This window comes from Falco rusticolus, chromosome 12, assembly GCF_015220075.1.
Source record: "Falco rusticolus isolate bFalRus1 chromosome 12, bFalRus1.pri, whole genome shotgun sequence".
Taxonomy (NCBI): Eukaryota; Metazoa; Chordata; class Aves; order Falconiformes; family Falconidae; genus Falco; species Falco rusticolus.
Genome location: NC_051198.1, coordinates 22,761,643 through 22,833,731, shown reverse-complemented (window position 1 = coordinate 22,833,731; position 72,089 = coordinate 22,761,643). Strand labels below are relative to the sequence as shown.

General features: G+C 42.8%; 2 long non-coding RNA genes across 4 annotated transcripts in view; one reads left to right on the top strand and one right to left on the bottom strand.

Moving 5' to 3' along the window:
- The window catches only part of LOC119156343, a 67,380-nt gene extending 51,552 nt beyond the window's left edge, over positions 1–15,828 (top strand). The window contains exons 4-7 of one of the 2 annotated variants that reach the window (XR_005107079.1): positions 6,903–6,985; positions 9,836–10,028; positions 12,615–12,807; positions 12,893–15,828. This is a non-coding gene — a long non-coding RNA (uncharacterized LOC119156343). Of the gene's footprint in view, positions 1–6,902; positions 6,986–9,835; positions 10,029–12,614 lie in introns of both variants that reach the window. The other variant, XR_005107078.1, reaches the window with a different exon arrangement.
- A 24,559-nt stretch (positions 15,829–40,387) lies between these two features.
- LOC119156244 lies at positions 40,388–60,942 on the bottom strand. Of its 2 annotated transcripts, XR_005107031.1 has the most exons (3): positions 60,547–60,942; positions 49,867–52,144; positions 40,388–49,548 (listed from the first exon to the last, which is right to left on the bottom strand). It is a non-coding gene; the product is annotated as an uncharacterized LOC119156244 (long non-coding RNA). The 2 variants fall into 2 exon arrangements; XR_005107030.1 differs by lacking the exon at positions 49,867–52,144.
- Between the last annotated feature and the right edge of the window lie 11,147 nt (positions 60,943–72,089).

Below are 72,089 nucleotides of genomic sequence, written 5' to 3'. Positions count from 1 at the left end.
ACTGAACACTTGAGTTGCTTAATCTAGTAAAACTAAGATGGAAGGGGGATATAATGACTTTTTATAAAGACATTTAGGAGGTAAACTTCAAAGACAAAAAGAATTAGTTAAAGAATAATACTGGCATGAGATCAAGTGGATGCATGCCAATTATTAATACATTCAGAGTGGAAATTTAGAGAGAGATTTCCTTCCATCCATCCATCCAAGAAGCAATATTCTGGTAACGGGAACAGAAAAATTCACTGTTCTGGGCTACTGTTAAGTACGGTAATGAAAACTATTGTATCGCAGAATTCTTAGGGACAGAAAATGAGGCTTGTGATGTGGATCAGTTGGTATCTGATGTTTAGGTGTCAGCAGCTGAGTTTGAAAAGAGACTTGGTTGTTTATTTGCACCATTGCTTTATTCTATTAATCACATGCTTCAGGACTTTTGTTTGCAATCTGCGGAGGTCAGTAAGGGTCATTTTTACTTTTCGTTTATGCATTGCTAGACTTCTAGGTTGGTCTCTTTTTCACCTCTGAACCATGAAAGAGCAGGATATGGGCTAGGGCCCCCACTGTCCATGTGTATTTCACTCATAAGCTCAAGTTTAAAGTGATCACCAGATTTGGGGTAAGGAAGGAATTTCCTTGTTGATCAGATTGTCAGGAACAACTGCAGAAGATGGGATTGTCTTCATCTGTCTTAATTTCTTAGGATTTGCAGAGATTCCACTTAACAGTTTCCTTCTCTTACAGGGATTTGGGATATTGACAGTGCATTGGATCTTGCCTGTTTGCTTCCTGGGGCTCATTAAGTTTGCAGCTGCTTTATGATGAAGTGTAAAGTTCCTTGCAGACTGCTGGGGAGCATCCTGGGGCCAGTGGTGTGTGGGGACATGTTGGGCACGATGCCTGTGGACTCTAGTCCAGTCTAATAATCTGTGAAAGTCTGCACTTGCTGGCCCAGCTGACCCTTTCTGGCCTTATTTTCTACATTCCTTTTTATTTTATTTTTTTTTAAAAAAGTGCTTCCAAATGTCAATTCTAATTTCATCTGAAATAATTGGTCTTTCATGATGCATCAAACTGGCCAATGACTAAAACTCATTGAAAAACCAACTTGGTCACGCAGGAGCCCCTTCGTGCCCTGGGTTCCTCATGGCCTTGAGTCAGATGTAGGAGCCTGTGGGCAGCATGCACACAGCAATCCCTCTGGAGCCAGAAGCCAGAAAACAGGCTGAAGCTCTACCTCACCTCACATTAGGCTGAGCAGCCCTGTGGACCAGGTATCTGGACTTTCCAAAATTTGTCTGCTCTAGATCAGAATTGAACTGTCCTGAATTTGGGCCAGGAAGGGAAGCAGCTGTATTGCAGGGGAATACTTTTGAGGGTGATGTAGGTCAGGTATTGCAGCTGGCTTGGGGCTCAGATGGAAATCACCACCAGCCCTAAAGCGATGCTCGGGAGAAGACTCCAGCTTCCTTCCCACCTAAGGAACTGGGGCAGTGCTTTGGGAAGGGGACAAAGAGGGGATTTAGGAAATAGACAGGCAGGAGGGGCCCAGCTCTTCTTTTTCTGACACAACTCTCACTGTGGAGCCACTTGCTGCACCAGGTGGCTCTGACACAAGAAAGCATAACAGAGCTGCTGGAGAACTCTTGTCGTTGAATTATTTTGGAGCTACCATTGTGCAGCAGCTTAGCAATTAATCAAGGAGAAAGATTAATCAAACTACAATGGTCTATAAGATCCCAGTACTCTGCTTTGTAACTTGCACATGCTAAAGACATAAAACAGTTATGATGGCTTCTTCCTTCCTTTCCAGCCTAAAGATAGTAAAAAATTCCCCCGTTGCATGGAACAGACAAGTAAGCTGCAATGATTCCTGTGGTGTACTGTTTTAATACGTGCTGTTTAATTATACTTTTATGACTAGAAACAGGTAACAGTGTTCATGCTAAAAATATTTAGACATATGGATTCCCCTTGATTCAGAGTTGTTTTCATCTACCAGACTCATAAAGTAGTGAAGCTACATGATAATGCCATATGTATAATAAAAGCACATTTTTTGAAGACTACATAAATGCATACTACTAAAATACAGATATTTTGCTAAGGAAATTAAAAATGAAAGATAGGTTTAAAACATTGTTAAAGACTATAATGGGAATGGCAAGTGGCATAATGGGAATAATGCCACAGGATTATCCTTGGGCAATAGGGAATAACCAGAATGAGATAGTATTAAGGACAATAAGTCCAATCCTGCAGAGCACAAGCAATCCTGAGAAGTGCTGAGCCTGCTCAGCTCATGGTGAAGTCAGTGGGAGCTGAGGGCACTGAACACTTCTGCAGGATGAGGCCCGAGTCAGAGACTTCCAACCTAAGGCTGTCACTTTTAGCCTGGATTTTTATGAGATGCCAATTTGATTTTTATGGGATGCCAATTTGGATGTCTTAGTGGGACCCTGGCATACTGAGAACCACTCAGAACAGCAGCCAAATTTTTCCAAGTGGGCCTGATCCACCTGCCACTTATATTGAAGGACAGTTTCCATTGTCCTCTGTGGGGTTTGTTCCTGGCCCTGTTATCAGGAGGCACCCTAAGTGCATTGAAAATTGGCTGAGGGAAGTATGGAAGCAGCACATCTCAAAAACCCTGTGCTGCTGGCACTCTGGTCAGGTGGAGCCAGCTTAACTCCATTTTCAATTGTGAGATGGCCAAGTTGTGCAAGCGCTTCTGCCCATTTCATTCCTTAGCACAATAAACTCCTATTTTGCATGCCTCAGATAGCCAAGGTTACAGAGCTGTAAGGACAGTGAGAGTCACGTATCTTGATTTCAAGCAACAGTTTCCTTGGATGGAAAAATAAGGTTTTTGATTCCCTGAGCGGAAAAAACCTGGAAAAGCTATCTCCCTCTTTCCCAGAGTCCAAGCAGGATTGTTTTAATAACCTTATTAACAAGATCTATGTGAAATTCTATTGAGTATGGCCTCAATCTTGCAGTTTTAACATGACTATGTCTATGACCACGGAGTGAGGGCGGCAGTGTGTGTGTTTGCAGGACTAAGAGCTATGATTCTGTCCTGCTGAAATCATCAGAGGGTTACCAAGTGTGGTTGAGTTTGGGGATGCAGGATCTACCCCACTGCCAAACCTGGTGTGTGCTTCCACAGGGCAGGGCCAAAACGAGCCTACAGTTTGTGTCTGGTAGAAGTGAATTCGGATCTCTAATGTGCTCCTTCCCTCCAGCCGTGCCATGAAAGCTGCTGTCAGAGTAGGGGGCTTTATTCTGGCCTCCACAGACAGTCTTCGAGTGTCTTCTGGGGCTGTTGACTTCCTTCTCCACCATGCAGGGTTGCAGCGAGCCCACGACCTTGCAGCTGCATCAGCAGGGCTCTTTCTTAATTTTCTCAGGTGAGAAGTTAAGAAGTTTAGCCCTTTTGGGGGCTTCCAGATTTTTTCGTATCCTGGTCCCAAAACCTCATTGTGTTTACCTGTATTTCTATGCCTGTTCGGATCTATATTTTAGCTGCTACAGCAAAATCATGCCTGCGGGATGAGGGGAGTCAGAAGAGCCCTGCTCAGGGGCAGACATTTGTTTGCTTTGGTTGAGGCCAAAAATTCCCAAAGGCATGGAAGAAACTCCTGCAACATATCCCTACACTGCATGAGAAAACAGTCTAGGGTGCTGGGAAGGTGGCGTGGCTCATCTCCTCCTGCTGTCACCCTACTCTGGTCCCAACATGGGCAGTTGTACAAGGAGGTCCAACACATGGGTGCTCCATGGGAAATCTGGAGCCAGAGGTATCCTCACAAATGGGCGGCCGTGTGGCTTGAGGAGGCCTTGGTTGTCTGGCCAGCTCACCCTTGCAGCACAGCCTACCTAGCACATCCATGCTGCATCTCCGACCCAGACCATCTCATTCCTGCCTGGGCATTGACCTAGCAGCTCTCCTTCCGTGTGGGAGTGAGGCCAGTCTCAGGAGATGACTTTCAAGAGAAAGTCACCAATGATGAAACATTTGTTTCTCTCTGGCTCGGCTAGACCTCAGGCTACCCTTCCTTGGCTATAGAATGCTCTTTCAGGGGCAGCTTCTTCAATGTTCAGGTACACCTTCAATACGAACAGCTTTCACAGCTGCTCCTAAAATGTTGCTGCCTTGTCCCTTTAGAAGGCACCTGAAGTTACAACTCGATTCTTCAGTGCACCTTCAGAACTCTGAAACTACTCATAAATACCCTTGTTAAAACATGCATTTCAGCCTAATCACAATGAGCCTAACTGCTAAGTCCAGCCTTACAGGGAGGATGGCACTTACTTCCTTAAATGTGTAATGTTGAGCATCCACATTCATATTTTTAGTAGCATATAGCAGTGGTCCAGCCTTTAGTGTACTGTATGTACTTTTAATAATCTCCATAAAAGCCTGATTTTCAATCCCTAGGCTCAAGCTGACAGTGTAAATAAAATCACCCAAATCCACAGGGTAAGAGAAATGAAAATGACAAGGATTAAAATTTTGTCAAACCTCTTTCTTTTTAAAATTCTGCTTCCCTTCCAATTGGATCACGACCCTCTGTGTGCACAGCTTAAGACCAGACGGTATGCTTTCACTTTTATTCCGCTCTGCAGCAGGCTTACAGTATTTAGTGAAAGTCTGTAAAGAATGTGTGCTGTGTAGAGAGTTAATACCATAATCCCCTATCGTTAGGGTCAAATGCTGAATAGAGCAGAAGAATTAGAAAATATGTTACATACAATGGCAGAAAAAATGCATCAGCATGCTGTTCTGTTAACACACGCATTCATTACCAACAAGTAAATGACAATGAGGTAATAGAGTATATTAAGAGATGTGTTCTTCAAGTCTAGTGCGCGTGTTGTTATGAGAACCTAAGACTTTGAGTGAGAATCTAACTCTGTGGATACACACACATCACAGGGTTCTTCTTTGCAGATAATTGCATCTTTCTAGGAAGCCCTTTGATGCAAAACCAGCGTTTTAAATTATTTAGCGGACATGAACTTTGAATACTCCTTTTTTTAATTTCCTGTGAAGTGCGATATCTGTATTTTGCTATCCAAGCACGACAATACGTCTTTCTCTAGGGAGTTCCCAAGTATGAATTGTGGTAATTTTAGCTAAGGAAGTATTCAGAAAACAGTCCTAGTGCTTGCCTTTTCAAGAAATCCTTAGTGGGCTAGCTGCTCACATCATATAGAACTGGCATGGGTGTTTCATTCCCTTGGGTTTTTAGGAGAAAATGAGCCAGTATGTGCTGAAGGACTGACAATTTGCTAGAAAGAGGAGAGAGAAAATACATTTTGTACGTAGTGCTGCCTGACACCAATTGCAAAATATAAGGATCACACCACCTAAAAAATCTTATCACTATGACTTGGCATATTGTGTCATCCTGTAAGGAAAAGACTGAGTTTCACAACAGCGGGGGTGACCCTATGGAATAGGAAGAGATATTAGAAGTTATTTGGTTGCCTGTACTGACACTAAGTAGTGTCTGATTCCCTAATTATTCCTGCTGATTTAGCCTGGTTATTAAGGGACAGAGAGACAGTGCTGAGCTAGAGACAGGATGAAGGTACTTAAAAAACATCTTGCAATAGCTGGTTAATGACAAACTGTGGAAAGCACAGCAGCAACATGTAACCTCAAGACTTTGTCCAGTGCAAGCATGTTATCTTATCTCATGACTGATCGGTTGTAAATAGTACCAGGCGGCACTTTACAAAACTGACCATGTATGGTCTTATGTAGACACATGTGCTGGCTGTGCACTGTCACCTGCACAAAGTTTGCATTATTTTCCTACAGTAGGAGTTGGGAGTGGTCAGGAAGCTACATTTAACTGAAGGAAAGAGAAATTAACTTTAATTTCTCAAAAGCTTTTTTTAAAGAAATTCAGAAAATTCTTGGTTAAAAAGCCCCATTTCCCACAAAAGTTCTTTCTTTTGTTAAAAAAAGAAATCTTCCTCAAAAATTACTGGTAATTGAAGTTAAAGAGATATCAATTTTTAAATCTTTCAGGTTTCTGAAGGGAGAGAAAATGATTTATGGGATTGTTTCTTTGAGCATTTTGAGTTTTGTGAATGGGGCTTTAAGCAGCTATCGAGCCCCTCCGACAGTGGCAGGCAGTGCTAGCAGGGTCAGGGCCGAAGGTCTTAGTGTCCTCTGCCCGAGTTGTGTCCTGCAGTGGTCTCATCATTAGAGGTGAAAACTGCCGAAGGCTTCCTTTCCTTTTAAACCTCATGAAAATTTCTTTTACCTGCTTTGCAATGTTTTAATGGTTCTTCCTTCAAACTTGCACTACTGCGGAAACAAATTTAGAAAAACTAATGAAAAATAAGTCTCACCACTGAAACACAAAAATCCTCCCCCATCTAGCTGCCTGGTTTTCGTATGTGTCCATTGGTGTCAAAGATATTTTTCATCTGACTGAAGTTCAGCTTTGTGGTTTAGTCTCCACAGTCTCAGGTATACATTTCTTTCTACCCTTGAGCGGTAAATGTAGAGAGCTATAGGGAAATTCTGGGTATTCAGTTTATTTAACCACACTTACTGCAGCACGGTGGACAGCCAAAGTCAGGCTGCGCTAGACTGTTGCTCAAGTAAATCCTGGGGAGGAGATTCATAGAGACTGAGCTGCATGTACCTGGCTGCAACTCAGGGTAGTAGGAGTGTTGCATATTTTCTAAGAGCAGAACGTCTCACCTGGAAACTGCAGACTTCTTGAGTGGATATTATTTAACTCAATAGATTATGTGTCTTGACTCAATTTAATATCTGAGTCAGTAGGCTGAAATAATTAGAAAATGTGACTAGAAAGGGAAATGGAGTGTGATAAATTAAATCAAAGAAACAAAACCTCTTGTTTCTTTGGTGACAGGAGAATACACAGCAGCAGAAGATAAAGTATTTGATGTGGAGTTCCTTCTCTAAGACAAAAGAAAAATATGCAAGGTAATTCAGGTGAGTGAAGGATTATTCAGGTTGGTGTGTGTCATTCAACAAATGGTTCAGCTCAAGAAATGAGCCAACAAAACCTACTGCAAGAATCTAATAATAATCACTGCTGTGGCTAACTTTAGGGCTAAAAAGCCCCAAAAAGATGACCTTTGTGAAGTGGCTGATGGCACTGCCAGCCCAGGGCACAAGAGGAGAAAGGCAGGCTAGGCCAGCAGGGTGGTGAGCGGGAGCCCGGGCCCCGTCCCTGGTCCCCCGTCTTTGCTTTACATACAGCTCTTCTGGTCAGGCTCTGACAATTAAACGCTATACTGGTGGGTTGCTCATGTTCTGTGCAAGACAATTAATGCCCATTCACTAGAAATGCCTGGGCTGAGGTTGATTGTCCTAGAGACGGTTATTTTCTAAGATCTAATTTCGGGTTCAGCTGAGTGGAATCGAGATGGCGGTCTGACTGCCGAGTGCTCAAGTCTGCGCACAGCAGATGCAGACATTTTTCAGACAAATTAGTGAAGAGACCTCTGTGATGCACACAAACTGCTCTGTAATTATTATGGATATGTTTGGACGTTTCAATGCTCATGATATGACTATACGGGGTTAAATCAACAGTCCTGTTGGGAAAACAAGGAGAAAAGGGGAAAAGGATATTGTTGTTGCTTAAATGAGCAAGTTGTGTACACTGTGCTCACAATCGATTTGCATCTTCTCGTGTGACTCCACACAACGTGTTCCTGTGGTTCAGAAGGGAACAGAGTCAAGTGTATCACCCAGGAAATGTTCTCCTCTTCCAGAGACATTCAGTTCCCTTTGCACTCAGTAGCACACAATTATCGAGGAACAAATTTTTTCCCCACAGCTTCCTTACATAATCACTGCATGCACCACATCCCTCTTTGAGATGAAAATTATTTGAGAAGAAGGGAAATAAACCCTTTCTGGCAATATCCGCGCCCTGCCCAGGTCAATAGCAGCTGCACGTCTTTGGGTGCTTTTGGAAAGGATCTAAGGCTGTCTGGTACAGTTTGAAAGTTATGATGTCTACCTTATTTCTTAATATTGGTCTCTAGGTGTAGAAAACTAAAAGCGAATGGTTTTGGGATAAACCTGAAGTAATTTGCTCTTCTGAAAAAGTGAAGTGACAGTATGTTTTGCAGAAGTTTTTATGAAGAAGTTATATTTGCTTCTCACAATATTTGCAGAGTCTCTACCAGCACGATCTCTGACTAGCTTGCGAATACCTAAATATGCCAGTATCTTTCATTTTTCCTTCTTTTTTTAGCCTGTAGGAAAAGTAGCTTGATTAGCATGTTTTTGTTTGTGCTTAGATGTGGTTGTACCTGGCAACTCTGTGTGAAGAAATTAATGAGGCAAAGTTAAGTCAGAGAGATGAGTTTTGCAATTAACGCTGAATGTGGTGAGATCTATAGTTATTCTCATCTCTTGTGAAAATGAATTAACTTGCCATAGGAGAGTTGTGTCTTCTGCCTTCATGGTTTTCTCTACATTGGTTGGCATTTCTTGACTTTGATAGCACATGCCAGCTGTAGGGTGTAACGTGATGCAAAATCCATCCGTGAACAGAGTCAGGAAGACTGGATGATTGGCTACTCGTGCCACTGCTCCTTTTTCAAAAAAATTGCTGCAAATGCACCGTTAGCAGAGGAAAAGTGTCATTTATTTGAACAGAAGGATTCTGACTGCTTTAGAAAATGCCCAGCAAAACGTAAAACAACATGTCATACTCCTTTGCTCATTTGCAAATAGTGACCATTCAAAAATCAACCCCCAACGTTATATTTCAGAGAAAATAAAAACTTATGCTTACCTTTGAAAAGTAACATAAAGCTTGATTTCACCACACGTGCAGGAAGAACTCATCACTGTCACCAGACAGCTCTTGTGAGCACAGTACACACATGTTTTCACTTCCATGGCTTTCATTGTAGTGTTCCTGATGACTGCCAGTTTATTGCCTCAGAAGCTACAAGTCTGAGTGCTTTGTTAAACCTGTCTTCTTATAAGCTTCTTCTCTGTCCTTCGTTTTGATTTGATGTTGGAAAATGCTGTGTAAAGCTATACTTCATGCTCAAAGGAAACCACCATAGTGCAGGACAAAGTATTTTTTAGAAAATGCTGAATTGACACACACAAAAAAAATTTTTCCAAGGAACTGAAGGAACTGACAACTGTTCTTGATCATATTCAGTGACTAGCCAATTAAAACGTGTATTTGTTGGAATTTAGGAGAAGTCAAGGACAGTTTCAACTTTGCAATAAATTTCTGGCCTCTCTTTTCAAAGCTAAAGTGTTCTTAAAGAATGTAAAGCAAAACACCAGTATCAGAAAGCACAAGCCTAACACTGAGAAACACTTTGTGCCAAAATAAGTACTTGAAAACATATTCTTTTTCTTATCCTTTTGTGCATCAAACCAAAAGAGTGTATCAAAAATACATGTTTTTCACAATGCTAAAGCATCTCCACAGTTTTGGGACCACAGAATCCCCAGGCTATCATTAATGGAGTGGTGGCGCCAATCTCAAGGCAGTTTTTCAGAACACAAGTTGTTCCACAGCTTTTAGCTGATTCAAGTAACTTTACAGCAGCCTTAGGTTCATATAGATCCCCTGATTATTGTCTGTAGAAATGGTAATAGAGGTCGTGGACAGTCACAGACAATGAAAGAAGGGAAAGCATAAATAACTGGGCCCTGATCCTACATAGTGTTTAACTGTCTTGATGCTCTAGGTACTTCTATCGCATTGAGGATTATGGGGTATAAATGCAACTCTATAATTTAACCCATCTGTAATCTGCATCTGTATGGAAAATGAGGTCTGACTCTGTATTTCAGGGCAGAAGTCCCACTGGCACACCTGAGAGCAAAGTTTGCTACAAAGATGTTTGCGCATTTTGTGTACAGAGTTTTGCTTCTTGCGTTAGATCCAGCATGGGTCAAAGTTGCTTTACATCACCTTGACTGGTTACAAAGGAAACCTTCAAATAAACCAGGATTGTTGCAACATTTTCTGTTGAAATACACCCAGGTAAGTCATCGTGGCTTAACTTGGGCAAATGAAAGTAAATCAAGTAAACTTATATCCCTCTTGCACAATTCAGCTTGGGTTTGCTTCCTACCTGCTGTGCAGGATGCTCACAAAGCACCAGAGAATTCTACAGGTAATGTACACAACATAGATAGGGACTGTCGTTATAACTTAACAGTTTAGGAGATGAAGGGGAGAAATGTTAATGCTTTGCATTTATTTACTTTTACAGCATGCTATAAAGATTAAAAATACATTGTACACAAGTGCAGTATTTAATGTAGCACTTTAATTACATTCAAGTGTGTTACTAAATAGTCTTGAGAAAACCTTAATGACCAGCTGTTCTACCCTCTTCCCATATGTCAGAAATGGTTTCAGAAATCACATTCTGGGACAGTAAGGTTGTATAATTAGACAGTGTATAGTTAACACTTCTAGATTTTCCTCTTAAACTGCGGGCCCTTTTCACTAACATATTGTGGTTTGGTGCCAGTTTGGCACAACACAATTATGCGATGTGCCAAACTGCAACTGAGATGTACAAACTCTCAGAGACATGTTATGATTGCACCATTATCTTTTTATATCTTTTTCATCATTAGGACTGGATGCTTTTTATATTATGTAAGATTTAGCTTTTTACGGCCAACAAATAAACTTAGTAAATAGGACTATAAATTTTTAATACTTCTTCCATAATGCCATTTGTCTAATCAGAATTAGATGGTTACTGTAACCCCACATCGGTTTTCACCAAAAAAGGCATCATTCCAAGAACAGCAGCTATGGACAAAAATTTCAAAGGAGGTTCCTTTTGGCCCAGTTCAGGAATGCATTTAAGCACATGCTTAGCATTAAGCACATGAGTGTTTATATAGAGGCATGCATGCGCTGAAGCTGGATCAGAAAATGGTTTATGCCAAACAAATAAAAGAAACCCTTTCCAGAAGTAAGCAAGCATACGGGCAGCTCAGTCTTTTGAACAATTATCATCCCTCTTCCCGTTAACATCTAAAAATGACTGTTTTTCTGGGACGTTTATTATTTTGCAAGACAAAACACATCCACAGTTTGCAAGGTGGGGGGGGGAGTTTGTGCGAATACATTAAGCACAAGCCGCCAGCCGAGCCGTCAGCGCGCGACACACAGACGATCCATCCTGGCCGGGAGAAGGGGGGGCCCACGGGAGGCAGCAGCTTCACCATCCTGACAAGAGAGGTTTACGGCAGGTTTTTTTTATTATTTTTTTTTCCTGAGCTTCAATTTCCAACGACTTATTTAGATGTAAGCAATGACAGCTGTAATCATGTTTTAAATCTTGCTTTGTATCCTTAGTTATAATGTTGTTCAATTAATATTCAGAATAATGGAAGTGATGTGCCCCTTTGAAAAAGACTTGAATGCAAGCCAAAGCTTTGGGAAACTGATTCTCAAGAGGATTAATCAGCATTTAAAACTTGCATTAATAAAAATCTGATCTTCTACTGTGTGGCATGCATAATACTTTTCATTTTTAAGCATTTTATTTTAATAGTGTGGTATCCTTTGTCCTGATTTTTAAAGGGATTTTAAAATCTAACTCCTTCAAATCAATCCTGCTTTGACCCCTGTGCATTCTTTTACTGAATATAAAAACATTAAAGAAATTCTTAGTTCACAAATACATATATTACTGAGGATGAGCAAAGTACGGTGCGCAAGCAGGCTTGTAATAGAAATGATATATAGCTTCCACAGGAATTCATGTTAGGCAAGGGCTCACCTTAATATGTAAATTATTGGTGCAATAAAAACACAAATTTACACATAATTGCTTAAAAGTTTGAAGGTAAATTATAGCCTGAGAACACACGAAGAGCCCTGGTAAGCTCCATAAAAAGTGCTCTCCGTTTTTCACATGACTTTTCACTCTGTTAGAAGGAATATTATTGTACCCTATGCCAACAAGATTGAGTCTATATCTGAAAGACAGACTTAATCTATGTTTTGTGTTGTTCTCCTGATCTTATTAGTGGGTTAGAGAAACAAGAGGATTTTGTATAAAGTTTCGCATATAAATTCAATTCTAGTAAACCAGCTAATTTACATGCTAAACAGCCAGCAGTTGGTAAGATAGTTTTGTTTCATGTCAACTGCAGAAGCTAAATGTATTTTATAAATACTAGAAAACATTATTTCTTCTGAAGAGGCATTTTAATAGCAAATAGCTCACTCAGATCTTCTACGAAGCGGAGAAATCTAGTTGAGAAATTCTTGTATCCTTACTCATGTTACTGAAAGGCAAAGTCTGCGCTCTGAGTATGGACCATCTGCTTTTACTTTGTTTCATACCTAATGTGATGCTTCAGTTCATCATAAATGCAATCAGTTTTCTAAATGGTGCCAGAGGTTCTTAAAAGATATTTTTATGAACTTGCTGCCTTCTAGAAATAGAAGGTAAATGTGTTTTGTTTAAAAACAGTAACTATAAAATGGATTTGGAGCATCAAAAATTGTAGTCTACTAGGCACTGGGCAGGATGAGTAGACTTTGAAATACTGCAAAGAAAAATAATCACAACAAATACGCCACCTTTACTTACAGTGGACAGTGTACCCAACATGAGAAGTGAAGCGTGAGAAGATGTGCGCTGGTTTAGTTTTCCTGGAGTAAAAAGAGGAAGGCTCCAATTGAAGATGCTCTCTGTCTGATTTCCCAAGATCTAGGTCTGGCCCAATGATGCACAATAATCTCATCACTTGCAAAGAGACAATTGGAGCAAGTCTCCACCCTGCAGGTATGCTGAGAGAGGGACAAGCAGGAGTTACTTTGGTACCACCTTGTTATCCCATCAAGCACTACCTGCCTGTTTCTGGTTTCAGAGGGTATCTGATGCTACCGCTCACAGACCAAAGTATTTCTTCGTGAACAAAATCCTGGCTGTAAGAAGTCAATGGCAGAACACACGGTCAATGATTTCCAGCTGTGGTAGGACATTCTCTTGAGTTGATAAACACCTAGATTCAAATCTGAAAGGCTGGATAAAATGTATATGAGCCTTCTACCTGTTGGATAAATACCCAGACTCTGGCTGTCAGCTCTAGCCTCCCCCATCCTCACCCTCTCCAAAGGACATCACTCCTGCCTGTCTTTGGTTCTCTCTGAAGAGGGAAAAGTCCCATTGAAATTCAGTCTGCAGTTGTCAGATCTACAAACATAGGTCCTTATCTGGCATGTAAGACTGTGTCTAACTTGGAAATAAGCTAGACAGGGAGGCCATCCTCTCGTACTGTAGTGAAGTATCATGACTTGGGTCCACACCTAGATTTTCTACAAACAGGGTGGTTGAATCCAACCTGCCTACTGGGAACAGTGCCTGGGAGTAAAGCTCCTTCCTTGCTTTCTGCCTGAGCAACGCCTGAAGGCAAGCTATCAGCATGTCCTATCTGTGAGACATCACTACTTCCCAGCCAGCCAGCAGATCGAGGGATGGCTTTTGGGTCTCTTGCCAACTGCCTCGTACAGGGATGACAGAGGGAACATCCAAAATGATGGTAAGCAACTACTGAAGCTCAGTCTGAGACTTCAAATTGCAAAAAAGGCAAAACACCAGTCACCCAGTGTGTGGGTTTACTGTAGAAATTATTACAGGCACTAAACTAATCTAACCCCTACTACAGAAAAGCAAAGCTACAGTTGAGAGCAAGCAGGTCTGATGCATCACCACAGGGAGCCTGAGTCTTAATATTGTGTTGTTCCACCACCATCTTCCTTTTGCCATCATCTATACTTCTCTTGTTCTCTCTTTTTCAGCTCTAATTACTGTGTGGAACCAACCTCCTTCATGCAGTCAAGGCTGTCAGCACTCCCAGCGTGGCTCCAGCCCTTCCTCCTTGCACCTTGGGGCTCTAGGTGCCTCTTGCCCTTCTCCCTGCTTCCCTTGCTATTTCCAGGCTGCTTTGCTCTGGGATGTGCCAGTACTGGATTAGGCTGAATGCAAGTCCCACATTCTTTATTACAGAGTCAGCATTTCTTCCTCGTTCCTTGCCTGGCTGCTGCCCAGCAGGTTATTTTGGGACCTACGCTAGCTGGCCCAGAGCACAGCCATGCCAGGAAGGGTACTAACAGCTGAAAGCTGCCGAGGATTGTTTGCCAGTGCCTGAGCCTGAAATGAGGTGCTGTTTTATTTGGGGCATAGACATAGTGTAAACATCCCTGAAGAGAATGGTGGTAGAGGGTAAGGTTTGTCCTTACCCTTTAGGGTAAGGTAAGGTCGGGGTAAGCTAGTCCAGCACTGAAGGGCTAGCTGGGGGAAGGGAAGGCAAGGCTGGGCAGCAGCCCCTTGCAGTGCTTTCCCTGTAACCGGCAGCGCTGCAAACCTGCAGGCTGGGGGTGGGAGAGACAGTGCTGTGAGAGGGATTAAGCCATCTGCACATTTTCCTCCCTTTCCTCCCAGCCACAGACAGACCCTCACCACCGTGTTCCCAAGCCAAGATGGTGCCTCTGCTCCTGGGACATGTGGTCCCCACACCTCCCCCTGGGTCAAGGCAAGAAGCAGCAAAAACTCAGCAGCACTGCAGAATTGTCCTGTGGGTCTTGGTGGGTTGGGACTGGCAGATGTTGATATAGCAGCTAGCGCACGGTTCAAGTGTCTCTCCTCACCTCATACCTCTCCATCCCAAGACAAGGAGTATTGCAAGCCCATGGTGTGGACACCAAGCTGTAGGTCAGGCAGAGTATGTGTGGAGACAGGCATTGGGTGGCAAGAGGGTGCGGAAGAAGGGAGCAGGAGGAGGGGAAGGAGATGGGATGGAAGAAGCAAGATCAAAAACATCTGTGAAATGGTTGTGAAAGATTTGGTTGAGCTTTCTGGGCGAGTTAATCCTCCATGTGTTCTCTGAGCTGGTAAATAATATTGATGTATAGGTATAAAGTGGGACTCCATGACCAAGTACAGACCCTGCAGCATCATAGTTAGGTGTCCTGCCTATGATATGCTCATTTGATTTAGAACCAGAAACAATTTTACCTTCTCTGGTGTGCCTGCTCTCCTTGTAAAACATTATGTCATACCTAAGTGGCCTTTATACCTGTGGAGCCAGATGGCCACCAATGACTTGTACCTCTTTTCCTGGGAGCTGACTTGGAATAGCTTCTATAAGCCTGAATTTCTGCTCTGGAAAACAGCCTGTTGAAAATGTCTTGTCCTGAGCAACTTCCAATACATGCCTTCAGGAGCACATGAAACTATTGCACCTTCTTAGCCCCCGTGCAGTACTGCAGGTCTTGGAGGAACCTGGAGTGCCCGTAGAGCAGCCGGCGAGCAGATGCAGTGGGGTGGTCATGGTACCTGAGCTGCCTTGTTTGAAGCCAGGGTAAACCTGCAGAAGCCAGGGTAGCTGCCCTCCCAACTTGGAGCTGGGAGTGCTCTGAGTGCATAGCAGCAGCTACAGGGCCAACGTCCTTTAGCAGACGGCAACCATGGATGTCTGGAGAACAGTGTTAAATCCTCTGGCAGAGTCATGACATGTTGCTGGCTTATTCTTAACCTTTTATGTTCTATTGCAGCGCTTTTGTAAAGAAAAAAAGGTTATTGTTATACTTGAATTTATCATGCTGTTGGAGAGCACTGGGTGTGAGTCAGCCTTGAGGCAGTAAGATGGACAAGATGAGCTCTTGAAGTACCTTTCCAGATCTATTTCTACAAGTCTATGAGCAGAACAAAATGAACTCAAGATGTTTTCCCAGAAGAGAGCAAATAAAGGAGCCATTTCTTTGAATTCTGCACAGATTGAATATGAATAAAATGAATCCCACATCTGGTCCATTCTTCTTATTCATTTCTTTAAAGAACAGATACAATCATGCTGTACACACACGCAAAAACCAAGCAGGGAAGATCAAGTCAAGGGTGCCTCAGGTTTTACTTTCTGTCTCTTTTTGAAACGGCAAAAGATTAAAACCAAAAAATCTGCATGCCCCACACAAATAAAACAGCATCTATATCTGAACCATTGCAGTCCGTGCTGAGTGTTACACAATCAAAATCTGAGAGGGGAAAGGAGTTGGCAGTGGCCAGAAGGGGCTGTACGCATGGGGAGGAGTGCTCACAAAGCTTTTCGGCAGGCAGGAGTTTGGGATATGAAAGTAGGCAACTAGGCTCCCTGCACAATGTGTGAAGGACATTTGACTCCTGGTGAAGATGACTCGCAAAAGTCAGACTGCTGAGCAGGGACCTGCTTGCCCAAGCCCATGGCGACTGCTGGAGAGACAGATTTGCCTGTCACCCCATCTCTGAAAGTCCCTTAGGTGTCCAGTTCAGGCCAGAGAGCAGATACGGTGTATGGCAGACCTTCCAGGTCATGAATAATGAAGACTGTCATGTGCCAGATATTTAAGATGAGCCCAGTCTTGCAGTTTGTTTGCTCGACTGAATTGTTTGCCTTTTCTGAACCTTGCAAGGCTCCCAAACAAAATATACACTGGTCTTATTTATTAATTTCCCCTTTGTTAGCTAATTGTTTTGCAACACTTTCTTCATTAAACAGATTTTTATGACTTAAATTACTTTCTTCATTAAATAGAATGCTAGAACATTTATTATTAATTCTCTAATTATTTAGGTTATTATATGGTTTTTGGGTAGTGAAGCACCTGTGTATAATGCCTGACAGGTTAGCTTTTAAAATCAACTTTGTGTTTGCGTTTGAATGGTCAGCAGCAACAAAGATACTCCTTAGATGTATTTTTTAAAAAATGGTTAATAAATATAGCTCAAAATTCATGTAGAGTCAGAATGATGCAATTTGCTTGCCCATTCCCTTCTGCCTGCTCTATCTTCTAATAATATTTCTGAATCAGATTTGTATAGTAAGTTTATCTCTCCCTAGAGAGCAAATTTTTGATATGCTGTAACTATCTTTTAAGATGCATTTTGACATAAACTGTGTAAAAATCATGTCTGTTATTTTTACATCAATTTATTTTGTTCATTTTTTTCCTTTTGGTAGCCTCCTTTTGCCATTTTCAGTTATTACTATGTATGTACTTCAGAAAGAACACATCCACATTTGAGTGGTTAATCAAGGGGAACTAACCAAAATAATCACTTTCTAGTACTTCAAAATATTCTGATCTTTAAATGGAGAATATGGATTCTTAAATTAAATACGTATAATAAGAAATAAGTAGTAATAAGAATAAAGTGGGGTCTGTAAGAATAAATGTTATGTTTTAAGCAAAATGCATTTGATTTGCCAGGTTCAAAGCTGCTTTGAATCAGTAAGAACCAGTGCAAAAACCGGGGTGAGGAGGATATAGAGCCTCATAATGCTTATAAATTGTCCATAATTGTATGGATTTAAAATATGAAAGTTGGCAGTGGCAAAAGCTAAAAGCCATTAGGAGAGATCCTATTGTGCAACACATCAGTAATCGTAACTCATAATCTTAGGGGGAAAAACGAACTAGAGTTTTCTAAAATTTTCATAACTGTACTTGAGTCTTGTCTTGATGTTTACTACAATGATGGCATTGTTTGAAATGACATAGCCTAATGCATATATAAATCCTGTTTGAAAAGAGCTACTAATTAACATGAATAGTCTTCTTCTCTGAAGGTCATTTATTGCAAAGTTCATTTTTCAGCCGAGCATTGCTAAAGTAGTCACCCCCGCTAACAGCCATTAGATTAAGAGACTTAGGTCTGTTCTCTTCCTGACACTGGGTCAGGATTTTCAAAGACAGAGGCTCTTCGATGCCAAGAAGCCCTTAAAAATAATATTTGAACAGAAAAAGAATAGATCTAATTACATTGTAAATATTTCTGTGGTTATTGAAATAACGAAGATAATTCTATTTATTTTATCTTTTAAAAAAAACACACTAAGTTTTACTTATCTGATGTTCCAGTGCAGCTCTTCCTTATGAGACCTTTGATTTCTTCAGTCATAACGACTCGTTAAAACTGAGAAACACTGAATATTTAGCATCTGATGTGTGAGCATGTTCACCTGTTGCCAAATACTAGGCACATGAAGGTCCAGGTGCCTCTGCCTCTCCTTTGGAGGCCCCAGAAAGGCTCTCTGTGTGTGCATGCATGCCAGCCACTGTTGCTTCTCCAGCGAGAAAAGACGTCCAAATTCAAAGGGCACCAACTTACCACTGCCAAAGTTAGAAAGTATGAACTGCCACTTCACCAGGGCTTTAATGTTGCCACCTGAACCATGAATATCTAATTCTGAAGCAATGTACGTACAGGACCCCCATTAATACCACTGCCCTGGTATCTACTTGGACATAGGTTTAGAAACTGCAGCGACAATGTTACTGCTTGGGCTAAGGTACATCCCCCCCTGGAGGGTTTTCTGGTCGTGTCTGTGGACACGTGGTAATAAAGGAGTTAAGGATCCTTGCTGTGGTGACAAAAACTTTTTCACCCATATCAGCTGGTTACAAACAGGTATGGGGTCTTTTGGGCTGGGATGTGACATTAAATACATTGCTCTTCTGCGTCTCAGTGCCTGCAGAAGCAGGTGTGCCATGCCCGTGCCAGCTCGGTGGGCCACTGAGGCTCTGGCAAGCCTTTCCTCTGTTTTTTACGATGTTTGCCTCCCATTTGGGCAGGCCAAGTGTGGGGTCTTCAGTAGTCATTTAGAACCTAAGTCATTCCCAAATGGTTCCCAGCTGTAGGGTTACTCTTGTCAGTAAAGAGGAGATTCTGCAACCCAGTAGGGTTGTGGGGACAGGGAAGAACCAGGAGCTCTTAAGAAGAGCCAAGAAACCCATGGAATTTCTTTGAGAGAATGATTTTGGATAAGAAAGTCCTCACCAGCAGCTGGCTTGCAGGGGAGCCACTTGAGACCCTAAGAGCAGCAGGAAAATCCCACAGACCTCAACGCACCTGTAAAAATCTTGTGGCTTAGCCCACAGGATTTGTGTTCCCTTCTCCTCTAGCCATGCCGCTCCCCCCGGAGTCAGGCTTCCTTGGGCCCCCAGTAGCTACAGCTGGGCTGCTGGATACCAGAGCTGCAAGCATGAAAAAACCCTCCAAGTCTGAAGGACAACAGTGCCAAGCAAGCAGCAAGGTACGCCTCTGCCCCTTCCACTCCACCCTGTCCCCACCTCTGGGGCAGAAAGGTTGCGAATACGATGGAGGGGAGTGGGACACTTGTGATGTGGCTCAACTGCTTCTCCCTGCCAGCTTCCACAGGGTTTTTGCTCCTCTCCACTTGCGTTAACAGAGGGGAGCATATGGGCCTTGGAGATTTAATGTTTCATGGCTTACTTGGCTGTCAAAATGTTTTACATTATTATTTGTTGCAACATTCACGGTCATCATCTTTAAGGAAAAAAAAAACCTGTGCGGCAGGTCCCTAGATGCCCTTGCTGGGAGCAGATGTCGGAGCAAGAGCATCGTTAAGCCTCTCTTGGATTTTTTATTTCTCACCCTTTGTACAGCCAACACGGTGCGATGCGGAGCACACACAGCCTCTCTCATCGCCTGGCAGGACCCACTGGGGTGGTTTAGCAAGGTTGAAACAGGGAAACTTGCGGATTTATAGGGCGCTGAGACAAATTCGTAATCTGTATTGATGGCATCATCCCCAACCATGTGACAACCAAAGCAGATAAGCCTATGACTGAACCGAAAAGATTTCTTAAAGCTGGTAATCGATATTGAGCAGCTCAGTCTGTTGAGCTATCAGGTTCGGAGATCTCCACACATGTGGGGTGGGGGTGGAGGGGAGCTCTGGGTTTGTAAAATGGGGAGATGCTGAGCTAAGCCACAGCCTGGCGTGGTGCTGTAGGTTGCCAGGACCTGCTGCTGCAGGGGGTGGTTTCAGCTGAGGAGGGACTCGCAAAAGCCATGGGAAGGCTTTGGTTGTTAGGGAGGAAGACCCAGAAGCAAAGGGCCAGTGAGTAAGGAACCAAGTATCACAGACCTGGCGACTTGAAATTTTGTTGCAGGTGAAGCTCTCCAAGGGTGCTGCTTAGCGTCCCTTCTCCAGCACCCCAGAGTTGATAGCCAAAATCTCTAGTTGATGCTGAAAGTTTCCATAGCGGTTTCCTGGCCCAGGGTCTGATATCCCCTACTTACAAATATCTCGTGTTTCAAAAGCACTCTAAAGGAGATGGTCCCCCATCCAGGGGTTCCTTCCAGGGATCCTGTTGGAGGGAACCTGTTTTAAAATGGATAAAATGGTCTGATTTTCTGTAGATATAACGACTTTCCAGGAAGCAACTATCCAAACCACCGTTGTCTGTAGCGCACAGGAAAAAAAGTCTACCCTCAGCTAGATGGCCTGGGACGGAGCTCCCCCCAAAAGTCACTGCCTGCTGCTCCTGCTGCCTTTCATACAGGGGAGGGAGCTGGTGTCAAGAGAAGCCATGTATAGGTAGTACCTCCTCAGAAGTAGCATTCCCATGAAAGGGAGAGAAGCTGTCTCCAGATAATCAAGCCTTGTGCTTTGTTTCCACGAGATGACTGCGTCTTATGAAGCCTGAACTGGTTAGACTGGCACATAAAGATGAAGGGAAAAGCTGAGCCTTTATATTTCTCTGTATTTATGGGGCAAGACAGCTGGGGTTCAAACACACTCCGTATTATGAAGCACCTATTAATATCGTCTCCTGATGGAGAACAGGGTGGTTTTTTCTTCTTAAATGTTTAATTAGCAGGCATTGTGTTATGTCTTTACTTCAATAAATTCCAGTTGAGAAAGATTTTGGGTGCACATGTGAATGAACGCTTGTCTTGAAAGACAGAGCAAAAAGAAATTCATAATCATGTTTCCCTTGTTGTATTTACTGTTTTGCTTCTAAAGGGAATATTACTCCACTAAGAGATTCATAATTAGGAGGATGCCAGATGGGTTATCAATGTGGTTTTAAATTTTTATACGTAGAGTGCTTGTTTTTGCAGGGGATGCTTTGGTTCCATGTACAGTAGTTAAATATAAATATCTTCTATGGGGGGGACTGCTAACTATTCCATAATTTTGAATTTGTTGTTTATTTAATCCTTCTTTTCTTCTTCCCCCACCCCCTACCCCCACCCATTTTTTTTTCCAGCTGCTCTGTTGGGGTAGATTAACTGTATGAATCTACCAGGTGGAAAAATAAAGCTTGAAATCAGAACTGAGACCCATATCTCCACCTGAAAAAGCCAACAACTTTAGTCAGTAAAAAGAAGTGAAAAAAAAGTCAGGACTTCAGGCACCTTTCTGAAATGCTAGGGGAAGGTGTTCCTGGTGCGCTGGGTGCCTCAAAAGCTGGTGTGTGCTTTGTGCCATCATCACAGAGGTGCGGCAGCATGGTGGCGGTGAGGAGGACAAGACCTGAGGTCGGTGCATCCCAGGCGGGGAGTGATGTGATGTGCTCTTCCGAAGGGAGGACAAGAAGTCAAAGGCAACCAGAAAATCGTGGTGTGACAAGGCCATGCACCACAGCCAACTAGAATTACTGTCCCACAGAAACCCTACACCTCCTTGGAAAGCAGGCACTCAGCCGCAGAGTTTTTGTGCTTTCCAAATACAGGCTGGCTAAACTGCCTGCTGCAAGCAGCTCTGACCCAGCCGGTGGCAAAGTCCTGCGGGTTCCTTATGGACCAGCTGCTAGAGGGTGGGATGCTGGCACACAGCACTTAGACACAGGCACACGGGTGTATGCACACACACATACACACACGCATGTGTACGTGTCACCATTTTGCTCAGCATACTTCAACCTTCAGCACCAAAGTAAAGCTCGCCTCTCTGCAGGTTTTATGTCAAAGCAGACATATCTTCATCACTCACCAGGGCTTTGGATCAGACAAAGGGGCCGTGTCACCTTTCTTCTGTTTTCTTCTGGGTCCCCTTTCTATCATGAGCATTAGAGCTGTGATAAATGGAAGGCACGCACAGTATAATGATAACCTAGATGACAGTGTTGAATATGCATTTGTTCCATGTGTAAGTGTTACTGAAGGAGAAGACACTGTTCTTAAACACCAGGGAAGGGTGATCAGAACTGGAAAAAAACCCCAGCAGGGCAACAGCAATGGAAATGGTATGAAGCTTATCCAAATCCCATTAATATAACAAACTAGTTTATGAAAATTCTGTACCAGGCAAACCCAAGCCACAGCCTTAGACATCTTAAAAAAACTTGTGAAGGTCAGCTCATCATCTCTGAATGCAATTTTCAATGAAAAACTTCACCGCCACAGCACGTCTTGGTCTAGGGAGTCACAGCCTTGCAAACTCCAAATCTGGGGCATGGACTTGTTCTCTGGGGCAGAGGCCAGACTGAAGGCTGATTGATGAAAACAGATTAAAAAAAATTTACTAAGGACTTTAAATTCAATGGCAGCTTATAAAATCATACATGTTCAAGGGAAAAGAAAGGACTGTCATATAACTAAAAACATCCTGGTTTTACATATTGTAATCATGTCGTACTGGTATAAATGCAAGCAGGAAAATGTTGGGTTATCAACAGAAAATCCCAATGCCTAATGATAGGGACAATTAGGAAAGTGTCACATGAGATAGTTAGGTCATCCTCATTAGAGAACTTTAAAATTACTTTTGATGAAATGCAGTGGACAGTTGTGTGAAGGAAGCTCTTGCATGATATAGAGATTGGACCGAGAGGAGTGTCTGTGGTTTTGCATGGACAAAGACAAAACTTCGTGAGAGGTATTAATTGGGCTTTTATTTAAATGAAAGTCAAGACCCACAGATGCTGGCTCTGACTTGCCACAGAGAGTCTGGCCTTATGTTTTCAAGTTTGTCCTAAGGCTCTCTGTCTCCTCTTGGGAGAGATTTTGTTGATGTGATAGAAATTTCTGTCCTTCCTTCGCACAGAGTAACTCTGCAATTGAAGAAGTTTGTAGTACTGGAGCTCTTCTTCACTCTGTACATCTGCCGATTACAAAGCACACATTCCACAGTCTTAACCTGGTGTGTGAGTGGCAAAATTTCACTGTATGCTGTTAATTCATCCATCCCTCAGCTTCTCTTTGGCTTTCCTCCCGCAGAGCCTCTGGGGGCGATCCCTGCTTCCCAGTGACAGTGAGAGCAGGAGCAGGAGATGCTCCAGGAGGAGGCTGATATGGCTGATATGACCTCAATTTCTGCAGTAGCACAGCCAGGAGAGTTTCTGTGGTGGGGTCTGAAGTACCCTTGGTTTGTATAGTGGTGATAAATTTCACTAAATGCTGTGGGGAACATGATGGTAATTAAGAGAAATTAAAAGATGCAGCAGTCCAAACTGAAAGAGGTAACTGGCCAGTGAAGGAATGGCTGTTCGGGGCGGTCACGTATCAGTCATGCTTTGCCGTTCATGAGCTGCACTGGTCTGTAGACTTTTCAATAAAGTCGTGTTTAGCCTCGCACTGGGTCTGGCAGGAGCAGCAGGGGTAGGAGTCTTTAGAACTTTCACTAAGCAAATTATATGGGACGATGCAGTGAACATTTCCCCTGCTTTGTCAGACCATGATGGCAGGTGTGCACCTTCGCTGGGTTTAGGGGCTGTTCTCCAAAAAATACTGTGTTGAACCTCTCTTGTCTTCTGGATGTGGATAAAAGGGAGAAACTGGGGAGGCGTAACCCCCCCAAACTACTTGGCTATACAGCTATGGCTTCCTGTGCATCTGTTTCTAACCAGAACGGTATCAGTAACCTTCTGCTAACATGGGTGGGTGTAGAAGTTTTTCTGAGATCCCAGAACTGAAAGACTCTTACCTGTATCTTTGTTTTCCTTCTTGTGATAATAACAGCAGCTATTTTCCTAATAAAAATATTCAGAGTACCATGTTACGTCTGTTTCTTAAATTGTGATCATTATGTGACTAATCATAATAATAATATGATATTAGGGGGGAAAATGTTGGAAGATATTCCCTAGAGGGAAATGAATTTCTTTTTATCATCTACAGTAGTTTATTTCACATATTCATGACCCTCCTGGTATTCTTTTTTTTATGATGAGCCATAAAAATGACAAAATACATTAGCAAAGTTCTCGGTTTATGCTAAAATGACCATATTCAAAAATAATAACAGAGACTTGTATCAGCAATGCAAAAGATGCATGAAGTAATTGGTGCTTAATTTGTACACAAACTGTCAAGGCAGTTTTCCTCACGGCCTGCATCTTCTGAATTCATTAGTCTCTAATTAAGGCCAGTTGGGACCAGCAGTTAGAAGGTTAAAGAGGTTCTGACAGCCCTAATCATTGCTCAGGAAGCTGAAAATGTATGCAAAGTCTCGGCAGATGGGGTGAGATCTGCTTCTGCCAAGTGATAACTGTTATTCCTTTGCACCTCCAAAGCTGTCATCCTAATAGGCACATTTTAAATTTATTAATGCTCTAGTTACAATGCATACACAGTCTCTAATGGTATGTCATTCAGAGTATATAAACTGAGCAATTAACACATATTACCTGGTAATGGTAAAATTATTTGTTGCCTGTTTGATTTTTTTCCTGGTTTCCTAATCCAGCAAGAATAGTAGTAAGAAAAGACTTTTCTTTGTTGAAAAGGAGGGATTCTGAGCTGCATGTTTGTTGACCATTAATTCTTTGTTTCTACAGACAAAAAGCTCACAAGCCATAACTAACTTTTCTTTGATTTCCAGTGCCTCAAAGATTTGAGTTTCAGGGATTATACATTTTTCAAACTTGAGATGTAAAATTGTGTGTTTTGAATACTTCCAATATAACTTTAACAGATATATTTTTTTCTAAATTTCATTTTTTCAATCCTTTTGAAAAGTAATGTGTGAATTGCTCAGCAAACTGTAGTTGTCCTCATCCCCCCCCTTCCCCACTACTTCAGTGAGACACCCATATTTCGTTCCCCTCTGTGGTGGTATCTCTCTCCTTAATCCTATTTGGCTTAAAGCTGCCTAATTGACGACGGCATGTTTTTAGGTGTCTCTGTCCATCCGAAGGCTTCAGCCACAGGAGGCCTTTAATTGCACGTAGCACTGGTGCGATGGCGGGTTGCAAGGGGGGAGCCGGTGGCAGAGCCCCCCGCACCGGCAGCGGGGCAGCCCCCAGCGCCTCGGCTGCGGCGGGAGCCCAGCAATCGCAAACAGTGCTAATCATGTGCTAAGATGTTAATGTAAGCAACAGAACAATTATGTACCCAGTGACTTATAGACAGGCCAGGAACCTATTCCTCTGTTAGAATTAATTGATTTCGCTCTGTGTAATGAGCACAGCACAAATAGGGAGAGAGAAGGTAGTGTAATTGAACTGTGGGCCTGGCTCTACCATCACCAGCCTGAGTCATGAGTGACTCTGAAAACATCAAAGGGTTTCACAGGGTACAATAGCGGCGTGAGACAGTTGCAGGTCAACTGTTTGCTGCTGAGATTTCTCCAGGTTGCATTTCAGACCTCAGCACCTGATAGCAAGTCATCGGTGGTGAGACCCATAGCACCCCTGTGAGCCAGCACCGCCAATCTTGTGTTTTCTTGATACATCAGCAGCCCTGCTGAAGTCAAAGGAGAATTTTCCCAAGTGAAAGCTATATGGCCAGGTCCTGCATTAGCCAACGGGACTCCCCCGATGGCTCTACAAGTAGTGCCAGTGCTGTTCACACGGGGAACTGGTGCTGAGGTGTTCCCACTGGAATATGGGGAGAATTGATGCTGCTATACTCCCTCACTCTACAAAAGTATTTTTTCCAGTAGGTTTCATGGCAGATAAGGATCATTAGTACCATTTTACATCGGGGAAGCTCAAGAACAGAATGGAAAAGTACTTGTGCAAGGAGTGAAAAAAAACCCCTGGAAAACCAAGAAAACCCCACCTATAGGACATATAAGAGGGGAAGGGAATCAAAGCTGATAAATTATATAGAACAACTTTGACCTAAATGGCTTCCAGAGAATGGGTAAAAACCTTGATCACCTTGACCTGCATCACTGTTGTATAGGAGAGCGTTACTCTAATGATCTTCACTTTCTGATGTGAATGTACAGCAGAGCTCTAATCCCGACACCTTTCAAGTTTGAGCAGCACATAACCAGCGTGGAGTATGCTTAAGCCTAAACTACAGATAGCCCCCTGAGTTACAGTAGCTTTATGCTAGGACACTTCATTTCCACTGAGATCTGTCTTACCTGAATGATCTACTTTGCTCTTAAACCATCGCTAAGCGGTGCACTGCCTCCTGGGTTGAGTTTCAGGTTATAAAATGCACCCTCTCAAGGGCTCTAGGCAAACAAAGACATTTATTTCCTTCAAACCAAAGCACACATTAAGGCAGAACCAGCTCTCAGGATACACCCCTGCACCCACAGTTTGATGTATATTCCCACTACGGGGCTCCCCTGCCTTCCCCAAGCAGGGGGAGCCCCATGAACCCCCATCAGGGAGGTAGGATGCTCCAGAACTGGGACATGTTACTTGAGGGTCCTTACTTGCACCCAGGCACTGCTCACTAGGTTGTCCAAGACACTTTTAATTTTGGATTATTGTACATAGAAGTAGGCGAGAGCTGAATTTTCTACACTGCCTCTAACCCAATAAATGAGGGTATTAAATGACAGTGGTATAATGTGGTGGGGCTCTGGTTTAGGACCATTTGAGCAGCCAGAAGGCACACCATGTCAATGTGGAAATAGAAAACCACTCAGCTATGGAGACACAGCTTCCCGTTCCTTCAAGTACCTCTCTCCCAACCAGTCTGGAGCAGAGAAACCAGCGCATATCATGTGCTGCAGATGGATCAGCGATGGATCGTACAGCTAGCTGGGTCTGGCATGGTCTGATTCCTCTTGTGTTTGCTGGCTACTTACCCAGCCAACAGCCAGACGTTTGTGGGGTAAATCATTTCCAGTTGTTTCACAGAAGCAAACTGTCCAGCAGTATAAATAATAATTCCTCTCTGACAGGGATTTCAGTGTTTGCCTGTGGCTCTTGTGCTCTGCTGCTTGCCTTCAGCCCCCCACCCAGCACATCTTCTCCTGGAGAAGGATATGAAGTCCCCACTGCAGACCAGTTGTGAACAGAAAAAAAGAGGTGCCAGCTATTTTCTCTCAATTTTTGTCTGTATCCATACACAGGGCACAAGTGGACAATGTTACAAAAGGCAATTGAAATTCTCGGTCAAAAATAATGGAGGCAAAATTGCTTGTAAAATTGCAAGTGACAAAGTTGTTTGGTTTGTACCATTTATAATTCACAAAACCTGAGGGACTGGACACAGACCAGTGCTTTGTCAGGAGAGAATTCAGCCCACATGAAAATCACTAGACATTGCCGTGGCTTTTGCTGGCTGTTTTATGCTGAGGAGGCTCTAGGGATAGGGAAAGCTTAGCAGCGAGAAGTTTGCTTTTGCTTAAATTCTGCAATTCATTGCTTTTCCCTTTACTGTCTCCTCTAAGCTGTCCAAGGTGATGCCCCCTTGTCACTGCCTGCCCAGAGTCACACGATGGCCACCTCCTGCCAGCCAGCACAGGGATTTCTCTGCTACTTTCCAGCCTCCCAGTGCCGGTGTAGGAGGGTGGCAGAAGGAAAAGGGCCATGCAGCTGATGACCCCATACTGCGCTGAGCCCCAGGTGCCATCTCTGGCCCATTGGCATCTGGTGTAGCATCAAGAAGTCAGGGTAAGCAGGAAGGCATATGGGGAGCCATTGCGTAGCTTGGTGCTGTCACTGCTTTGCCCTGAGTCATGACGTATCGTTCTGGGTGTACCTGCCTGCAGACCTCCTGGACAGGAGGAGGGTCCACTGTTTATTGTGGAGGAGCCAGCACTCCAGATGCAATGGGAAATGATCTCTGCAGCTGGAAGGAGGTGCTGGCTTGCCCCACAGGCCACATTTGGAGTGGAAGGTCTTCCTCCAGACAAACCGGTGACACTGCAGCGTCCTGCTTATCTTCTTGTTCCAACAAAGTGTCTTCTATGCAAGGGGCCTTGGCAAATATTTATTCTGCACCACCTTTGCCCAGAGCCAGATTTTGGGAGCTGTCGTGCCGATTCAGTCCGTATTGCTGGGCTGCCGTGTTGGGGAGGCATTCCCTTCGTGAGCGTGCTACCTGTCAAACGTCAGTCAGGCAAGGGCACCGTGCACCTGGGGCCAAATGAGTCCTGTTGGGCCAGATGGTGTTAGGTGATGGTGTGCCGAGGGCAAGGCAAGGGCAAATTGATTGCTGCACGTGTGTGTGGTGTTTGCTACAAGGTGTGAGGTGAAACACATCCGAGTCAAACAGGCTTGAAAGTGCCACAAAATAGCGGGCTGGAGTTAAGTTCCTTTTCAATAGTTTACTTGGAGTGAGCTAGGAGTATCAGTATGTACTGCCAGGGGTTGCTTCTGAATAGCTGCCACTCTACTGAATCTCCTGACATCTGGTACCTTCCTCCAGGACAGGCAGCTTCTCTACCTCAAGGCAAACTAGATTTTTCTGCAACCTTGTGCTAATTTTCTACAGCAGGGAGAGCTGGGGAAACTGATGACATAAATATTTTTCTGCAGGGCTGGAGTCTATTCAGGTCCAGCAAGAAGCTGATGGTCCCCACAGCATGCTGAGCCTGGTGGTTACTTGGTGATGATGGCCACAGCTCAGGATGGTCAGTAGGACCCAAGAACAATCTGCAGGCGGAAAACACAAGCTGTGCAATGTTTCTGTTGAACTGGTGATCACAGCCTGTGTAGATGGGCTTAAGAAATGTAGTTGTGTTTAAGAAATTCTAGATGCATTGCCGTTTTGTAGTTACTCTGTGTGTATCAGAAAAAGCCCAACAGAATAAAAAAGTTTGGAGAGGGTGTCTGTCCTCCTGTGTTGGATTATCACTCTCATCTCTCTGTTTCTGTTGAGAAAATGGAGGTTGAGAGTAGCTAAGCGAATAACCCAAAGGACTGGCAGCAGCAGAACCAGACAGCACGAACAACCCCTGCTCTATGCTGCGGTGAACCTTAGGAGGCCCTGGGTGCAGGTCTTCCAGGGTCGCACTGGAGTAAGTGGGGTCCAGCCAAAACCTTCCCTATCCAAGAGGAAATCTCTGCAATGGATTTATGGACAGATTTGTTCTCTTGGGTATATCACTGGCAAAGGGCTCAGCAATCAGCCAGGGGGAAGTATCACATTTAATATTTTATGACTGGGAGGGCACTTGTGCCACAAAGATGCCAGAAAGCACCCTGCAAAATGCTGCTGCACAGCTGGTGGGGCAACACGCGGAAGTCCTTACAACAGGACCAACTGATGACATACACAGCAGTCATCTCTTCCTGAATCGTTCGGTGACACCGGAAAGCTTGTTTTGGATGGTAGGTTAGTACCACTGAGCTCCAGAGAGCACACTGTGCAACTCCGGGGCAAGTGAGATGGGGTAAGACATATCAGGTGGTGCAAGGCTTGCTATCTGTATTGTCTCAGTGTGCTCTTCCAGGCTCCCACACTGCACACTTCCCTGCAGTACTGATACCCCAGGACCTACCATTGTGGCAAAATACTCCATTGCCCATGGGACTGCTGATGTGGATCAGTTTTAAGGAAACTTTTATGGAGCCCGGGCTCAAATCTTGAAGATTTGTGCTGAGACCCTGGGTTAAACCTACTACTTAGTAGTGGTAGCTGCCTGTGTTGCCCTCTGTGAGCTGTGAAGTGCATTTCCGCTTATGCAGTAAAACCATCAAATACAGACACTTTCCCTTCAGTATGTAAAGAAGACTCCGTGCCTCACCAGTCCTTGTAAAAGTTGATCTGCCAAGGTCTTAATTTCTTGTCTTCAAGTTCTAGCCCAACCTTAAACCAGGATTTTTTAAAAATCCAAGCTACAGTCTGATCATATCACCAGGGTTTTGTCAACGCATTGGATATTTCTTGCTTGCAAAAAGGTTAGTTTGCAGCTGATGTCCTGAGCTGGGGTTTCACAGTGCCCCAGTGCTATTGCCATGGCTGGGGTTATCCCTGCCCCAGTGCTCCCTGCGCTGCCCTGTACCATATCTTCTGTCCTACTCTGGCAAAGCAGGCTGTCACAGCTTGCCTCCAGGTTTGTAAGCCCACCTTAATGGCTCCTCTATCAACGACTCTCACTCCTTAGTGTGGAACAAAAGCCCTGGGCATCTCCAGTTTCCAGGGATCTCTGGAGGACTTCCACCTTGTTCACACCAGGCTCTAGATCTGCCACTAGCCAGCCTGGGTAGAAGGAAGCCAAACTTTTTTTTCTAGTGCCATTTTTTTTTTTTTGAGTCAGCCCAGCAAGGATCTGTCCCTATAAGCTTAAAATGCGCTTTAAAAGTTTTGGTGTGAAAGAAATCTCCTGTGATAAATAATGTAAATCATAAAGTAGAAAAATTGAGGCATTTATAAAACTACAGACACTAGTGAGTTGTTCTGCTGGAGCTCTCCTGGACACCAAACATTTCTCCTTGGATACATGTACAGTGATTTTAAGCAGATTGTATCTACAATGCTACAGCCTCTGACATATAGTTATTATAGTTGATGCTGCGTGCAAAGCAAGATGTGACTTGTCTACTATACCATGCAAAGGTGAACAGCTCCGTAAGAAAAGAATCAAGCAGCATAATCCATTAGAGTCCATTTACAAACTAACAGATATTTTACAGACATTCAACAGACGTTCAATCAAATCATAATCTCAGAAACCTGCCAACAATAAAACCCATAAATTAAAATCAAGTTATATAAGCATGACTTGATGAACCTGATGTAATCTGATGGCATGAGATGCATATCCCACATTAAGTAACAAATTCCCCTTCTTGTCTTTTATCCCTTAATAGTGGGGCAGAAAATGAGTAGCAAATGTTTTGTAGCCAGCAAACCTGAACCTGAACACAATGACATTATTTTACAGGGGATTATTTGTCATTAATTTCTCTTTAGCATATCACCTTTTTATTAAGAAATTGATGGCTGGATAGAGTTCCCATTAAAGACAAGACAACTGTTCCTCTTAAAGGGCAATATACAGTGCATGGTGTGTGCTGAGACCCAAACAAAATGACCTTTGCTTCTGGGTGAAGCTCCACATAAGCAGCAGAAAGCTGTGTCCTGTAGCCATTCTCACAATTCAGACTTTTTTTCTCTGCTGGAACTCCAAACTCCAGCTGGGTCTTACTCAAGGGAGAACCGATACGCTGCAAACAGGATCATGGATTGCCTCATGGCTGCCTGCAGGGAAGAGCCTGCTTTGCAGGAATTGGGTATATTGCCTTCATGATCAGGAATTGTGCTTTGCCACTGATGGCATGAGTGATGAAGCACACTGGAGACAGTGAATGACTAGGGGGTTCTTAACATGTTTAGGAGAGAAATTGCCAACTTTATGGAACATGAGGCTACATATGAGCCTGGGGGCAATTGTCAGTGGATGAGCTGCCTAAAACAGGATGTAAAGGGCATTTTAGAAGCGCATGCTTATTACCTTGCTTGTATGGCTCATACACCACCTCTTCCCTGTGCAGAACAGGTCCAAAGGCTGCTATCCCAGCTCTTTGCTTGGAATAGCAAATGCATCCTGATCCTGGAACAAATCTCTGTTTCACACCCTCTGCTGTCCCACCCACCATACACTTCAGCCTGGAATTTGTGGAAATAGCTTTTCAAATGCAACCAGGTAGCTGAGTAGACCTAATGGAGCTTAATTGCCACATGTTTATTACATTTTCGGAGTGGAGGGCGCTGCGGTCTGAATGTCTAAATTAATCCTGCATTACCAGGCCACCTACCATGACATTTCTATGTTCCAGTATAATGCAAACATAACAATTCATTTGATTTCTTTATCTCAGAAGAGAGAATCAAACAGAGTATGGAGGTCCCAGTCTTGACCTGGACCTCTTCAAACAGAAACAAGATTTTCTCTGAACTGAGGGACCTGAGAGCATTTGCAAGCTGCAGGGTTCAGGCAGGCACTGGGTCCCAGCCCTTGCATGGGGACAGCTGAGCAGGACATGGGCAAATGCAGCCTGCACCTTCCCCTGACCTTTCCCTACCTAAGCTCTGGCTCACAACACTTTATAGCTTCAGGGCTACAGCTTTTGCAGGAGGCTGAAAAAGAGGGTGCTGAAATCCCATTGAAAGTAGATGTTGCATCCCTTTAGGTCTTAAATCCATCTGAAATGTTTGTTGTCGTGATGATGAAGCCGTTGAAATGTGTCCTGCATTAGGGTGACACATTTCTTCCTGACTCTTAAAGATTACACCTAAAAATATAACCCTTAAGGATATTTTTAGAGTAACTCTGCTACAAAAAAAAAAAAAAAAAAAAAAGACAAGCTTCCAAGAAGAATAAGAAACAGTTTGAAAAGTAAATGAGAAGTACAATACAATTTTGTCTTTATTTAAAATTAAGAAGCCTAGTTTTAACTAAGGGCAAGAAAGTTTCCTACTTTCACATGCAGTCTTGTCTGTCTTAAATGGAAAAAGATTTGTGACATACATGGGATGCGTTCTGTTCAAGTGATGAAAGGGCAGCCTTATTTATAGACTTACAAAATTATCTAAGTAAAGAAATCCTGGGTGGTGCAGGAGGTTTCTTTCATTGCCAGTGTGGTTATTTCCATTGGCCTAGTTTTGACTCAGCATATAGGAAAGGCGATGGGTACCGGGCAGACGGGGTCCTTGTCCGGTGCCGTGGGAGAAGTGGGAGCTCCCATGGCTGGAGGTGGGCTGGGGACCCCATGGCAGGGGTAAAGCATCCCTGCTTTACAGAGACAAATGAGCTAAAAGCTTTCCAAGTGTTGTCTAAGTGTGAAAAGAAAGAACTTTCTCTAGACATGTTTTGCTAAGGTGCCGTTTCTCTTTTGAATGAGCAGCCTCTTCAAAGGGATTGGCTTTTTCATCTCAATGCAGTAGCAAAACAATTGTCAATTCTTGGTACTGAATATCTTCAATTACTACAATACCTTGCAGGATATGACACTAGAAAGGTTATGCATAGAGGGGATAATTTTGGTTCATAGCCTCTAAATGTTCCCAGCCGCAATAGTGTGGTGAAAGAAGATGTCTTCCAAGAAGTTCACATTACTGCCTGTAGTAAAATAAAATAGCTATATTGTTTCACCCAGCAATTTCTTCCCATTGTCTTCGTTTTAAAAACCATGCATACTCAAAGGCAAAGGGATGTGTTTCACTACAATTTGAGAACTGTACTGTAACCAAATATTATCTTCATTTTGCTCCTTGTTTCATGTTACTTTTTGGTCCTTGAGTTCTCCAAAGTTCATCACTGTCTGTGACATTACTGTGACTTGCTAACTTTCTCATTATTTCCCCAATCAATAGGAGAACAATATATGGTGTTATTCTGTATTTCAGTTACCTGTCACTCAGTGTTTTATCTCCATTGATACTCCAGGTACTGCTCACAGAAACCAAAGTAGGCTGTCTTGTCTTCCGCTAATCTTGAATGCCTTTTGTTCAAGAGGTGTTTTGTATTCATCAGTCAACTAAGGACTCATCCTGAAGAAGCCCTCAGTCAGCACATAGATCTCAGTGAAAAAGGGATATGCAGCTCGTGAAATATTCATAGCAAAAGGTACCTCAATCATTTTCACCTTTTGACCCCTTGAGGCTGAAAGGATTATCAGCAGTAAGTGGCAAATCTTATGGATGTGAAATTTTCATAGATGAAATACCTTGCCATTCCTCTTATCCACTTTTGGTATTAAGCCTATTCAGAAGGTACATTTATCTACCCACTCTATCTGCCACTACAGTTGTGTCAAACTCAAAACAGTTTTAATAAAAGTCTTAAGTTGAAATGATAGTGATCAAAACCTGGAAATAGCCAAGACTTTTTTAAGAAAAGGAAAAATGCCATGGATGTTCGCAGCTTCCTGCACTTGACTGGGGGCAACAAAGAGCCCTTTTAGAATAGCTGTAATAAATAAAGCATAGTACTATTCATAACCAAAACTGTCATTTGGGGAATCAAGTGACAAGTCATCTCCATTTTTGAAGTTAAAATCTAGCACAATAAATGAGATTTTCTGATACTTATAGTCTGCTGAAGTAGAAAGACGAATGCTGATGGCAGGCAATTAGCTTGTTCAGAAATCTCCACAGCTAAGAGCAGGCTGCAAAATCTGCAACAATGGCTTGAAGAATAACTGCATGCAGAAACGCTCTTCTAAAATCAGATATTATTTCTCCAAAGCTAAAAAATTAATTTTAACCTATCTAAATAAAAACATGCCTGCTTTGGTGCTAATCCAGGCAGTCCCATCCACAGTCTGGATCCTGTAAGTAACAGGACAGAAACCAGAATGAGTTGAGGCAATCCTGAATCCATGCCCTGATGTGCACAGAGGAAATGAGAAGTGTCCTGAGGTGGCAATCCTGTGAGAAGTATCAGCATAAACGACCCTGTTGGCAGGGCTGCCAGGGCACATGGCACGTCCAATGCAACCCAAAGTGCTGGGTGACTCTGAATGTCCTTACCAAAAAGGTGGTCTCCAGGCTACCCGCCAGCTGTGTGGGTGATGCCCTCCATCAGTGCTATTAGCAAGTGGCTTTATAATCAGCCTATGGTAGAAGCAGCTTTTCTGGCAATACTTCACTAATGAAGGCTTTAGTCAGATGAACGTCCGTTGCTTAACAAGTTAACATCCAAATGAATACCACTGGCCAGGAGATAAAACAACTTAAACCATGACATGAAGTTAAGATCCTCAGGGATAAGACAGCGTTGTGTCCTTGGGCCAGGGATGTGTGCAAGGGTGACCTGTGGCGAGTCACTTAGCCACTCTGTGTCTGTTTCCTGAACTATAAATCTGAGTCAGCATCCACATCTTTTTAAATATACTAATAAACACCCCACCCGCCAACCCCCACAGCATTATTTTGTCTCCTGCTAATACATCCACATATGAAGTATATAGCACCAGTTAAAAAAGGTTCCTATTACATCAAGTTTACACAGAAATGGTGTTTGATTTCAATAATGTATCTGTAGGCGATACATAGCCATAACTTGGAAATGACTGGAGTTGCCTGTAATGTGCCCTGTGCTGCCTTCTCTCCTTTCCTCCTAGAAGAGTTTTTGGTCATGCACTCGTGTGAGAAGGGCTCATTGAAACAGTGGAAAGCACAGAAAACTAGTATACATAAATCCTTGTGCCCTCTCTCCTAAATATTTCATTCACTTCAGGAAACCGGTAGCAAGATTTGGTCCAGTGTGCTCCTCAGGTGCATGAAAAGGCATACTTGGTGAAAATAGACATTAAAATGTTTTTCTCTTTGATTTTTGTGAGACGTATTCCTCTTTTAATAGGCATATTGGATAGCAGATTGAGAGAATAAGGATACTCTTGGTTGGAGGTATCCTCCTGGATGACAAAAGCATGCTCCTGCTCAGTGATAAATCATATGGATGTAGAAACTATAAAGATTTATACTTCTCCTGGAGTCACCTCTTGTGGTTGGTGAAGTTTTTCTCTCTCCTTATGGAAAAGCTCAGGCCTTTTTTTAAAATTTTTACTGTTTTTAAAATGAGTGAGCAGATTTCCAGAGATGTTTCAACACTGTTGCTGTAGGGGAGAAATGAAGGTGTTTCTCAAAAAGCTCCCTGGCAGGTTTGACACTTAACTCTCGCTGAGATCTCAGTGTTTCCAGAAATCTCTGTTGGTGGCTGGTGAACTTCCCGACAACCAGAGAGGGAACCAGCCCAGAGGATGCCCTGCAGGACCTGCTGTTTGCCAGCAAGGAAGGACTGGTGGGTGATGTGGTGGGTAATGTGGTGGGCAGAGGACCTCTTGGGCACAGTGATCACAAGAAGATAAGAGTTCAATTCTCAGAGAAGCAGAACCACTGCTGTGGGCTTCCAGAGGGCTGACATGAGCCTGTTTAGGAGCCTGGTGGACAGAGTCCCTGGGGAGGGCACCCTGGAGGGCCAAGGGCTCCAGGCAGGCTGGGCATTCCTCAAGGCAGTCTTAGCGGCACAGGAGCTGGCTGTCCCCACATGCCAAAAGACGAGCCAGCGGGGAAGAAGACCTGCCTGGCTGAACAGAACTTTGGCTGGAACTCAGGGAAAAAAGAGAATTTATGACCTTTGGAAGAAGGAGCAGTCAGCTCTGGAGGACTATATGCATGTTGCGAGGTTATGCAGAGAGAAAATTAGGAAGTCGAAAGCCCAGCTAGAACTCAGGCTGGCCACTGCCGTAAAATATCACAAAAAATGTTTTTACAAATACATTAGAAACAAAAGGAGGGCCAAGGACAATCTCCACCCTTCACTGGATGTGGTGGGGAGCACTGCCGAAAAGGCTGAGGTACTTTGCACCTTCTTTGCCTCAGTCTTTAATGCCAAGACCAGTTACCCTCAGGGTACTCAGCCTCCTGAACTGGAAGTCTGGGCCAAGGCGCAGAATGCAGTCCCCACAGTCCGGGAGGAAACAGTCAGTGACCTGCTGCTCCACTTGGACATGCACAAGTCTATGGGGCCAGGTGGGATCCATCTGAGGGCACTGAGGGAGGTGGAGGAGCTTGCCAAGCTTCTCTCCACCATTTATCAGCGGCCCTGGCTAACTGGGGAGGTCCCAGAAGACTAGAGGTTAGCCAGTGTGACATCCATCTACAGGAAGGGCAGGAAGGAGGATCCAGGGAACTACAGGCCTGTCAGCCTGACCTTGGTGCCAGGGAAGGTTATGGAGCAGATCTTCCTGAGTTCATGTGATTGGGGATTAAACACTTGATTTTAGGCATATTTAGCTGGAAACACCTAGCTCTCTGAGGTCTGCATCATGCAGTAGAGTACATCACTCCAGGACACCGGTCTCAGATGTGCTATCTCTGCAAGCTCTCTGGCATACTGTAAGGGACTGGCACGCATGGAGGGTAAGTGTCTACCTGTAAAGGAATGAAGGCAATGGGTTGATTGACATGGACAATGTGCAGCTGTGACCTTGCCTCGAAGGCAGTGGGTTGATTGACATGGATGATGTGCAGCTGTAGCTCATTCCACTAAATAGTTAAATAGCCCTGAGGATGGTGGGAGGGGGCTGGGTGGAGAAGGACAGGACAGGACAGTCTGACCAATGGTAAAGCCTTGTTGCAACCTGATAGCTTTCTTGCGCTGCAACATTTACCCTGCACTGCTGAAGCAAAGACCATAGAATGCTTATCTCCTCCAGGGACTGTAGAAGTCTTGTTTTCTGTGCCTGTTGACTTTTTCCTCAGCTAACATCAGAAAACATGGGATAATTGATTATACTCCTGTGAGGGCTATTTCCATAACATATGTACAGAAGCCTGATACTCCCAAAGAATTTTCCCCTGAAGTGGATCCAAGGCCTAGGATCCTTGTAAAATGTTAAATGCCTTCTCCAAAACAAGCTTTTGCAATAGCAAATTTACCTGTGTTTCCTTTTTTTGACCCATCAAAATATTCAATGAGTAATTATGAAACCTATAAAAAATATGGACAGGGAGTCACATCCTGCCATTAACTTCAAAAGAAAACTAACAAACTGGTGTGCTCAGAGGGGAATGCCACGGCTCAGGGAGGGGCAGGGTAGTACAGAGTCTTTCACCTCAAGGTCATGGGTCTAAATCCAGTTGAGTTAGTAGAAGGTGGCAATCTCTCTTGTGTCCAACACCAAATCAGTTGTTAACCTTAGCCAACTTCAGATGGTCCCTTGGCTGTAAAGCAGTTGGAGCTATTTGCTGTCTCTGCAGGTAGCGTCAAAGAGTTACAGGCATCTGAAGACTCAAATTCTGACCAGCTTTTTTAGCACTAATATGCTCTGCAGCCATCATGACCCAGATACAGGTGATGCCTGTGCTCAGAGGCTAGCTCAGGACTGGAGACTGCCCTTTCCAGTGAGGCAAGAAGTCTTGAGCATGCAGGAGAGAAGGGACCATCTCATGCCTGCCATACTGAGTAGCACTGAGTATGAAGGATCTGTACTTCAGCCTGGACTCACCATCCTCCATGTGGATGTCTGCCTCTTCTCTTCCAAACACCAAGTAAGGACCACTGCTTTCTTCCAAACCAGCGACCAGAAGCTGCCCCTGCCTGTTTTTGTGATAGGGCAGTCGGTGCTAGGGCTCACCTGTGCTGCAGTCAGGTTGGTTGGTCACCAGACTCATGAGAGACAGTGCCATCCCCCAAGCTGTACCTTTTGACATCGCTCCCATGTCTGCAAGGTGATCCATGGGGATGGGATACTGTGGGAATGGGTTATCACCTGTGCTGTTATCTGTTTTGTGGATATATGTTACAGACCTACATCTTACCAGCACTTGGAAAGATGAACAGTCTTGAGGCGTGTATCCGGTCTTGTTGGTTTCACTGACTGAAGTTACGTACTTATGTATCTGCAGGTCTGGCTCTTTGATATATATATATAACTGGGATCTTGTCTGATCAAACTCACTCAAAACAATCATAATTTAACCCTTGAAAACAGAAGTAGGAATCAACACAATGAAAACCAGTGATTAGAGCTGCTGATAGTAGGCACAGAGGGAAGGCATGAGAGATGGTATCTGCAGATCAGTTTTGTCCCTGAATCAAGGATCGGCCTTAGAAAAACAGCACAAACTTCACCATTTTCATTCTTAAGCTGAACAGATACCAGTGCATGCAAAGAGATTTTCCATATAACTTTAATTAACATACCCGATATGAAAAGAAATACAAAAGCAACACCTTCCTGTCACCCACCCATCAGTATTAAAGAGCAGCATTAAAGAGAAATGAATCACAGTGCCCCTCTGCAAATGGACTGAGTGTTTTCATTTTGCATGCTGAACCAATTGAGTCATAAGGAAGCAGCAGCAAGATTTTAATTCCATATAGTACCTCCCCACCTCTGAATTTATTTACCAAGTATAACATTTATTTAATGTAATTTATTTCTAAATATTTAAAAGCTCACTTTGTTTAATATGTTTTCAAGTACAAGATGTTAAGTAATTATGTATGATGTGGTGGTCTTTTTATTAGGTAGTTAATGACCATCTGGGAATTCAAGCCCCAAGGCAATGCCAAGGGCTTCTGAGTATTAGCTGGCCATTAACATAGTGGTAATGGACTAGCACACTCTACATGATTATGACTATTAACTAAGCATAAAAAAATAACATTCAAATTAAAATAGGAAATTCAGGTTTAAGGCTTCTCTAGCATCCTTAATTTAATCAGATCATAGCGACCCATATGGCTGAGTCTTGTGTTGAACTGGATCAAACAGTGAAGAGATTCAAGCTAGTATCTCCTCTGGCCATAACGGAATTGCATAGCCAGGTTCCCACTGCCCTCAGGTGCCAACGTCCCCTGGTCGCAGCCCGGGAACCTGCTCACGCGAAGAGTCCTGTGCCATCCCAATCCCCTTGCATCAGCTGGGAGTCATCTGGGAGTCAGTGAAACAGGAACATGGCAGGACGCTGCCCTTCCTTAGTGTAATGAATGGAGCCAAGAGGGATGCCCTGACCTCCTGCACATCCCTGGGGCTTGGGGGCTCTTGCTGGACCAGGTGGCATCTCGAAGACTGGCAGTACCCCAAAGCATTGGCAAAACAGGCTCAGTGCTAGGACCATATTTCCCCACTGCGGCACACTTTGCAGTCATTGAATTTTTCTGGTGTTTTCTTTTCTCTTTTAATTAGGTGATGAAAGACAAAGATATTCATTGTAAACAAATCTAAGATAAAAAGGCCTAGTGCATTTTAATATGCTTAGGCAGTGTTGCAGCTCATAAACAATACTTCAGAGAGGAGGTAAGAACAGATACTGATTTTGTTTCACTGCTGCCTTGATATTGTACTTCTGTTCGCATAGGCAGGTATCAACATTGCTTTCACAGAACTTAGAGATGGAAAAGATCAGTTAGATTACACTATTCTCTTGACATGATAATGTGCTCTGTATAGACCTGAGTTTGTTTTGCCATCGTTTGTCATAAAGTCTCCACAGGCTTGAATTGCCATCATTTTGCCATCAGAGTGACATCTTAATACGGTCTCTGCTCCACAGAGTTGCCATGACATTATCATGAGATCATTAGACTATGCCAAGTCTCATGCAAGAGAGAAAAACATAATATTACAGAAAACGGCTGTTGGGATTTGAAAATTTCATTTCTATTTCTTTCATTGCCCTACAGGTCTTCGGTCAGGAAAAAGAGGTGTTTGAACACTGGCTCAGTGGCGACCTGATGAACATGTAGACACAGACTGGGATAATCTGCAAACTTTCTTGTTATCAACAAATGTTAAAACATTTTTGTTAAAACAAAAACATCTTTATTGTTATCGCAGACTTATTTTTTCTTAAAAAGTGCATTTTTCTGTGGTATGGGGGTCTGATTAATCTGGGTGTAAACAGGCTTAAGTAAAACGTTAAAAAGAATGTAACAGAAAAATGTTCTTTGTAGAGAAGAAACGGCAGTACATCAGGGTTTAGCTAAAGACTTTCCATCTTTTTTTTTCTGTAGGAAAATAAAAGTATTTAGAAATTTATAACCCATTTATTTGTATAGCACAGTGCATTCCCAAAGGACCCAGAGGTACCTGAGCTCTTAACAAGCCATATACTTTTGAGGTGACAGTTTCTCTGCTGATGAATACAACCATCTCTGGACTGAAACACAACTGTTTAATAGGACATAGCAAAGGTACATGAAGGCAAGAGCCAAAGAAAAAACAAATATGCCCAAGATGTGCGCAGTTAATGCAAAATATTTGTGCTGCTGTGTTGCTGGAATACACATGATCTCAAGTCCAGGAAAAATTAAAAGCTTAAAAAAGTTACAACCAAAGAAACAACAGGACAGTGCCAAGTGAAAGGTCACAAGACAAATGAAAAACACATCAAATGGCTCACCCACTGATGTACTTTAATAGCAAAATGACCCCCATCAAAATGTTCACCATGAGTGCAGTATCAGAAACTCTCCAAAGAATGCATGAAAATGTTGGCTTCCTAAATTAATCAAGTTTTATAGCTTGCTTGGAAATTTTGGTCAGGACTTCTAAATACTAATGTACCACTTCAGTTAATATAATTTCCCCTTAAAAACACACCTTCTTTTCCAGTAATAGGAAGTGTGTTTATTGCTGCCACCACCCCAATTTTATGGCATCCTACGTGCTCACGTGTATTGCCCAATACTAGGAATGATCTTGGCTTAAATTGTATGTCCATTTGCCTTAATCATTTCACTCCACTGTGCAAAGGGGAAAAAGTAAATAAAGGTTTAATGTGAAATCAGAAGGCAAAGGGACCACACTTTCTAACAGTCTGTACTATGCTCATCCAGAGCAATTATTATTGCTCATTACATTTCCATGCAGAAATCATTACATTTTATATCACAATATGCATTTTTTTATAAGTAAGCTTTAAGCAAATTAGAATACTTAATATGTTTTTTGAACTTTTGCCAGGCGTGTGCTCCCAAGCTGGTTCCTTCTATTTACATTGTAGCATTTATCCATTTCCAAATATGAGAAGATTTATCTATCAGATTCTGTGCAAATTCAGTACACAGATAATTTGTAAAAAGCTTTCTTTTTCAAAATGTTCTGTGGTTTTTCTAATCTCATCTCTTTTCTAATTTCCTAATCATATAACCTTGAAGTCTAAAGACACAGCCTGTGATAATCTGTGTAAACTGTCTTTATTGTTATCACAGACATTTATTAAAAAAAAAAACAACAACACACACACGCGCACGCATTCAAAGCTGCCTTTTAAGTAATACTTTAGTCACAGTTCAATCAGATCCACATTACTGCTACTCATCAGATAGAAAGTGTTCACGAGCAGGAGGGGGATATTGACTTTAAAAATTCACTGGCGAGGCGTACAGAGCCTGCAGGAATGTCAAAACTCCAACCTGCATTTTGATGTTTTTGCCTCAGGTTAGTCTTGACTGACATGCTTGGAGCACTCTTGTTTGTGCTCCGGCATCCATTAACTGTCCTTGACTCAATGTTATACGGGCCTTTACGGTCAGCTCGGTGCCTAATGGTTACGGCAGATTAGATGCCACGAGGTGTAAGAAAAGCATACGCCTCACTTTAAGGGATCACATTGGTCAGTCCCTGCTTCATTAGGGGGTATTGTTTGATCCTAAATTAATGAGAGCCTGTTAATTATTATTCTGATAACTCTGCTTCACGTGGGAGCATGCCAGGCAAGTGGTGTTGTAAAGAAACGGAGTTTTGCAAAAGAAAACAGAATGTCAAGGTTGAGATGTCTTTGAGTGGGCTTGGTTTACATGTAAGGCATTTCGCTCAAGTGTGGATGTGGCTGGGTGTGGGGAAAAGCAAGTCTTAGCTGTACTTTTGTTCAGCATTGGACTGCCTTGCAGAAACAGCTCAGAGAAGGCTCATCAGTCCAGCATATAGATAGATGTATATATCCGTTATCCCGTGCCATGTGCATTGCTGTCTTGCCTTCTCTTTGACTTTGTCCTTCCCTGGTTTCCACAAAGTTTTTGAAAAACAATCCAATACCCACTTGCACTTGGGTTCAAGGAAAGTCTCCCTTTCAAAACAGGGTAAAATGGGTGCAAAACCGGTGTTAACATTAACAATCATTTTAATCATTCTGATGTCACTCACGCTAATGTATATATAGAGAGAACTCTACAGTAAGTGCTGACAGGTACAAATGTGCCCATAGAAATGTTTTTCTTTAATATCAAGCTCAGATAAGCTTCTGAGGTGCCTATATTCATTTACTGGGAAGTACTGAGATTAGACAGATGTCTCAATTTAAAAAGGGAGAAAAAAATCTCATGTAGATGTGACACTCGTTCACCTGTGTTTTTCTGCCAGTCTATATAATGCTATCAGAACATAACCAGAGTTTTGATTTATACACCTCATTTGACGTTGACTGGCAGCTCTACAGAGAACACATGTAAAGAGATGGTAATTTAGAAATATGGAGTGCTTATTAGGCCAAATGGAAAGAAAAAAAAAGATCATTTCGTTTTACTTCTTTTGAAATTTAATGGGGGCCAAACCACCAAAACCGAACATCACTGCACTGAGGCACTGGGAGCGTGAAGCTGGACAGGGCCCAGGATGTGCAGATGGCCCCCAGCTCCGTGAAAGGCCAGGCAAGGAATACAAAATGCCCTAAATTCTAGCTTTGGAGGGGCTTGACATTTTAATCTGTCTTAATAGTTGAGGGCAATCTAGGCTATTAATTGACCTCTTCCATCTATCTGAGATATTTCACCAGAGAGAGGTGCTCCTCACTGCTCGGTGGCTTGGTGCTCCTCAGCTGTGGTTCACAGGAGGCAATGTAGAAAGTGCTCCTTCAGCTCTCCAGATCCCCTGTGGCCATGAAGTTGGCTGCTTATATTTAGCTTCTTTCAGTTTAAAACCCTTGCCTAGGCTCAGCAAACTCCTCGAAGCTGAAAAGCTCTAGGAAGAAAGGCTTCTAGATAGGAGCACCATTTTTTCTGGTAGTGTCACAGTTGACTCAAGCCAGATAGTGTTACTGGCAACAGCTTGGAGCTTTTGAAACAGTGAAATGTTTGGAATTAGAATATGACACATTATTAAAAAACTGAGATGAATTAAGAAAAAGAAAGAACCATATGTCCCCACATAACTTGTTAGGATTTTGGTCATGAAATGTCAGGAGGTCACATAGCTGACTTTTTTCACTAGCTGACTTTTTTTCAGTAGACCATAAATTTCATTATCTTGAAACAATGTTTTTCTTTCAACAAAAAAAGTTAAGAAGGAATTGGAATTCTGTAAGCGCAAGGGTGGTGAGAAATGTCTGTATCGTTTTCTCACTTTTTTGTGTCTTGCATTGCTGAAGCCACTTGAAATGTCTTCTGTCTTTTGCTTGTTTTCCTTTGGAGAAGATTTTACTGCTTGTGAATAGTTCTCAGCTGAGAGCTTTTGAGACCAAATGCCTTCTTCCCAGCTGCAGAATGAAGCCACAACAAGAAGCAGCTTCATTTGCAACTTCCCCACAACATTAAGCCTTCCTGCCTCAGCACTGACCTAGTGTGTGGCCAGCTTGGTTCGCGTGGGGGTTCCAGGCTTTGGCATCAGTTGTCGAGATGCCTGACTGTCAGCAGACAAGGTAAGCTCCTGGCTGGTGTTAATTTGCCTTGAAATTTAAAACCCCACATCTATAAGCATGCTGGGTTGTGTGGATCACCCGGTTGTGTGTTGAGTCCCAGATGGAAAGTATCTGTTATCTCCAAACTTGTGCTGCTTTTCATAAAACTCCCAAGCGAACCTGGGACCAGTACAGACCTTAGGTGTCTGGCTCTTTCCTAATCTGCTCCAAGTCTTGTGCTGGGGTTCAAAGTGAAAATAGTTGAAATGGACAAAGCAGTCACTTCTTAGCTTGACAACGTCCAGGGTATTACTGAAAAAAATAATCGGTAGAGCAGCTCCCTGGTCACACACCTCACGAGGCGGTATGAGGCAAGCGTTACGCCTCCTGCCAGGCACATGGATCGCAGTGGGAGCTACAGGAGGAGAAGCAAGCTCTGCTTTGGCCACTTTCCTACAAATCTCTTCTTGCTTCTGCTTTCAGGCACCCCAACAAGTGCACAGGTACATCAGGAGCTGCATCGGGCTGCATCTGGGCCAGACACAGAGCTTCCTTTCACAAGCTTTGGGACTAAGAGGTAGGTGAGCACGACTATAAGCCGTCACCAGCTGCTGTGCTTCTCGGAGCAAGTCCTTCAGCCCCAGTGCTGCAGGTGGACTGGTGCTTGTGTGTGTATGATTACAATCCCATGTGAATGTGGAAAAAAAGTCTAGTCCTGATCTATCCTGAAGACAAATTGCAACATGCTTTACAAGCTGTGCCTACTTGAAAAAAAGTCTTAGTAATTTCTAGAGAAGCTCCATTTCCTGGTGACGTGTCATCTTCTTGAGGCTACAACAGAAGGCAAAACTTGAGGCTTCTGGGAACTTCCTTTGGGTGCAGGTTTTTCTAAATGCATAAAAGGATCTGTGTGAGTGAGAGCAAGAGGTGTATCATAAAGTCAGGCAGAGCCTTGCACTGTGCGCTGTGCCACCAGGCGGCTGATGCAACGTGCGTTCACTGGGAGCAAGAGCAGCAAGCTTTTGGCCCTCCATCCTTACACAGAAGCAAGCACCTGCTGAAATTGCAAGGAGGCTTTGAGCCTCCCATCTCTGCTAGAGGGTGACACACAATAAACTAATTCTGGAAACCGCCAAACCTTGATGTATATATGTATAAATTTCACCTCGTTACAGCAGAGAGAGCCAAATCCTGCACTCTGTTGTTTCGTGGCAATCTCTATAGAAATCATATGCCTGCTGGAAGTGCCTGTGTTCTGGGGATTACCTCTGTGGAATATACGTGCTGTAAATGGAATTTTTTAGTCCTGTGGTTGGCCTCCCGGGAGCGGCTTTCATTGCTGTGATGGAGGGAAGGCCAGGGCAGCGTGCGCGGCTCCCACCTGGCCGAGGGGAAGGCGTGCCGGCTGGGCGCTGTTTTGTACTTGCTGGTTCTTGACATTTGATATGCTGCAGTCGGGTGACAGGAATCAGGATCTCCAGAGCTTTGCGTGTGTTCGTCACAGTGCTGTTTGTTTTGCTATGAAGTTTCCTGCAGTTTTCAGCTCCATCGGAGCTGCTGCGATTGCCAGATAAGTGTGTTTGGCTGTGGGTGCGGCTGAGCCAGAGGAGGGTGCCATTTCGGAGGTTTTGCTTTGGGATATTTTTAGCTGGAGGAATAAGCACGTGCATGAGGGAGTTTTCCTGATGAAACAGATGATTTCAGCACGCTATGGAGTTCACCTCAGTGTGAGATTCGTTGCGCATAGCGGATATGAATAAAAACAAAAGATACCTTTAAGTCAGCTGTCACTGATGCTGACTGGGAGCCCAAAGCAGCTCCCACTAACGAGCTACCCACCCATGAGTCTCCAGTGTTGCTACTCGTGTGCAGTGCCCAGAAATGAGAAAGATACATTTGATTTTGACTCTGTTATTTGACTCTGTCCCTTAACATGCATCTCATACAGGTCGTTGTATGTGGTGCAGCTCAAACACCCCAAAGTGAAGTGCTAGGGGAGAAACCAGCAGCCTGATCTCACCCAAAGACCACAAGCACCTAACCCAGTGTTACGGCCAGATTTGAGATGTACAGAGGCACCTTGCATCATGAACTTCTGCACTCAGCAGCCACGTAGCCTCAGGAGCAGCTCAGCATACCAGCTCACCTGCTGCTTCATCTGGGGGTTGCCCACGGACTGCCAACCCACCCTTGCGTGTACAGACCTGCCCTGAGCTGGATGGTGAGGCACTCGGCCCACACCCAGCAGCTACAGGCATCCAGAAAGGAGGAAGACAAGTCACCTTGCTTCCCCAGGGGCTGCTATAAGTCTAGCCGGGGGGAGGTGACCACATACTGGCCAGGCTTATCCACCCGTTCTGTAGTAATCTACAGTTCCCCTCTGATCTGCTGGGATTTCGCCCGTCAGATCTGTCTGCCAAACCAGTCCCCTATCACCATGATGTAGTGCTGAAGGAGTAACCAACACTAGTGTACTCTCTCTGGCTTCAAGCTGGGGTCACCATGCCTGAAATGGTGCAGGGGGTCACCCACAGAGCCAGGAAAAAGAGCAGAGAGAACAAGTACGACAGGTTGGATGAAGGCAGGGGTGGTGCAGGGCTAGTCTTTTGGATTTTTCCTGCTGCCTTAAGCCATGAATTTGAGCAGATAAACAGTGTTAGAAAATCCAGATCAGATCTCTTCCTCCCTGCAGTCTTGGTCATTTGGAAGGAGAGCCATGGGGTCCTATGTCTGCTTGTCTCTAGTGCCATGAAACTTGCTTTCCCTTCTTCACATTGGCACACTTTCCACAGGGGGGATGCTGGCGAGTCATCGTTAGGCTATAATCCAGTGCCCTTTTCCAGAATGAGGAGACGAACTGACTCTGGCAAAGCACTGAACAGAGATCTTGCATTTCTTGGCCAGATGTTTGCCGTGAAAATGGAAAGGTACCTACTTTTAGGGTGGGACCCAGGGGCTGGGTCTTGAAATGAGGAGGGGTATTAAACCGCAGAGATGGCACTAGAATTCAGGCAAATGTGCACCGTACTTTTATTAACGGTGAGCAGGAATTTTCGAGCATTTTCCTGGAGCACTGACCTCTTAATGCACCGTTGCAAGCTTGGGTTTTGAAATTCCTCACTTATTGGCATTTAACCCCCTTAATTTGATCTGGTCCAGCCATGTCTGTAGTAGCCTGGAGACTGACTGAAGGAGCGACTGGTGCAGGTGCTTCATTAAGGTGGTGATACATGCAGAAGAAAAAGTATCCACAACATAACTGTCCATAAGCAGTTGAAAAAATAAATACATCAGCATTTTTCCTGCTATTATAGTACGTAGCTGTTTCAAACTTAACCCTGCAAATGCTGGTGTCAGAAAAACTTAAAGATGTGCTACTTATGTCCTCCATCTGCAGAAAACTGGACAGTCTTAAATCACCTGTGCAACCCAATTAAAGCTAGACAGAACTCCATTTTTCAAAGGATGGCTTAAGTTAATCCTCATACATACAGATGAAAGCTGAACTTCCGTAAGCAAATTTTGACAAAGGGGAAGGGCAATTGCTGTGTGAAATATAGACACAGGAAAGATCGCGGATGATAAAAGTAGTGCAGTTTAGCATATTAACACACATAAATTTTTAAAAGTATATTTAAACAAGACAAGTTAACTGTCCAAAGATAACTGTTTAAATGAAAAAAAAAAAGATCTTCAATTTAGAGATCTTCCTGTGTAGTTACTTTTTGAAGCTGTTCGCACCCTGGGCTTCTACACCGTCACTTGGGAATAAGTTGTAAAATTTAATAGAGCAATGCATATAAAAGTAATTCCTTTTGATTCTTCTGCCTCCTCATTTCATCAGGTTATCTTAGGTCTTATGTTCTGGGAAATAATAAATAATCATAATTATCCCCTAGTCACCTTCTCTGCACCTTTGAGGATTTTCTAAACCTACCTATTTTCTGAGACAAAGTCTTCATTATTTTCTATCTTCTCTGGTTGTCCTTTCTCACACTTTTCTGTTCCAACACTGGTGCAATTAGATATTTTTTTTATTTTGGAGGAAGACGAGGGGTGAGCAGAGCTGCTCTCAGCCCAGGATGTGGCTCATTGTTGTTGCTGGCATTCATCTCACTTCTCGGTGATTCCTTATGTCCTTCTTTTCTCTCTGTCACTGAGTACTGAATTGACGTTTTTCACAGAATGACTCTACAGTATCTATAACGACTCCTAGACCTCCATGAATGGCAAGAGTGTATTTAGAGTTATTTTTTCCTGTCTTTATAAATATCAACACTGAATTACTCCTGCCACTCATCCACCCCACCATTTCGTTTGTGAGTTTCTTCAACAGTTTTCAGAGTCAGCTTTTGCTGTAACTCTCCTGTGTAATTTTCTGTCAGAAAGCACTGCCGTTTTGGAGTTCACACCTTTTCCTGGTGATTAATGGATGTACAGAACAGCAGAGTCCTCTTAAAACCACATCGGTAAACTCGACTGTATCATTAAAATGATGATTGCTACTTACTTTAACTTTTATTTCATAAAAGTGTGAGCCTGTTAGTCACCTATGAAACCACAACAGGAGTTGCTTACATTTCTTTAAGAGTTTATAGTGAGGAAAGTTATGAACAGTGTTTTAAAAAAACAGTAAATTTTAATCAAATTATCCTAATCATTATGTTTGTGGTCTCCTTTAAAAACCCTGAGAGGTTTGTGTGCATGACTTCCCTCAGAAGAATTTATAACTCATTCTCGAGATAGATATATATATAAAATCAGTTATTAATCTCATTCCTTATTACATATACCACCAATCCAATCAGGATTATAGAATATTCATTCTAGTAATTTCTTTCTAAAATACCTTATATCATGACATCAGTTTGACACAGATCCACAACCTCATTCTCTCTGAAGAAACAACCTCCATTCACTGCTTTTCTTAAAAGCAAGTATGGAGCAGACTAGGTAGAAAGCTGATCCATACAGATGTGTATATGTTAGTTTTTTCTCATTCTGTTTGCCTGGGAGTGGTTGCATGGCTTCTTCCATAAGATTTGCATATGCAATTTTGCATAAGATTTGCTGGACCTGAATAAATCCTAGTAACGCTCCTGTTTGGTTGTTGTTGGTATTTTGTTTCAATTTACAAATAAATGTAGGCTACTGGGACATTTCCATCCCCTTTCACTTTTGCATCTCTTTCTACACTCCTGAAGGTATTCCTCCAACATCTTGGAGTTTTCATCTTGCATCACAGATTCCATGTAATCCACCAGTTCCCTTTTTTTGGCTTGTTCTGCCAGCACTGGAGACCTCTTGGTAGAGGCTGTGGGACTGTTTTAATGCTGCACATCTTTCTCTTCCCGGTAATTTATACTAGGCAATTTTTAGAGACTATAAAGGTATACGTCAGATGTGGAGATTACATCTTCAGGTTCCTCAGAAGCTCTGCATTATCTTGCCAGATATTTATCTTGGATTATGTTGCCAGTGATTTTAAGAAAATACTGATCTCAGTTTTCTCACTTCCAAAATCTGTCAAGGAAAAAATAAAGCCAAAATTCAGCTCCTGCATGTTCAAAAAAATATATATATGCTGCTTTAATTATAAATATATTGAACATATATATATATAAGAAAGTATACTGACCATATAGTGATTGAATTACAACAATAAAACATATATATATATATGTATTTCTATATGTATGTACACATATGATATGGTCATCAGCTCTTATTCTGCATTCATCCTAAATCTTTCAGGGGCACTGAGCCGACTGCACCAATGCTTTCCCGTGCATGTGCTTTCTCTCAGAATGTCTTGGGTTTTGTGGGCAAAATAAAACCTACCTCTCCATTGTTCTCCACACGGCATAGGCACATTGCTTCTGCTCCTGTGTGTCACAAGCAGTTTTAATAGGCTCAAGCTCAGATTTCCACTTGACCTGATATGGTAAACATATTCTGGGATTCCTCATCAAAAGAGTATACCAGGGGAAGTTCCTTACTTATTATTTCTTGTGATATCTTTCTTTTGTAATTGGGTAACACATTCATTCATACGACAGTAAACTGGAATAAAGCCTACATTCTAATATGTTCCAAGTCTGGAATAAATAAATATACAACATCTCTCACACACACACTTCTGTTAGTTAGTATGTGGTAATTAACATTTGTTAAAATGACTAAATTTTCAAACATGGACATGCTCCGTGAGAAAATCTCAGTGTGATTACACAGTGAGCCTTCCGTCAGAAGATAATAAGTATTTTTAGCACACTGTCTTACTTTTGTATGAATTTTGTCACATCCCAATCGAAAAAAAAAATAAAAAATCAGCTTTGGATTCTAGCAGTCCTCGTTTTCCATCAGTCAGGACACCAGCATTTTCACAGTCAAGAGAATTCTCACGTTGTTGATTTCATCCCATTTTAGCACGAGACACTGAAACTAAACCCCACATTCCTGTGATAAAATGGTCTGGAAAGGGGTCGATGGGCAGTGTGAGGGAGACCAGCTGCTGAGATGTTGGGGGAAAACTCTTTGGAGCAGCCTTTTCCCCGTTGTCTTGCATTGCACACAGCTGGTGGGAGGGAAAGCACTTCACTGGGGACAGGATCCTTTTGGTGATTTTTCGTTCTTTTTGCACAGGTGTAAATAACTATCAAAATGCACAGACGCAGAAGTGCAGGTTCAGATCTATTGTAAGATAAAAGTCACTGCTGGTAATGGGATGTCCATCAGATAATTTGTGAGTTTAGAAGGCAACCTTCCAAGGAGGTTCATCGTGTATACCATTATAAAACGATCAACAAAAGGGATAAGGATGAGTTTCATATGGAGGACAGTGAAGTGACAAGTAGGAAAGCCCAGTAGATTTGTGGTCAGAAACTTCTTTGCGTTTGTTTGATTGCTTTTAACTGAACCTGGAAAGCTGTGGTAAGCAAGCTGGCCCAAGGAGGCATTTCAGGTTCTGCCCTGGCAGCCAAAGGGTGGCACAACATTACCAGGAAAAATGGCAGGGAAACATGGAAAGGCGCTGTAAAAGTGAGAGTTAAATAGATTTTTGACCAGTGAGTCTGACCTAGGGAGGCAGCTTTCAGGGCTTCATCTCGACCTGAATGAGAGCTGTTCTGCTAGGACAACAGTGAAATGAGACTGGCAATTATCACTGGCACTTTTACAAGTGAGGAGCTTAAGGTGCTCATGTGATACCAAGTGCTTGTTGTGCAGTGAGCAGTTTTTCTGGAAGCCTTGGCTTTGTTTTCCTTTAGTCCTGAGAACAAAAAAGAAATGTTGCAAGGAAAGTGCAGAATGAATCCAAAAAGAACAATGGAGTTGTGCTTGGTTTGTTTAATTCTGAAATCAAGGTCACTTAGAAGTACTACAGCTTTTGTTTGTCTTATTGGTGTTTTTTTTTTAAAGGGTTGTTGTTTTGGTTTTTTGGGGGTTTTTTGGCAACATCCTTCTTTTCATTTGACGGTCCTGTCATCCCAGAACTGTATAGGTTACTGATCCTGCCTGTATTCAAAGCTGTTATTAAGTGGAGTCTTTTAGATTTTAGAGAAATGATAATGGTTCCAAAGATGACAGAAAGTGGCAGCTGGTGACAAAAAACCCCCTTGATAAGACGACAACAGTAAATCAAACTACTGCCACTTTTTCGTTTCATGTTTGTTAATACCACCTCGCCTTTTGAAGTTTAAAGCAAGGTTCAAAAGAGCCAGGTGCTGAATCATAATATTAAAGCAAGTAAGGAGCTCCATGAAAGAGAGGAGATCTGAGAGGGGAAAGCAACAAACACGGCTTTCAACTGCCTTTTGTCGGCCTTTCTGCAGATGTCACCAGTTGTTATCCCCAGCAGAGGCTTCAAGCTTGTAGCAGTGCCTCTGGCTGATTCCAACTCAACGTTTCAAGTGTCAATCAAAAAGGAAGGACGCAGCTTAGGTCCTGGTCATTGTCCTGTGAAAAGAGCCAAGCATTTAACATTGATTTAGCTCCCTCAATATACAAAGATAGAGCCAGCTTTGTGCAGCAAAAGGGCCTTTGGCAAGGTTGCTTGTAGAGCAATTCCATCGCATCCGATGCTCCTTGGTTTAGCTGTCACACTGCAGTGTCTGGAGTCCTATGAAAAGTTATTCAGGAATGAGTGAGCAAATTAAAAAGAAATAACATGCTCTCCTAAATAGCAATGCAAGCTATAGAAAGTGTTCTTAACGTCATTTAGCCCTGAAAAGCATTTTTAATAAAAGTATTTTGTGCTTTTAAATGCCTTTTAACAAGGAGAATAAGATGTTTCAGGACAAGAGGGGGCCCTTGTGAAACCCATCTCCATTGGATTGGATAAGCAAATTGTACCCACAAAGCGTCTTTGGTCAAGTGCTTGCTTATTTTGTTTTCATGCCACATACATTCATCGTCACCCACATACTGCACTATCCTTCCATATGGGTGTAAAAAACGCCCCCAAACCCAATGATGACAAAAAGGCCCTGTATGAATGCCACAGATGCCCCCCACTCCGGCCTTCCTGTTCTTTCTCATGTCAAATTCCTGCCTATCTCTCTCATAATTTTTTTAAAAGCACCTGGGTAATTATTTCCTTCTCAGCCGCTGCAGTGCCCACCCGCCCCCACCAGCACTGCCGATGAGCCGTGCCAGTCGCTTGGCAGGGTCGTGGAAATGACAAGTCAGTTGGTGGCCGTGCTTGGACTGTTTCAACAGGGCCTGGTGAGGGGCAAGTTCTCACACGTATGGTAGAAGCCACAGCTCTGTCCTTACAAAACAAAGTGAAACTGGGTGAAACACAAATAAAGTGTGCCTATTATTTTAAACAAAGTCAACACAGGATAGACGTATCCTTTTTACCTAGAAGTAATGTTCAATTTGTGAGCAAAAATAAATTATTGTAAGTTTGCTTATAAGCATGGTTCTTCTTTAGAGGGTTTTCTGTATTGTTCTGTTCAACTTTAGTGCATCACTGAGCCGCAGGTTGACCTGGTATCACAGAGACAGTAGTCTTGGCCCAACAAAATTCTTCCACGTTCATCCAGATTCAATCAGAACAAAGATGGGGGAAATGTTGCCCTTTTGCAGGATCAGTGTTGCTACTGTTTTCTGTTTTGCACAGGTTTTTTCCCCCAATATTTTCATCCTCCTCTGTGCAGAATTACAGGTTCAAAAATTATGGAAAACGTCACAAGGAATAGCACATTTCCATGATGGCAATCATTTTTCAGAAGCTTCTTTCTCTTCTTAAAAGACGGTTTTCCAGTAATGACTAAGCCAAAACCACAGTGACTGACAGGTACTTCTCAGCTCCAGGGAAACAGCGCAGCCCCTAAAACTAGCTGTGCGCAATGCTGTTTTTTCTGAACGTGGGGCTGGGTTACTCCCGGTGAGCCTCCAAGGAGCCACATTCCTTCAGGCTGCTCATGCACTGGTCCAGCTTGCGTTATGCACAGTTTAGAAATACTCAAATAGATGATCTTGCTGGAGTTGGTTGTATTTTTAAGTACATCTGTCATTACGGACACACACACATCTGCGTTCCTCTAAAGGCATTTCTAATAGTTCCCATAGCTGGCACTTCAGTGGGCAGACAGCAATAGTAATAATTTTGCAACGGCATTTCTTTTCACATCTTGAGAACTAGAACTTGTTTGGAAAAAAGTTCCAGGAGAAGGAAATTACATTAGAGTAGAAATTGAAGCATGTGCACATGCATGCATGTATGTGTATGTGTGAGGGAGAGCAAAACAAAGGTGAAAACAAGCTGGGGATGCTTTATACCGAATCAAGCATTATAAACTGAGGGCTTCAGTGAACCTAAAAAACCACAATTAAGGTCAAATTATCAGCTTGCTGATATAATAATGCACAATTAAGGTAAGGAAACAGTCTTACCATTTTGTCACAGTAAGATAATGAGGAGAAAAAGAAAGGGACAAAAACTTAAGTAAATTTCAGCTTGATCTAAGTTTTGGTCATGGTCACAAAAACGTATTATCGCTCACACCTGTGTGGCAGTGCAGCTCAGGAAGCAGGGCAGAGTTATCCTTTATGGTCTTGGTGATCTAATCCATCCAGGACATTTTTCATCCTGACAGTCCCTGGCTTCCTGTGTGTGCTTCTCACTCTGCTCCTCCGGTAGTACACTCTTCCTTGCCTTGCTGGGACAAACTCAGCCTCCCTTTAATAAATGCACCTTTCTTGAGGGTGCCGGAGAGGCCCAGCTTGCACAAGGACAAGATTTGATGGGCCACCATTGGTGAATGGCTAGTGAAGGCCTGCTGATACACTTCTTAAAACACCTTTGTTTAACCATTCTTGTTGTATGGGGAGCTAAAAAAATCTCTCCCACACCTTTGGTGCCTGGTTTGCTGTTCCCCCACGGGACAAAGCTTTTATTTCACTCCCTACCCAAAATAGCTCATTTCTCTTATGCCTCCTCAACCTGTTTGCTCCCAGCACTCCTGCTTCAGTGAGGACATGTTTTTAAAGATCACATACATGAGCCATTCATTCCCCTTGGAGGTCAAACCAAAACAAGCGACAGGAGTAATTTTCTATGAGCAAGTAGATGTAAGTACACTGCAAACTAGTTTCAAAACTTTTTGAGCAGCAGTGCCACATACCATATCCTTGGAGGTCTTGAGATAATGCATTTGCATTCTTTAGTATCATGAGAGTAATGTTTCTGGTTGCCATTGTATCCACTGGAAATAATGACTTCTGGTCACCACAAATTAGTAGATGCAAACAGCAGACTATATCACAGCAACTTTGTTAATGCAGAAGCCATTGTACAACCAGACATTCCTGCCTTATCCATAAAGAGTAATTGCCTAAGTGTTTAACTGGAAAAAAATTGCATAGCCCTGGGAGTGTCAGGGATGTAGCATTTATGAATCAATTCATAATTTCATTTATATAAGGATGTCATTTTTTTACTATAATCACAAAATATCATCTTGCTTAAGTGCTTGTTATTACCATTGTTAAAGGCTGTGGCACAGAGAAATCAAGGTTAGTTTGTTTTTATTTTACACAGTGAAACTGTATTTGCACTGTTTCATCACTAGCAAAACCTCGGTGTATGTAGTCCATAGTGAGCATTTTCATTCACCTTTTCCACACAAACACCCTCTTCGGTCTGCTGATTTTCATACAAATTAATGGATGGCAGACTGCAAAATCTAAATTACAGGCATTGTCCTCTTCTTCCTTTGTCAGACAAGAGTTCTGCAATGATGCCTCCAGTCAACATTTTCCAGAGCCGATGTGACTACAGGAAGTACCAGCACATTGTTTTAAACTATTTTCAGTGCCTCTAATGAGAATTATGTTCAACTTTGGATTTTATTTTCAGAGCTACCAGGAGTTCTCAATCTCAGCTTGAACCGTCTTTGTAATTAAAAATATAAGTCTTCCAAAATGAATAGCCAAACCTGGAGGGACCCTCTCCTGCTGGACTCTTCTGACAGCTATGCCCACTTACGCAATGTCTCAGTGGCAGGGCTCTTTCCCAAAGCAAGGAGCCTCCAGCTTCAGGCACCTGCTCCAGTTCAGTACCAGGACTGCCTGGTCTCAGCACTTGTTCTCCTTTTACCATGCCAAAAAACCACCAAGACCATCTTTGTGAGACCATCTCTGTTTAACTGTTACACAATAACAGCCAAGGAAGTACCAAGGCAAAGGTTACATTCCCTTGGGGGGTAGATGCCAACCAGTGAAGGGCATCTAACACCCACCTAACTGGGGATGGGGTGTCATGACAAAGGCACAGAAAAGCTGGTTGGAGGAGACTTCAGGAAGTCTCTTGTCCAGCCCCCCACTGCAAGTGGGACCATGCCCAGTATTGGATCAGCTCTAGAGATCTTCTATAAGGTTCAAGCAGGTTATTTTGCATTGAGTAATTAATTAGACCCTGGGCCAGAGAGAGGTGGGAAATCCCAGGATAACCCATTCTGGTCTAAAGGATACACACGTTCCATCACTTCAGTAGCAGAGAGGATTAACACTATTACTGCAGTCCTGGTGCTCTAATGGTATGTATGAGGCAAGATTTTGGAGAGAGAGAAGTAACACGTTAAGCTAACAGATCTACCAGCAGGCTATCAGGCTCACAAACCGCTGCTCAGATTCAATACCAGACCTGAAGAAAGCATTGTATCTGTCTTTCTCCAGTGTGTTTTCTTTTTTTCCAGCTGAAACTGTTCAGTGAATGAGACTGCATTTTCAGACAGTTTTGGCTGCTCTGAAACAGCCTTTTTGTCTGATTCTTTATACTGATCACCTCTATCAGACATATCCCATATGGCCATCATCAGCAAGCTGCTGGTTCCATAGTAGGCATCAGATATCTGCTGGTTCCATAGTAGGCATATTTAAGTTTCTCATATGTTTGTCCCACAGTGCCACTAGCTTTTGTAGTCTGAAACGGTATCCATTTTCATCGTCCTTCTGCCTAGCGACATGCTGTACATGACTTGTACATCACCCCCTGTTCCTCCCCGACTCCTTGTTTTTATTTCATTGCTCATGCCAGTAGTCATGATTTTAAATAACAATCTTACAGCCCATATTACTCTGTGTAAGTGCAATAAACTTGTTTAAACAAACTCCTCAGAGAGCTAATACGGTTTTGCTCAATCTTTCTATATGACAGCATTAAACATCAGTCATCCTCGTCCCTGCAGGTTTGCTGGGTTTGTAGTATGCCATATTACATTCCCCACCTAGGATCACCAGCACTGGACTGGTGCTCCTGCCACTAGTCATAAGGCTGCAATTTCAGTACTTTGGGGATTCTTTTCATTTGTACCTTTAAGGTTCAGGTTTGGGTTTTATTTTTTTTTATCTCTCTAGAACCACAAGTATAAAAAACTTTGGTTTTGTTATTTTCTAAATAAATGGGTGAATAGAAGTTGCAGTTTCAAGGTATTCATAGAAATGTAAAGGGAAAGCTTTAGGAAAAGCCCTATAGAATGATGCCCACTAAATGTTAAAGTGTGCCTAAGGCTGCAACTGACATAACATAACTTTGTCATGGAAAAGTACACGCATGCATCATCTTAGTATTACATATATGAAGAAAGCCATATACACGTAATCGCAGACCAGATGTTAACACTGCTTTTTAAAAATATTGGTCAAGAAAAATAAAGCTGGTAATTAACATGTCATTAAAATATGTCAAACTATTTTCTCTTTAAGGTAACACTAATAATTAAGCTAGCATTAAATGTATCATAAATATAATTATTATATGCTTTAATCAGTTTGATTTCAGTTGTGTTTTGTTTTTTTTATTCGAGTTCCCAACAGTCAAAGTTTTCTCCGTACATTAAATATACTGCAAGATGGCACAGGCTAAAGTATGCCAGGATGTGTGTGACTGTGTGATACTCACATCTGCAGGAACAGCAAACTTGATCAATCCCTGGTATTACCAGCTCAGTTCAGTTGAAGATCTGGCCCCTACTGTGTTTATTATTAGATGGCATGGAAGAGAATATATTCATTTTCTGCTGAACTTTTTGATGGCCTTGCTCTTTCTTCCTTTCTTTCCATTTCTTATACCCCATCCAAAATTTGTGCTGCAGAAATTCAATGTCCCTGTTGCTTTTTTACTTTTTTTTTTTCACTTGAATCTCAAAGCCAACTAGATTTCATCATGGCTTATATGCTCTTCCACTTGCTATCTGTAATCACAGTCATTGTGAAACTCAAAGCTAAGTCAAGAATTGTTGCCTTTTTATGGCTCCCTCTTTTATATATGTTGTGTTGGAGAGCGGTCGTTACCGCTTTTTTGTCATTATTTCTGGGCTTCACTCCATTAGCTAGTGAACAGGCCTTCTCTCATTGCTTTCCTCCAGTAAATACTGTAACATTCAGCTTCCTTTCAGGCTTGTGCTTTTAAAGAAAATCTTTGTACAATTAAAGATATGAAATTGCTAAATACAAGGCTGCATTCATTGTTCTCCCTTTTTAAAGGTTTAATCACACTTAATGGCTCTCTTGAAAACTTGAATTTTCCATGTTGATGGTTTTACCCCACTGAAAGAGTTTGCTAATATACTTTTCAAGTGTTTTCTCCTTAAATGAGCTATTCAAGAAGTTTTGTGCAGAATAAGATTGAGGAAGGATATATCCAGAAACAATTATGAAAAGGGTCCAGGGCTATCTGTTTATCCGTCGTCGGAGATTCATGAGCTCAGCAGCAGCCAGAAATAGAAAAGAGAAAATATAGCCGTGTCCAGCTTTGAAGGACACATCTTGAAATGTTCCTCCTTTTGGACCTGTCTCAGAGCAACAGTTGCTCCATCTTGAACCTTTGCACGGTGCAGTCCCTGATCGCCACATGCGAAGCACTGACCATGGCAAGAACTGGGCTGAGCACACAGCCCAGAGAGGTGGTGACTTGGGTCCTGCATGTCTCATTCCAGCCACAACCACCACCACGATGTCCCAAAGCACCTCTCTGAGGAGCTTCTACCTGTGGCACTGCCCGCTCAAGGCTGGAGTGATGTTGTTATGAGGAGGGGACACCCACATCTTTACTCAGTCCTTGGTAACCAACTTTCTGTCCGTGACTGATCAGCCAAAAGTATACAGCCACCCCTACGAGACACAGGCTGAACACCCATGCGCTGTTTGAAGTTTTGCCGTGGCTTTTTACAACATCTAGGAATGAAGCCACGAGCCCCGTGGAAGCTCTGGAAACTTCCAAACAAAGCATCAGTAGCACAAATTCCTTTGGTTTGCCCAGTGTTTCTGTCTTGACAGTCAAAGCCATTGAGGGTATTGGACTTTGCTTCCTGAGATATCACATCTCCTTCCACCAACATGACCTCCCATGACATTTGACGGGAACAATCTGGACTGTGAACCAACAGGGGAAGTTTGTGAGCTTATGCAATGAATTTCTCACAGCTCCTGGATCTAGGCTCTATTATTTGCTTTTATCCTTTCTGATAGTTATTTATCTCAGTGCATTCAGAAATAAATGCACACCTCTTTTGTGGCATACATTTTCCATAAATAAACATAGACAAATGTTTAAAACAAACCCAGAGATTCCCAGTCCCATCCACTTCTGCACAAAACCTTAAACAGAACAAGCACAAGTTGTACAGAACATTTTACAAACTCCAGGGGAAGCAGGGAGACAGAGAACAAAATAATTTTTGCTATTTTATTTATATGTCTAAATACTTGGCAGCCACTCAGCTACTTTTGTAATGGGGACCATGTAAGTAGGTAGGTGCAGGTTTAGTGAGATGAAGATTATAAATTAAATGTAGTAGGAGTAATATTTCATCTGTCTGTCTCAGGGCTGAGACCATAACATAAATCCTGAGATACTTTAGATTAGATAGATGTGATATGCCAATCTCCACTTAAATATTTTGGGTCTGCTCCCAATAAAGTTAATGGAAGTAGGATCAGCTCTTTATTGCTCCCATGCTATCAGTGAGTCTTCACTTTCCATCAAGCAATTCATGTTTTGTATTACATTGATACAAAAGCCTCCTTCTGCTCGTCTCAAAGCCAGCAGGTTTCATTTTATCACCGGGAACCCTGTTAGGGTATTAGTGCTTTAAATTGAAGCTCCCAGACCCGGTTCACATGGCTCAGAGCCACTTGTCCTCGTTGCGAGTGCCCTGTCCTTACTGCAGCATGCGCAAAGCACTTAGTTCTCAAGTGCTTTTCAGCTGGACAGACCGAGGGACACAGACAACTTTCTGTCTTCTTCCTACTCTCCTCCACTGCAGTCCCAGGTTTCTCTGGAGCCCCTGTTTGCACCAGGATTATCAACAGCATCTTTGAGGCTGCTCTGTGTTGGGCTGGGATGAAGCCATCAGGGCATGCAGCTTGGAGCAGCTGCACTTGCCAGGGCAGCAGCTGATGTGCCAAGGACACCCCACCACCACCAGTGTAGGCCACACGGTTACAGCCATTGCGTACAGTCATTTTAAATTGTTTCACTCACACTCTTAGACCAGTTGGATTTGCTCAGGTTGGGAATGGGATTGCCTAGCAGAGGGCCCAAGGGGGTGCAGGCAGAGCACCCAGGGAGCTTCCCAGTCAAGACGGGGACTTAGGGCAGGAGTCGGTTGTCTGATCACCTGTTGCTAACGGCTTCAGTTTATCTAACAGACCTCTCACCATCGATGAAGCAGAATTTTCAGCCCAGGTATTTGAATTCAGAGGCCTGCCAGTCATATGAACCTGAATAGCAAATGCTGCACCCCCCTATATCCCTTCTGGATTTGTTACATAAAACCAAATAGCTAGGGAGCAGAGACAGGATCAGGTGGCGTACCTAACCAGTTATTACAGAGCACGGTTTCTGCATTTCTGATGAACCGTTCCTGGAAGATTCTTATTAAAAATAATGGCAAACAGCAAATATAAACCAGCACTTTAACTATATACTGTGTGAACGGGAAAAAGGGAAACCCAGGCATTAGAGGCTTCATTATGTGCCACGTTTTGCTACATTTACATATCACCTGGTACCTGAAGCAGGCCTCTCTGGTCACCGGAGCTGCCCACAGAAGTCCCAGCACATCCTGAAGCACGTGTCCCCCTTCCACTCAAGCCAAGCATGTGCTTGAGGCGGACAGTGATTCTAAGCACTTTGCTGAAGCCAGCTGCCGAGTTTGTGATGGAGGGGTAAGCTAGCACTCCAGGTGAGCGGCAATAGCCAGGTCTGTGACCTTTTCCCTCACAGCCGGTTAAACAGGCACCACACACTATCAGGTTTCTTACAACTGCACTAACACTCACTTCCCAATTCATCTTGGAGTGCAGATCGCCAAACGGTCCTTTCTCTTGTCCTCTGGTTCTGGTTTTCTTATAGGCACCACACTGGAAAATAGTGCTGTATCGCCTCAAGCCCACCAGGAACATCACACCAGGACGTCTTCAAAAGCCGTGTGATGTTCATACAGTTTGTTTTCTTAAATACAGAGTGTCTCCAAAGTTACTGATTAATTTCACGCAGTGCAAGGAGAACTATTGATTTCCCATGTCTGCTTCTGACCCTTTAAGTTATAAAAATGCAAATACATTGCTTAAAGAGAATATTTATTTATTCCTTTACCTGCTAACATGTGACTTCACCACAAAAAGCAGCTTTTGCTCATTTTGTTTTGATAAACCCTGGCGTGTTTGGTATTTCACTGAAACAATATGCTAACATATGAATTTCTAAGCTGTTCCTTGTATCAGACTCCCCCCTTTTCCGCTATACACTCCATGGCTCTCCAGCACTGCCAGAGCGCACACAGAGTGGTGGACTTGCAACTTCGCTGGCAATGTTTATTTTCAAAAGACAAATATTGTGCCAGCGTTAACTTCAATTAGGAGACTTATTTGACAATCTGACTACTCCATCTGATGCCTCAAGGGCAAATTTCAGCACTTTATGAAAGATGTTGGCCAAAGACTGATCTATATGAATAAAATATAGGGGAGAGAAGTTTTAATGAACATTTGAAAACAAAACTATCAAGAATTAACTGCAAATATTTACATGCAAATAAAGGGTTTGTTTTATATCTGCGAAGGCCAGTGCATTCGGAAAGAAAGCTGCCACTCCATCCTTTAACTCACCCTGCTGTACCTCCGTATTACAAGCGTCTCAGGCGGGGTATAATCAATACCATAGGAGGTACAATGTGTAGCCACCACAGGGGGCCAATCCTGCAGCCCTACGGCAAAGCATTTTGCCTGCCGGGTACCCGCAGGGGGGCTTCACCTCACCACATCTCCGTGGGTTCGCTCTAGGTTTGACCATTTTTATTCACGTTTAATCATCTGATGAACTGCATTGCATTTCGATTGCTTATAGGCACTTCATTTAGTTGCAAACCGTTTCCAGAGCACGTAAAAGGCTTCTGTGCTGTTCCATGAAGAGCTGCTCCTGCTGGAAAGAAACTCACGAGCTGCAAAGAGCCCGCACAGGGCCTTGCACCACTCAGGAGCACATTTGACCCTCTTACGGCTCTTGTTCAGATAAAGCTCCGTGTGACTTCAGTGGGAGGTTTGCCTGCATGGAGACTGTGCGATCTGCTCCTCACTGTTGTTACAAGGTCACTGGGAAAAAGGTAGCGTCAGATCACAAGGAAATATTTTCAAAATTGCTTCTGCAGTCCTATTAGGGGTGCTAACAGCCTGGCTCCTCCGGCACAGGTCTAGCTGCTCCTCTGGAAATCAGGAGCTGGTATTTGTCCCAGCCGAGGTGTCCTAGCTAGGGGAAAACGACAAAGGTGGAAGTGCTTCCAAGCCGAACCTGCAGCCCCGCGGTGGGAAGGAAGGGCAGTGTGTTCAGCACAGACTTGGAGCCGGCACAGAGAAAACCTGCACAGGACGCTGGTGGTGCTGCCTGCACCTTCTCACCTCACACCCCTCGGAAAGGTGTGCTCGGGTAATGCATTGAGGCTCCCTGACATCACCGGCACCAGGGTCTCTCTCCCCCGAAATCCATAGGTGCGGACAACACAGGCAGGAGTGCTGGATCACTTACCGCTGACAGAATCACCCCCAACAGCACACAGATAAAACAGAGATAAAGGTGACTTTGTAGCACTACTCTGAGCGAAATTCCACTTTTTCCCCCCTCTCTCTTGCAGCGTCTGATGTGCCGCTGCTGAAAAGGTTTCTATTTTGATGAGGCCACAAAAGCTTGAATACTTTTCAGAACCAGTTTGGTAGTAATTGTGAGCTGGGAATTATTCTCACAAGAGTTCAGACCTGTGTAAATTATTCAAAAGAGACATAACCTTGCTATGTAAGTCTTAATTATCATCTCTACTACTTTATAGTAAAGGTACAATCCCCTATGTCTCCTTTAAGGTCACGTTAATACCCTGGGCCTGATCCTGAGGTGGTGGGACCCTGCACATTGGTTCTCAGGCAGTTTCTATTTGCATTTGACTCCATTCACCCACCCTTATTTCCCAGCCAAGCATGCAAGCATTTTTTTCTATAGACTTTAATTCAAAGGTCTCTCAAACTACAGCAGCTGGGAATGTTCTGTTGGAATGACTTTCTGGTGGAAAAATATGCCTTTTATAAAATTGGGATTTCTTTCATGGGAAAATTTTGATTTAACCAGAAATTTCTGATTTTCTATTAGGAAAAATCAAACTGATGGCTCCATGGCTGCTTGGCTGGAAGGCCCCTGTCGATTTTGTTGTCGTCTGCAGGGAGAGAGCAAAATTGACAATAGTCTTCCAGGCAGGCAGCTGGGGAGATGCAGCAGGTCTGGAAGAGGGAGGAGGGGAGGTTGAGTGCCCTGGCGCTCTGCCGGCCCTGCAGCCCAGCTGCCTCCCCAGCAGCCAGGCTAGGGGGAAGGCGAGGAGGAGGAGGAGGAGGAGGAGGAGGAGGAGGAGAGGCAGGCGCGGGGTGGCCAGCCTGCAGCAGCCTGCTGACGAGTCTCCTGCCGCTCTCCCTTTTTGGCAGGCAGCTGGCAAGCCCCAAGAAATTCCAGTTTGCTCCCCCTGAAAGAGGTGTTTTTTTTTTCTGGAGAGCATTCCCCAGGAAAAAAAATTAAGTTTAAAAACAAAATTAAAAATCTCACAATTTGAGGGGAGAAGGGAAAGGGATAATTTCAAAATGATCATTTATTCAAGGGAAGCAATTTCTGTGATTCAGCCAGCCCTACCTCACACCTGGTATTACACTGGTAAGAGAGAGGAAAAAAAAATCTATTCTTTTTTTTTTTCATAATCCATACATTGTTAAAAAGCACAGTGCAGGAAATAAATGCACCTGTGTGGAGAAGGCCAGCAAAAGAACACCATTAGTCACACTTAAAATGGATTTGGAGAGATACACAAGGAGGGTAAATATCTCCTTTTGTGCCTCGGAGTGGCTGGTGAGAGCGGTGATCCCACATTGAGCACTGGCACTGCCTTTGCTGACAAAGTCATACCCCGAAGTTGCCACCAACTCCGTGCCTTTGCCCACAGTTAAGCAATTACCGGAGAAACAAATTTCGATCAAATCTTGTAAAACCAAAAAGTAAGCATAGCCGGATTGACAAGCTTCAGTCTGATGCAATTTGAAATGGCTGACTAATGAATCCTAAAATTCAAGGATTTTTATGGAATTGGTCATAGACCTTTAAGTACAAGGCAGCGAGTGTGTCTTGCTGTAACATAGATCATAAACTAGAAGCTGAGCTCATTGCAGGCTGTTTTGCAGGCTGTGAAGCCTCTTCCATTGTATGTTTGTGTGTATGCCTCAACCTTTCCGAACATGTTCAAGTTATCCTCTGTTTAATCCACACCGACGAACAGCAATAGAAGCTGTAGCTATAATGATGGGAGGAAAACATATATCCACTTCCTGACTCTAAAAAGTATTTAGCCCCAGTAATGAGTTCTGGAGGGCGTCCTTTGAGATTTCACACACAAACACACACAAAAGCACTCTCGCTGTTGCAGAACTCATTATTCTTATGATCCTAAGTAGATTTTTATAAAAGAGAAAGACCAAGAGTCATGAAATCTTTGAATAATTACGTTCAGTAAATCAGACAGATAAAATATTTTGACAAGCACCTTGAAAGAACAGAAAAAGAATTATACTCCTCTACATTCCAATAATCCATCCCTGATTATTCTATAGATACTGTGCAGTGCATGATGCCAGTATTGATGAAACACCAAAAGGTAATGGTATATCAGCGCAGAGCAACATCAGCAGAGCAGAAGTGCAAATATTACTTTAATTGTAGGCTCGCTATTATTATTTCATAGTGTAGGCTTTTCAGATAATTTATTAATACTAACAAAGATGAGTTATTTGGAGGCTGCAGATTTTTTATTTCTTAGGAGTTATTTTATTTGATAATGACATTAAATATTAGAAACTATAACAGCTGGTGTGTTTATCCTTACTTGAGTGTATTAACCTCTTTAGCCCTTTTTTCCAGAAGAAGGATTCAGCATTACAGATTTGACTGTCAGCTGCAGTGCCTGGCGGCCCGTTGGATTGGCACCCTGACAGAATCGAAAGTCCAGTGCTGCAAGTAAACATGGATGACATTGCAGATAGATAGAACTGGCTGACTTGAGGCACCTGCAGCTGTTTGCACCAGAATAAAAGCAAAGGTTGTGATCACTGGAGTGGAAAAACACTGAATTTACCTCTAGTTATTTTGCCTGGGAATTTTCTCTCCCCCCCCCCCCCCCCCCCCCCCCCCCCCCCCCTTTTTTTTTTCCTGGTTGTACATTTTGGAACCTTTCCACTAAAAGCACATTAGGCTGAAATACCTAAGTGAAAAAATCCACCAGACACCAGAGGGTTTTATAACCTATTTTCCCCCTGGTTTTCTTCTTAAATTCATTGAATAGTTTCCTCACTAGTTTCTGCCTGGTAACAACTAGTGCTTTACTGGTGTGAATACTGGGTTGCAGAGAAGGATACAAACACTGAGTAGCCAGAAACAATTCTCAGCAGCTGATTTTTCAAATTTTAAATAGACAGAAACATTTCTTAGCAGCAGCTGATTTATTTATTTTTTGAACATGGCATTCACAAGGACTGCCACAAGTGACGGAACAGCAGCAACCCAAACCATTTCTTTCTGTAAAAGAGCTCTTGATCTCTTAAGCACTCCTGCCTCACAGGACAGGTCCCCAAAGTCCTTGGAAACGAGGAAGGTAGCACGAGAACTTAGTAGCTGCTCTCACTGGTATGCTGCGATCGATCAGCACGGCAAACTCACAGCTAGAATATTCATTTCTGTAGCATGGAGGATCTCAGTGTGCTTTACAAACAGCATTTAATTGCCATAATCCCCAGTAAAGGTATTATATCTAGTTCACCAGTAGATAAACTGACGCACGAAGAGCTTAGGGGACTTGCCCAAGGTCACGCTCTGAGTCAGTGGTGAGCTAGTGACAAAAGACGTGGCTCCGGGTAGCCAGCGCCAGCGGCGAGGTGATGCTGGCCCCGCGGCGTAGCCTCCCTCTCTGGAGCGAAGATCAGCAGCTGGACCAACAAACGAGCGGGAGAGGGGAGGGTAGGTAGGTATGACAGAAATGAGGTGTTTGATGGCTGGGCTTTTCCCCTATGCCACCTGCATCCCTTTATAACATCAGATCATTTACATTTTTAAAGAAAGTGTATTCTTTTTCATCATGGGCCACTGGTGAGCCTAATGCTATCTTTTGTGCGGCACCCCCGCTAACAGAGGTGGCGGAGTATCAATCACAGATTTCCCTGGGGTCATACCTTACTATGCTGGCTCTTGATCAGAAAGAAGCAGATGGTTATTTACAAACAAAATAATCAAGACCTCAAGAAGGTTGGGGTTTTTTTCCCCGAACCCTCCTACAGATGAGGCCAAAAACAAGGTAAAGTTGCTTGTGTCCCCTTCTGCCAGCTTTCAAGGACACTACCTGTCCTACCAGCACCTTTAAATATGTTATCAGTTAAATCTGCCAAAGAAATGCATGGCACCTGACAGAGTAGAGTTGCCTTAGATTATTCAGTGGCTTTCATAAGAATCTGGCACTTTAAACCACAGTGTGAATTACTGCTAAATTATTGTGCAGGAATATTGTTATCTGCTTTACACTACATGTTTGCAATCAGCTCTTTACAAGCACCTCACAGACTGCCTTTGAATCTTTTTCAGTAGCCATGGTCACCCTCCTTCTTTATTTAGTGTTAAGTGTTATTCATTTAGCAGTAAAAACTGAACAAAAGAGAAGAAAGCAGGTGCTCTAAGTTTACTCTACAGCCAGCTGTCAGGAAGACACACTTTACTTATTTATTTATTTTTTGCAGCACATAAAGGAGATTTATTGAAAGTGTTGGGGAAAAAAATATGAAGCATACGTTCAATCAGTCTTTTCTGTAATCAATAAGGTTACTGAAGCAGAAAAAACTATAATGAGTTGTCACAGAATTTGAATTCCCATTTGCTTCCTTTTATATGTATTCAGGCAGAAAATCATCATGGAAAGCAAAAGTTGGGAAGCAAGGTCTGGCTATGACTCTTGGGTTGGGTTTGTGTGAATTTACCAGGTAGCATTTGACCAACTGCTCGGTGACAGTCAGGGGCAGGAACAAGCTCCTTAGTATGGACAGGATAAGTTACAGAGAGGTGCCATTTTCTTGCCTTTGAGGTGGAGAAACCTCCTTGGCGAAGCATGACTGATCTTGTTTTCAGATCTTCTCTTTCATTACTCAAGTACAATGGTGCATGTCTCTGGGTTGCCTGCAAATTTCTTCCCCCTCAGTATTCAGCATTTTCAGCCAAAGGTCTAATTGTCCCCAGCTCAGATGTAAAGAAGAGCAGAGCCCCAAACATAAACTAAAGATGTCATTCAAAGATGTCTGGAGGAAATTTGACCATAAAGCCCAAGGACGTTCAGACTCTCACCTCCTTCCCAGCGTGTTGTTAGAGGTTTTTAAATTGCCAAAGCATCTGAAAAAGGGAGATGGAGGGTACCGGGCCACCTATCCCAATGTCAGGCTCTCTGCTTTTCAGAGTGGTAAGGCCCATAACTTTGTCAGATTTGTGCTGGTTTCTTCTCGTACCTGAGCATCAGGAGTTTCATGCCAACAGTTGTGTGGCCCAAAGGTACATGTGCTGCAGGTGGGCATGGGAACCTGCTAGCAGTCATGTGAGCAAAGAGATACCTCATCCATGATTCTGAGACCTACACCTCAAAAATTGGTTGAGGGACACACAGCAAAATTTTTAGCAACAAAATCCTGTTCTCACATCACGGGACATTACTGAGGACCTGTGGATTTAAGGCACACAGTAGCTAGAATTATTTTGGTGTCTCAAATAACTTCCTTTAGGAATCACCCAATGTGATATTACTTGTTCGGTTTGCTCTCAGTTTATCTTTTTATTTTTCATGTGCTCTTTCTAACTTACTTGACTGAGTCTCCCTGTTGTTTCTCAGAATACTCATTTTCACCTCAGTGTTCATATTTTAAACATTCTACCAAATGTTCATCCAAAGGCTATGAGTTTTGGTTTTAAAATGTCATGCTACTTCATGGGCTTGTAGCTCATGTGTTTCCTAGTTTGGCATTCTGCTAGCTCTTTGCCTCCGTGATTCTCTAGTCTTGCTGAGAAACTGGAACAACTAAATTTGTGAGAATATAAGATATTTATATTATAGAGAGAGGATGTTCTGATCTCAGCTTACAGTGCATCTTGAGAAAGATAGGCAGAAACTTGCCCCACATAAATGAATAAGAAATTAAGGTATCTGAGTTGCAATTTCTACCAGCCAGCATGGTGGCTTTTAAAACACATGCTTCTGATAATCTTCAGTTTAAAACTGGAAACATTTCACTTGTGTGCGCGCACATATTTAAAGACAAAAGTTGAAAAATTCCACAGTAGATAATTTATGTAAAGCATAAAACCCAACTGATCACCCAAAACAATGAAGTGGAAACTTTGTACCCACCTCTAGACATTGTTCAGCCTCTCTCTTTGAATGCTTCTGAACTCCTACTCCATCATCTGAGCTACTATCTCCATCATCACATTGTCCTTTGGCGATGGGGATTTAGATCTAAATGATCAAGTCAATGTCAGACTGAAGAAAATTCTTTCCTCTGAATGGCTCTGATCCCTGTTTCTCTTCTTGGCCTTTTTTTCTTTCTTTTTTTTTTTTTTTTTTTTTTTTTTTATCCAGACACAGTCATAGAATTGAGACAGGGAAAATACAGCACATTGCCAAAATCACATAAATTTTAATGGCTTTCCTGTTCACTTAACCCCACATCAACAGCGTGACCTTGCTAGCCTGATCTATGAACCTCCAGGGTGTGGAGGCCAAGAGCAGGGTGGGTCTGGCCCTGCTCCAGTGCCTATTGCACAGAGGAAACCATGGGACATTTTGTGGGATATTTTTGAAAACACTGGGTGTCTTTTTCAGGATACTTGTGCCCTAAATATATGGAAGCTGGCAATAGATTTGCTAACCAGTCAGCACCCACCTCCAAAGAGACTAACACACAATTAGCACTTGAGCAATTAACGTTACTCAAACTCTATCTACTCTAATCATCTATGTTTCTTCAGCATACCCTAAATTTTTATATGGCCTTTTTTTCCAGGATATTTATGCACCTCAAAGTCCTTAACGTGTTTGTCCTGCAAGGCAGGGAATTCTAATTATTGTTAGCAGGAAGAAAATTCAGGAATGGTGAAAGACTTAAGGAAAAAATGTTTAAAGGTGTTCTAGCATCACAAGATGTAGAAGCATGTATCATTAGTCCAGAAAGGACAAAAGCAATGCTTTTCTCTGACCTCTTGTATAACACAGGCCACTTCCCTAAATCAGTGCATTTTAAGTAAAGCAAATCTTTTAGAAAAACATTCCATCTTGATTTTAAAATTTCCACTGGTGTAGAAAGTGCCACAACCCTTGGTAATTTGCTCCAAAGGTTAATTATGCTCCCTGAGAAAAATGTGCACCTGATTTTTAATCTGAATTTGTCCCTACAAAACTTCCAGCCTTCAAAGCCTGTTATTTAACAGACTGAAGAACCTTCATTTTAAAAATTACATTCCCCATGGAGGCAATTAGTGTGGGATTATCTCATTTAACCTTAACCACACAAAAACGAAGCATCTTGTCTCCCCCAGTGCTTGGGGATCCTTCTATAATCAACCGAGAGAAACAGGCACTACCAGAAGGCAATTCACTGCGGTCTCTCCGTACAGGATTAGTTGTCCACTGGAGATACCTAACTTCTGCACTGTCTGAATATGGGTGACAAAGCAGTGAGCCCAGACCATATTCCTGTCTTTTAGATGGGAAAAGTTGGGCAAAACAAATCCCATAACTTCAGACTGTGATCAGGCCGCCTCATTAGTCCTCTGTTTTCTGGGGGAAACCTTGATTTCACTGAGCTCTTCATGATAAACCACGTCTTCCAGTTCCTTGAATGCTTTTGGGGGTCTTCTCCCAGTGCTCCTCAGCTTACGAACATCCCTTTTAGGCTGAGATTCAGAATGGGATCCTGTACTCCCAAAGGGGTGGTACTAATGCCAATATGAGTGGCGGTACGAACCCACCCTGCTGAAACCTGACGTTCCCTGCGGAGCATTCAGTGATGACCCCTTTTACACATTACACTGCACTTGAAGTTCTCTTATGCTGATTATCCAGCTGGCCCAAACATCTAGCTTGTTCCTTATCAGCAACACATTCAATTTCTTATTGCCACTCTCCTAGTGGTCGTGTGGTCTGTAAATATAACCTATAGTGACTGCTTTTTTTCTTGCAGGGCATAATTAGAAATGTTAAACAGCTTTGGATCCAGAACCATTCTCTGCAGGACTCCAGTGAAGACACACCTACTCTATGAATGTTCTCCATTTACAATTACACATTGAGATGTACCAATTAGCTATTTTTTAAGTCATTTGATGTTTGCGGCAAAGATTTTGTAGCATTCTCCTTTCTTAACCAAAATGTCGGCTGGTACCAAGTCAAATGCCTTACAGAAATCTAAGTACATCAGTGCTATTACCTTTCTCAACCAAGCTTGTAATCTCATAAAAATGATATCAAGCCAGTTTGACAAGATCTATTTTCCATAAACCCATGTTGAAAGGCATTAATTATATTACCTTCCTTTAATTCCTTATTAATCAAGTCTCATATCAGCTGTTCCAGTATTTTGCCTAGGATCAATGTCAGGTTGACAGGCCTATAATTACTGAAGTCATCCCGTTTAACCTTTTTAAATGTTGGCTCTATACAAGCTTTCTTTTAGCCTTCTGGAACCTCCCCAGGGCACCAAGATTTGTTGAAAATCATCATTAATGGTTCAGAGACCTCCTTTGCTAGATCTTTTAAAATCCTTGGTTTGCTTCTGTACCCTCTATTATGACCATATGTCACTATTGTCGCAAAAAGGTCTGGAAGCTCCACTAGATGCTTACTGCATCTTTCAGTACCCACGTACCTCTGCAAGCCTGGCTGGCAGCAAGCTGCTTAAAGAATGGAAAACAGAGAAATATGAACCCGTTTTTCCCACTCTCTCTCCCTGGTGACTTTAAATATATTCACCTGAGCGCATATAAATTCACAGGAACGCTAGCCACACAGCCCTACCTTGAATAGAGTCATCATGTGGCCCCCCCTCAGTCTCACACGTTGTGGCAGTCACTTCCAAGGAGCGTCACAAATTTCTTCCAAGAACTGTGCCTAGACTGTAGCGCAAGCCTGATCTTACACTCTCTGCAGCATCCAAACCGCTGAGGTTCTAGACCTTTTGCCCTTTGAAGGCACAGAGGTTTCTCTCGATATGCATCATGGCACAGCTGAGCCTAATTTGAGTTACGGCTGTACTCCAGCAATCTGACTAGTTCAATTAAGTTTGTAAATATACGATTTTGAAAATTTCTACATGAAAGAGAAGAGACTAGCTTATGTATAAATAAAGTACCATCTGAGAGAACAGCAAGTATCAGGAAATGAAAAAAATTTTCACCTGGACCATTAGTTTTAATACTGAAATATTCCAAATATTGTAGGATATGTTTCCAAAATACTGTGACTTACAAAGGGGACACTGCGATATTATCAGTGGTGGCTATTGCGTTATTCTACTAAGAGAATTGGTGCTTTGGTGTGATTCATATAAAAATACCATAGCAAAGGTACATCCTGTTCTGGTTTTCAACTGTCCTTGTTTAAGTCCAGTTTTTCTACTAACAATTTGTTTTGTGGGTACCCAGGCAGACCATCTTCTGACAGACTGAAGAGCAGGTATTTCTGTGTTCCCGTTCCTTATGAACTAGCTGCCTCTGTGTGGCAGGCAGAAGGGGTGTTTTTAATTCTAAGTGTGCATGCCCAATTTAACTTTGCCGGTAATTTAGCTAAGTTGTGCACTGAGATTTTTTGTGAACAAGTAATAAAATGCATGGACAATTTTCCACATAAACATTTTCTGAGTGACTTGCATACTATCTGAATTCTCTACATGTTCATTTTAACAGATGAAGCCCCCAAAGTTTTTGTTTCTGTTGTTTTTGGTATTTTGTTCAGGTATCC